The 61,758-nt window shown below is 37.6% G+C and overlaps 2 protein-coding genes and 1 non-coding gene across 5 annotated transcripts; all 3 read right to left on the bottom strand.

Moving 5' to 3' along the window:
- Nucleotides 1-2,398: 2,398 nt before the first annotated feature.
- LOC121314941 (sorting nexin-31-like) lies at nucleotides 2,399-35,973 on the bottom strand. 3 transcript variants are annotated; one of them, XM_041248725.1, is made up of 15 exons: nucleotides 35,800-35,973; nucleotides 35,603-35,677; nucleotides 34,944-35,058; nucleotides 33,450-33,511; nucleotides 24,040-24,150; nucleotides 21,485-21,575; nucleotides 17,582-17,669; nucleotides 13,385-13,454; nucleotides 13,175-13,267; nucleotides 11,566-11,769; nucleotides 10,908-11,018; nucleotides 9,704-9,781; nucleotides 9,279-9,338; nucleotides 5,154-5,289; nucleotides 2,399-3,410 (listed from the first exon to the last, which is right to left on the bottom strand). In XM_041248725.1, exons 1-14 carry the CDS (start codon nucleotides 35,857-35,859, stop codon nucleotides 5,191-5,193), a joined length of 1,317 nt encoding a protein of 438 aa, XP_041104659.1. In that variant the 5' UTR covers nucleotides 35,860-35,973; the 3' UTR covers nucleotides 2,399-3,410; nucleotides 5,154-5,190. The 3 variants fall into 3 exon arrangements, 1 of the variants encoding a protein (XP_041104659.1); XR_005950178.1 differs by lacking the exons at nucleotides 2,399-3,410; nucleotides 5,154-5,289 and having other exon boundaries at nucleotides 9,317-9,338; nucleotides 9,704-9,813; XR_005950177.1 differs by lacking the exons at nucleotides 2,399-3,410; nucleotides 5,154-5,289 and having other exon boundaries at nucleotides 9,317-9,338; nucleotides 9,704-9,793.
- Nucleotides 35,974-40,984: 5,011 nt separating this feature from the next.
- On the bottom strand, nucleotides 40,985-55,236 carry LOC121314940 (polyadenylate-binding protein 1-like). The gene is made up of 15 exons (XM_041248723.1): nucleotides 54,398-55,236; nucleotides 52,977-53,170; nucleotides 51,967-52,082; nucleotides 50,786-50,916; nucleotides 50,512-50,606; nucleotides 50,193-50,330; nucleotides 46,522-46,617; nucleotides 45,969-46,241; nucleotides 44,170-44,260; nucleotides 43,903-44,019; nucleotides 43,480-43,631; nucleotides 42,798-42,882; nucleotides 42,359-42,489; nucleotides 41,799-41,897; nucleotides 40,985-41,410 (listed from the first exon to the last, which is right to left on the bottom strand). Exons 1-14 carry the CDS (start codon nucleotides 54,588-54,590, stop codon nucleotides 41,805-41,807), a joined length of 1,905 nt encoding a protein of 634 aa, XP_041104657.1. The 5' UTR covers nucleotides 54,591-55,236; the 3' UTR covers nucleotides 40,985-41,410; nucleotides 41,799-41,804.
- Nucleotides 51,536-51,672, bottom strand: LOC121315207. The gene has a single exon (XR_005950213.1). It is a non-coding gene; the product is annotated as a small nucleolar RNA SNORA5 (small nucleolar RNA).
- Nucleotides 55,237-61,758: the final 6,522 nt, after the last annotated feature.

The raw sequence follows: 61,758 nt of genomic DNA, 5'->3' as shown, positions 1-61,758 counted from the left end.
AACGCAACACTGATAGGGTGGTTCTCAAATTAAGAACATCATAATCATCAAGGGTGTAAAAACAACCCTCTGAGGATTTAATTAAGCCTCTCATAAGTTCCTACAAAAATAAATGTAAAAAAATTAAAACAGACCATCTGAAGTACCTCAACGGAATAGTTTATACAATTGGAGACCAAATTTGAGTAGTGGTATTTAAGTCCTAAATAACAAGAAAAAACCTCATGATAAATCCTTCTTGCTAAACAGGAAAGACAAAATTTCTCATTTAAACATGTATCTAATTATACAATTTCCAGATACTGTATATCTAGTGATTGTGTTTAAAATGACTGGTTGCTCCAATAGTAAATAAGAGTTCTTCTCAGTACTGGAGGATGATTGCCAGTTATTGGTATTAATGTTAAGGGTTACCACTACAGGTACCACTGGATATAGGGATACTGGGTTGGTTTTCCAGCTGCAGTTGACTCAGTCTACAATGCAGGCAAGACAGAAAGTTGCTTAATAATACCTGGTTGCAAGAATGTAGTCATAGGAACCAGCTTTTGCTGTTAGATCACATAGCAACTGCAGAACCATTAGAATTCCATTGAGATTCTGAGTAGATACTACAGTGGTACAAAAATAGATCTGGCTTACCCTACATGAAAGGACAATTCAGAATAGCATACATGCGCTGCACAGGATGGTTTTAATTCCTAATAAACTGAACTTACATTGTCTAAATACTGAGTTAGAAAGAACCTCCACCCCAGTGAAGCTGAAGCCTCATGATTGTGCTTTTCAGGGCCTCTTGTTGCCAAGATGTATTAATCCATGCCCATGAATCACCATTTAGCAATGAAATTAGAAATGTGCTTTATACTGTTCAATACTGTTCACCTTCGTCCCAATTTAAAGTAACTGAGACTTTCTACATTCAATATTTATTACCTTTATTGCACCCCAGCAAGCTTGGCGTGTTGTTTTATTGATGTAAGGCAGTGAATAAAAAAGTACATCATTTTTAAGTTTCCTTTACCTTAGAAGACAAAAAAAGATAACTTTGCTCGTTAGTTACGGTAATGTCACTGACCATTTCCATGCAAGAGGGATTTCTGATGTTTCAGTATGTTTAGCCCATGGCGTAGTTTTCCCTGTTTGTTACACATGGATTAACCATGGATAGTAAAGTTGGATACTGCGGTGTAATGTCAGTCACTATAGATTAAGCAACGCTTCTATATTTCACCATTCCACACAACACTTGTCTGTTAAGAACCGTGTATTTGACTCGTTCAGAAGAAACCTAATTTCTAGTTTACTTTTCACTGTAATAGTTGGCAGTAACTAATTAAGCAGTAATATCTGGAAGAAAATTAATTACACGAGGATTACAGACCAGTCTTTGGAAGTAATGAGCCTGTTTTTGGCCAAACTAGTTCATGACCTTGGTAATTCCTGTATGGAAATCTGACGTGGTTATTGGGGATCACAGAACGTTATTCTAAAACAGAACAACCCTCACATATAACTGGGCTCCAAAGTGAAAGTACGTGATGGTGCTTCCACAGAAACATACCTGGTTATCTTCTTGTAAACTGTAACTATGAATTACCTGGTTCTCTTGTTATGTCACAAAACAGGTTCTGACATGGCTAGTTTTGTGACACATATTCTTCACATATTCCAAATGTCAACAAAGGTCAATACCAGAACCTAAAAAAAACACCAAAAAACATGAAAATAACCAAAAAGCTGAAGAGTCTTTAATAGGCTCTGCTGAGTAATGGAAAACATCACTGAAAAATTATTAAAATAGAACCACTAAAACAGAAAAATGGCTCATATAATTATATGTGATGCTGAGCTGTTGCACAGGCTTTAGTCCTTTTAATTACTGGAATTGTATTAAATTATTATTACAAAAAACAAACAGAACACGAGAGAAACACCACCTCCACAATCAACCCATATGGCTCAAAGGTTATCCTTAATGCCTGTGTCTTGGGAAGCTGCGTGGGCCACTGTGTGCAATGTAAGCTGTTGTTTGTTGGGAAAATTAACCCTACCACGTGGGTATATTGCTTCAGCTTTATCAACTTGCTTTTGTGTGTAGCGGGCTACACCTAAATAATGTATGCAATAAGGCCCGACAGGCTGCCCTTATACATCGAATATACTGACTCCTCAGGGCATTGTGAGGCACAGGACGAAGTTGAGTGCCTCCACACCCCCCCCCCCCCCCCCCCCCAACAAGTCTGTATATTTAATGTATACAGAGCCCTGAAGGGCCTTATTGCATTTATAAAACAGGTAAAAAAAAAAGCTTAAATCATGTTTAGGGCAAAAAAGTATTTATTACATTTCCTTATACCAATAAAGTAGTCCCATTTATAACTTTGACCTACACACTAAGTTAAGCTGAGTAAATTAATTTTATTGGAACATTCAAAAGAAAGTACATCTGTATTTTTGATATTGTGGACATTGTCATTGACAGTGCAGACATGCAGTTTCAGCATAACAGACGGGAGGAATACAAATAAATACAATGACATCTCGGATTTCAGTCATTTTCCAAGTATGTGTCAGAGGGGTGGATAATACACATTAGTGTATTTTTTTGTAACGTTTACAAACCACTAAAAATACATTATTTTAAGTGACAAAGTCAGGGTGACTGATTTTATTTTTTTGCTATCTTCCAGTTAAAGCAATTGTTCTTCATCCAAATTGGCATGTCTGCTTCCTACTTTGGGAGTTTTTGCAGGTAATGGTCACTCAGTTTCATAGTTACAGCTGTACATCTGTAACTGTAAAAGCAAGATACTTTATTCTGTTTGGCAGCGCAGTGATTAAGAATATGTGACAAGGCTCCAACTGTCTCTATCCATCCAATATACAGGCAGCTGGAACCACATTGCTTGTTTCACATCCGAGTGCCAGCCCTGTATATATATGTTGTACAGGTGTGAATAGGCAGCACTGAATTGCAACACTAAACAATTAGAAACATGGTGTATTTTGTGAACAAAAACAATCATTTCCGGGGACATGTGGTAAGTGAAGTGATACCTGACACAATGTTTTGTAAACATTCTGCGAGGGTGAAACAGTTCATTTTAACTGGACAACACTGTTAATGGAACTTGATTGAGAGGATAATACTATACAATGATTTGACAATCCTAGCCTTTCCTTAGTGGTAGCTAACAGGCAACAAATAAACACATTTCCAAATACCACCCCCCCCCCCACACACACACATTAATAAATGATTCCTTGCTGAGTCGATCATATCAGTGAAAATGGGCAGGTTCACCATCATCATACAGCAGTGTACCAAACGAGAAGATTCTACCTTAAACCTGGCTGTACCAAACAAGAAGATTCTACCTTAAACGTGGCTGCATGGCTTCAGCAACCTGCAAAAGACACACGTTGTCAGCAAGTTCATTTCAAGTGTGTCATTTTAAAAGGTAGTCATGAGAAATGTGATAAAAGACAGAATAAAATTATAAAATATGTTATGCTATGTCAATACAATAAGTAAAAATGTTTTATTTATTTAATTCCTGAATAACCCTTAGTAATCATCCTCTGCAGGAATACATATATATGTATATTGCAGAATATATAGTTGAGTATAATGTTTTAACAATCATTATACATATGATTAAGATTACTGTATAGTAGAGGTAGGCTAACTCTGTCCACAAGGGCCATTATAATCAACCTGTAACTGGTATAACTAACTGATTAAGAAAATATTGAAAGTTTCAATAAACATATAAGCAAAAGTCCAAAAATAAATATGTTGGCATCCATTGCGGTCTACTGCACATTACATTAGGGATAATATTGTACCTCGTCAGTCATAAGGGGTCCCAAGAAGTATCTTCTTCATATCCTAAATATGTGTTCAGATCATTTGTACGTATCCTGAGAGTCGGAGTCAGATTTGTTCTAAAAAACCGATATATAAATGTGTGTATATATATATATATATATATATATATATATATATATATATATATATATATATATATATATATATATATATATACACACACACACACACATATATATATATATATATATATATATATATATATATATATATATATATACACACACACACACACACACATATAATGAATATTTGCATCTCGCATTCTCTTAAGAACCCATTTCCTGCAATAATGATGAGACTAACCAAATAATGCTTGCATCATTTAAAATGATCTTATTTTAGTGCAATGAGGGTAAACTCTAGGACCACTCCAGTATTATTTTTTTTAGGGGATCTACAAAGTCTACACTTTTAGCTGTTCTAGATACCAATAAGCCCTCATCTGTTTGTTAAGGTTAAAGTGGTTCTCAGATGTGCAACTTTGAAAGAAACATCTTATATTGTGTATTTTCATGTTAAAACATGACGTGGTACTACACCAGAAAAGAAAAAGCTCTCAGTTTGCTTGCCTTGCCCTACAGAAAATCTGGTACACTAGTACTAGGTCATTTCACCTAAGCAGTGTTTCACTGTCAAGCATCAAACCGCTTGCAAAGCATTTTTACTGGACTCTCCGCCTTGTATACTCTGGAACATTTGTTAACATTGGGTCACTGGTAGGGATGTGAAAAAAGCTTCCACTGCCGTAAAGGCGTGGGTATCTGTAGTGTTTACACTGGATCTGGATGAGCAGCTGGTGCTGCTTGCACCCAATAAAAATAAGTCCTGACAAAGTGGACCATGATATTCCAATCTCTTAGTGGCCCACCCAGCGGTTGATGCCTTGGTGAACTGTCTGTGTGCCTTGTTTGTTTAGTCACTGCCAAATAAGGCACAGTTGTTTCAGCTGTTTGGTCAGTTAGTCTGCAATGTACAGACTAACTGACCAAGCGTGCGTGCGTGGCTAATTTACAGTAAATGATCTTCTGTCTACAGTTAGCAGGACTGGGGATTAAGGATGGCTCACTGTTGTGGGGGTGGGGATAGATTATTGTACTCACCCACACCCCCACCTTTGCTGAGCCATGATATAGGGCACGCAAAAACAGCCTAAACAGAATCCTGTGCTGACCATCTTTACAGAAATATTGAACATTACTGCATCACCAATGATCTGGGAGGCTGGCACTGGACACCCCAGAAACAAATATCTTACACAATGCAAAATGACAGCATCTGGACGTTTTCTTCATTCAGAGGTCCTTGTCCTCAATGCCTTCAAACACGCTGTCTTCTTTGATTCCTCGGACTGCGGATTTGATTCTTGTCAGTGTTGATCTGGCTTTATCAGTCTAGAAATAAAAAAAAAAAAAAAAAAAAAAAAATGCATTTAAATGAGAATGAAAAAAAAAAAAAAGTATGGTGTTACAGTTTTGATGCCCACATCTTTGAATCTGTTTTTTGAAATGGTGCTGGAAAGGGGAAACCAGTGATGTTAATATTCAATATTTTGTTTCTGATTTATGACATTATATCTATCTCTCTATCTATCTCTATGTAATAAATTAGAAAAAAAATTATGAAGATTAGATTGGAAGATTAACAAAGGGTGTCTGCTAAGAAATAATAAATAATAAATAAATAAATCATAAATAATACCCAAATTAAAAAAGGAAATATCTTTATTTTACTCATTAGGTAAATCATTGATCTATAACAGCTAAACCATATTAATGAAATGATCTGCCAGATTAAGTTAATTTTGGGTTATTATAATAATAATAATAATAATAATAATAATAATAATAATAATAATCAATTCAGAGGGTAGAAAATTGTTTTCCATAAAATCAGACCCTAACCACCAACAGTTAGAACAAGTCGTGACATATTCCATCTTGTGAAAGGGCTGTTTTTTCCAGTGGTTCCTGTGACTTGCAGATGCAACTGGGAGCATGATGTGTGGTACGCTCACATAGTGTGTGGACTACTGGAACAGTAATTTATGTTAATTTGGGAGATGCAACTGGGAGCAAATCTTTACATACTTCAAAATGCAAACATCTTAAAAATATCTTTGACAGACTGGCTTGCTATTACAAATATGGAACGAATCTGGAAGCAAAACAACTGGCTGCATATTTTATTCCGAAGCTGCACACTTTCAATTAAGAAACACGTGACATCACAGAATACATTTAATCTGCAACTGAATATATTAAGAAAGAGTTGTCTATTTAAGAAACGTTTTGCATCCTCCTAGCTGTTGATAATCACTTTTCACAGCTCTGCTTACCCATGTAAATAAACAAGTTGAGCTTTCAAAATAACAAATATGATCAACATGTTTGTTGCATTTGAAGGGAACGGGAAAATTCCACTTAAGGTCCACAGGGACTAACTGCATGCACTACACTACAGAAAGAAAACTGTCACACAGCCCCAAGTTCCCGTGTGTTGATGCCAGGCAATGAACTGGTGTCAGGACAAGGTTGTGACAGAGTTATGAAGTTTCTTTATTTCTTTATTTAAAAAAAAAAAAGTAGAGGGAGTTATAATATAAACCAGCTGTTTTAAAGTATAAAAAACCTAATTGACCAATAATTTTTATTTATGTTTAAAGTATTGCAGGGAGATGGCCTTGTGCTTTTAAAGCAAATGTACATGCTCAATAAATCAAAGATATAAGGTATGATGTTTTCTTTTTAAACTTAATATTTTCTAATTGTGTTGACCTTCAGCTCACAAATTATTAGTCTGAGAAAGCAGGGAGTGAAGTTTTTCTGAATTAGTTCAGATTTTGTGCCTTGCTCTATTTTAACACGTCTGTTGCCTAACCTTCAGACTGCCTTCCGAGACTCACTGCAGAACCACATACTGTCACACTGATGCCTGCTGAACAGTAAAGCTGCATCCTCACTGGACGTGAGCGATGCGAGAGAATCATTTAGAAGTCACTGCAGTCCAATGGGAGTATCCACATCAGCAGCGAGTGCTGCGCGCGATGTCACTTTGAGAACATTTTGCGTCGCTAAAAGAGAAGCTGTTTCTATTTTTTATTTTTTCATCGCCGCGACTGGAATGAAACTGACCAACAGAAGCAAAGTAAACACCCTTGAAACATGTCAAACACACACTTCAAAACACCTCAGGCCTCAAAACAACTAGATCCTTTTATGTGTACCGGTAGTAGTGGCTTGCAAGTTGCATAAAAATAGGTTTATTAATAAGCAAAAATAAACCGGAGCATACATGCAGTCTATATATCCAGCATTTAAATGAAAAATGTGCACTACTATTCTACACATTGTAAAACAAAGCCAGCAACACGATTGTATTCTATGTGACACATCCCAGCATTACCAAGCTCACAGTTTTGAAGATTATGAGCTATATCTGTTCATCGGACTGTTTTAAAAGGAAAAAAACTAAATAAAAGTCTTGCGTCTTGCCGTGGCACATGGCCTTGTTCTGTGTATAACTATTCAGAAGTAAATTAAGTGAGAGACGGCTCAAACACTCACCCATGACTTGATGCATCACAGTCTTCAATAACGTTTACGACAAAGTAGAAAAATAGATTTGCAGAACGGCATCGGTAGTAATACAAGATAAGTGGTGACTTGTGCATAATAACACAGATAAGAAGAAGAAGAAGAAGAAGAAGAAGAAGAAGAAGATTGCACTTTAAAATAAAGTTAATAAAAAATGATCAATGGAGGGATTTGTAAAGAAACACAATTGAGATTGCAGTAAACTGTATACATAAATGTATAACAATAAAATAATTTTGTTGAAAATGTCAGTTCAACTATACTACTATTGTCCAGCTGTCTTCTGACCGGGCTTCAAATCAGACTACTGCTACTACTGGTACCACGAAAAAAAACTAAAAAAGCTACAACTACAAACAATTAATACTAATAATAATGCTAACAGTAAAACTGTCGGCTATATAGGGATGTTCAATAACTCTGATCTATAGATTTTACAAGACCATCCTTTATTTTACAACAGAGTTGATAGAGGTCACGTGGTGACCTTTTATCTAAACAAGACCAGTTTTGTAATGGGACAGCCCATCTCTAGTATGTCCAATAGGAATGCACAGGCGGGGTCATGGATTTATTTCCAGTCTTTTGGATCGTGTCCAAGTCACGTCTGGTGTGGATTGACATTCAGCAACTTCACTCGCTCGCTTGCATCCAGTGTGGATGTAGCTTAACTCAGTAAGGAAAACATTGGTTTAGTTTGGATAATAAACTGCAGGTGATCATGTATCTGACTAAGCAGCCTTAAACATTAACTAAACAAAGTATGGTTGAGGAAACATATAAAAATCCCTGTTAATGTGTAAATGGTATATTTGCACTTTTACTTTTGCCTATTTTAGTGAGCAGTACAAAACTGCAAAATTGCACTGTGCCTTTAAGAAAATAAGCTCATGATATTATTATATCAGGTAAGTGCTGCAGATTCAAATAAAAAAATAATAATTAGAAATGCTTTTGAATTTTATTAAGAAGGGTTTATGGTGGAAGCCTAATTGTTTCAAATGAATTTAGAATGAAAATACTTTCTCACGTTATCACTACTACACTGATCAAGACAGCTGCAAATCAACAGAGCCGTGCTGCAGCACTTGTAAAGGGTTCACAAGCACGTCTTTTATTTATACACTGAAGGGAATTCAAAAAAACACTTCTAATAGCTTATTATGTTTTATCAGGACCTGTGGCTGCTGTCAGACACTCTGGACACTGGACTGCAGCTGGATCTTGTGTTGCACAACTCAAGAACAGCAACACTGCATTTCAGCCAGGGGCCCCTCAACAGGACAAATTTAGTGATATACCATAGAACTATAGAAGGACTAAACAAAATAGAGGGGAAAAAAACAACCTGCCACCAAAACAAATTTCACAAAACAAGGGTATTATTAATTTGTGCCATATATTGCAAATGTGTATTATTTATTTATTTAAAAAGGGAATCTATTTTTTTAAATACATTTTCTTGTTGACGTGACATAACTGAATAACTGGCTGAAATGGGAAAATAACTAATTGAAATATAATTAAACTGTATTTTTGTTAAAGTAAAATTCTTGGTTTTACTTTTTTTAGAGGCGTGATTTGAGAGAATACAACCCATATATTTGTTACATACATACATACATAAGAAAGCTGCTTTTAAGAATTGAGAAGAATGGAAACTGATCAATACAGTGAAATGTGTATTATTTATTCCTAATCTGTTCTAGGTTCCCTCTCTCTTTAGAGTTACAGCCCTGACCTAAGACTTCAAGGGGTTTGCAATGTGTCCTTGACAATACACTCACTTTCAGGTACTGGGGAACACTCTGCTTCGTCTTAATTTGCAGATCAGGCATTTCAATCTTCTACAAGACAAAAAACACAACATATTATGGTTGTATGACAGATTAAAAACTCTTGCAGCTTAAATGCACAAACATACAGGACAGGTGACATTTACTCCCTGTATCACTGTGATTTACAGCTAGAGGATCCCTGCTTGTCAAAACAAACAAATGAATAAATAAATAAATACATCTGGGCAAATATATGATATGAATGTATGCTCATTTAGAAGAAAAAAATGCATAAACAAAAAAATACGTGGATGGAGTTTGCATTAATTGAGTTGCAGCTTCTCATTCAATAACTTCCATAACTAAATATTACAACTGCTGTAGGAGAACAGAAGGAACACAAAGACACTGTTAAGTGATAGTTCAGCACTCACCATTTCTTCAAACAGGTCAAGATTCTTAGCTGCGTGTTCTGCCTGAACTTGGCGCATGAACGTGCTCAGCAAAAACGCCTAGAAAAAACCCTTTCAGCAAATCAGAAACACTGGGAACGTTGAACAAGACTTTGTATCAAATGACATGCTGTGTCTTGAACAGACCATTGTGGTACAGAATCCATTTTTACAATGCCTATTACACATGAGTAGAAAGGGTTAAATGAAAAATCAGTTGGTCTCATAGGCCCTCAATCATACTAAATAAGCAAAAAGCAATGCAGGTTGTCTATTAACTGCGTGCCACGGCACAGGTGCTTTTTGATCTTCAGAGGTGATCTCCAGGACCCATTCCCTCTGCACTGTTGTCTATTTAGATGCACAGTTGTGATGTCAGGTCTCCCCTTGAAATGTATAGGAAGATCATTTGTGCCATGTTATAATTTTGGAATGGGTCTGTGAAGTGTCGAAAGCCTTACTTTCAATTTGGCATGTAATGTATGTGCATCATGTTGACCTAATTTTAACCTTTTTAAAAAATATATAAATATCCCTTGTTTGTTTGCAAAGAAGTGGACTGACCTTTAAATGGGGTGCCAATGGCATTGAAGTGTTTGCATTATATTATATTTTGTTTAAATCTGTCAGGGTAAAATTAACTAGAACCAGTGGCAGCTGGTGGTAAAAAATAACTAGTAATAACTAAACTCATTACCTCTGGAATCAGTCACCAGTCCAAAACAAGGACAACAAAACGCAAATATATAGTCTAGTTAAGTGCATGGTTTTTCTTTTTTTTTTCTAAGTGTGAACGAGTGGTTTTATGTTTTTTTAACGATCAGTTTTATTAAAAACATATAAGTGCTCACTGGAACCGGATCCTTGATATTTGTAACCGGTTGGTTGAGTGGAGAATTTTGGATTTGGTGGATATTTATTTTAAAATGATCAAGTAGGGAGTGCCTCCTTTGCCTCCTCTGACGAGCCTCAACTGACTAGAAGTAAAAAATATATTATCAAGGTTTTTTTTCTTTGCTTGCTCTAACCACCTGATCAAACTGATATGAACTGTATGAAAATGAATCCCATCTATACCTTCTGGATCTTCACAGGACATATTTCAACATCACGTACTGTGTCTGTTAAACAGCTTCAGGTGGTAAAGAAGATTAACAATTGCAAATGTATTATTTCTAATCTGTACCTGGTGTGTGTGAATAGTGATCCATTTCCAGGTATCGTTTCCATAGCAATACTCAAAACTGAATTCCAGTTTAATGTCACCTTCCTCACTTGGGTTTCGCGTTGATGTCCCCTATTAAAAATGTTTATAAACTCATTACAATTGTTACAGAGTGCACTGCATAAAACCATTAAAATAAATTTTGTGCAAATATAAAAAAAAAAAAAAGACGATTCAGTCTTGGATTGATAGATGGATTTTATTTTGCAGCACTGGGTACCACCTCAGATTCATTAACCTAACTGTAGTTATCCTGGGATAAGATGGTTCGAGGGCAATTCTAGGCAGGGTATAAATTGATCACATGAACCCCCAAGTATGCTTAATAAATATTTACAGTTAAAATAAATAAATAAATAAAGAATGAATCCAGTAGTGGATAAAGAACAGGAACAATGACAATGGATGGTTATGCACTCGCTGCCTTACTGGAGTAATTGAAAATAACAGACTGTTAATTTGCTAGCAACCAGAACATACAGAGGCATTTACACTATTAGTTACACACTCTTGCCTATTTCAATTGCCTCATTTATTTGGGTAGGAAATGCCTTGTCCCTTTTTGCTTGGCAACTTAAAATAGTCATTTTCAGCTGTGTGTTACAATCGTGACACTTACCAGCAACCTGACACTCCAACATTTCACTTTGCTGATCTCAAAGCTGGTTTCTTCAGCTTGGTTGCTAAGTAACTTGGCGCAGCAATTAATTTCCTCAAATCCCACCCTAACAACAGTAGGGCTGTTTGGCTCTGGGTGTTCACAGATACAAGCTTCAGCCTGCATATAGCCATAGTGCTTAACTTGCTGTGCAACTTCTAAAAACTGAGACAGAGAGGAACAATGACAGGTAATGATTCATATTAGGAGTGACTTTTTAAAATAATAGACACACATAGGAGAAAAAATATCCCCTTCTCTCTCCCTCTGCTGTCTTTAAAACATAACATTTGCAGTTCTGTTTAAATATACAGCTTTCATTAACAAAATGATTGTCAATAATGGACTGTTTAAATACTCTTATGATTTAATCCAGACTTTGTATACTGTAAAAACAACACACTGTTCATATACACCGCTATTCTTATATACACAGAAAAAACAAGAAAGAATTTCCTTAGCTTTTCCTCGATCCATTCGGCCATGGAAATCATTTAACATGAATTTAGGGGTGTATTTAACTAAATAAAATAATATAAAACACTGGAACTTTTGCTTGTTGATACAGCTAGAGCACTGTTATATCCTTAATTATGTAATGGTGTGTACAACTGCTACATTAACTTAATTCCAGAATAAAAAGTACCAGAGGTTGTGAGAATCTTTGTTTTAACTGTTTTTTGTTTGGGTTTTTTTTTGGTACAGTTTTATAATTAAATTTCCCCTTCAAGTCATCAGAGGGTCAAAGTCTAATTACTGCAAAAAAATTAATAAATGAGATGCAGTGATCTTGGTACTCATACACAGTAATCCCCAAACTCGGTTTACAAAAAATATATTTGTTTTCAACACATTAAGGGACTTTGGGCCACAGAAATAAAACTATTATCAGAATGGTGGGTGTATATATTTAATTAAATGTGTTACATACTGCATTCTATAAAGCACATTTAAGCGCTCCATGATAAAAACAGTAATGTATAATTCCCGCAATGTTAATCGGCTAGTTTAAAGTTAATTTGCTGCATAATACATTTCAAGTGTATAAATAATGCTAATAGCATTTTGTTTGACATCATATCTAGATTTCCCCCTGATATTGTTTTTTTTTTTTTTTATACCACAGATAAAGGATGTTAGCATTCAGAGTAATGTGTTGCCTATATGTTAGAACAAAACATACCTTAGTAATAGTATAGAATGTCCTAACAGGACACAGTTGTTTGAAAAGAGTTGTTTGCTATTGAATTGTAACAAGTTTCAAATCTGTAAATTAAACTGCACACCTAATCGATTCACTTATCAGAATAAAAGTGCAATAGAAATATTAAGCCATTTTAGTTTGCTGAAATCATTGCGCTACATTGGACAGCATTATTAATATTTTGTTTACCTCCTTAAGGACTAAGCTTTGTTGTCTGGTCACCTGATTCTGATTTAGAAATAACTGAAGTATATCAACCATATAGCAGCCTACAGGTAACAGTATACAACCTCTAAAGGACAGCATATTCATCACTGGTCCATAACTGGTTGAACATTTGTTTTAAGTCAATGCTCTTTAACTCACCTCTTTCTTCTGGCCTGTTTCCTGTAGCGACCTCAGTTTTAACAGCTGCTTATTTGTGGGTGTCCAACATCCCATCCCCATGTCACTAACAGCCTTAAAAACATAAAAAAACCATTATGGCACCCTTCAAATGCTGAGTGAAAATGCCCTTCAGATAGCAGCTGAAACAAGAACCACACACTGCAATCACTGGACTGCACTGTTTCTTACCTGTAAATACAGGAGATTTAAGCCACGGCTGTTCTCCATGACTGTCCGGTCAATATCTGGGTCAAAGTAGCTGCAGATACATATGAAAAGCATCTAGAACATTAATTATGCTTTAGAACAGTCAGACTGAGGGCAATATCTTCACCACTTTTCTGTTTTTTATTTATTTTTTAAATTTATGAAACATTACATTCCATTTTGGTTGCTTTGTTGCAATTTTTTTGCTCTGGAACAAATGCATCTGGCCTATTACTTTTCTCACTCAGTGGCATGCATATGTATATATGTGTGTGCAAGTGTGTGCGTGTATGTATGTATGTGTGTATATGTGTGTGTGTATGTATGTATGCCTCATAAAAAATAACTAAAAGAAAATAATTGGCTGTTTTATTATTGGAATAAAAACAGAAGCCCAGTGTGCATCACGCAAGGCAGAAAGTTGAGCCTTGAATTACACAGAAAACTCCACCAAACAAAAGGCAACAGCACATTACTGCATCATTTCAGGTCCGTTATCACCCAGTAATGGATCTGGAGTTTGCCACAGGATTTGATCAATGTAGTGTTTGGACATATATAAATTCTATTTAATTAATGGAATAATCTAACCCATCACAGCCACAGTGCAACAAATTCATTTATTTTTTAATATCATTGAGGATATTTGTTTTATCATGGCAGGATTTTTAATGTAATGATATATTTTTACTTCCTGAGAGCTATCAGAACTCAAATGATGCTGTTATAATCTACTGCTGCAATGGGGCAGTTTCATAGCATATTATAAGGCCCCAGCGATGCAGTGGAAAATTTGCCATACAGACATACTTTATCGAACTGGCGCAGAACTATGGAAAAAACCTCTTCCTCAACTTCAACTTTGTGGTTGAGAAATTCTCAAATAAACAGGACACATGGGGTTTAGCTTGAGCAGTAGACACATTTTTGTTAAAAGAATGGGCCAACATTTATCTGGGCAGACACAAACAGAGGGACCATCAAGAAACAAGCAAGAAATATAAGGGAATAGCCTGTACATATTGTAAGTCATTGTGTATGGTTTTATACAAGTGAATATGTGTAATCCATCCTTCCATCCATTATTATTAACTGCTTAATCCTTTACAAGGTTGTGGTGACCCGGAGACACAGGGCGCAAGGTGGGAGTGCACCCTGGACGGGATGCCAGTCCATCACAGAGAGTGTGTGTAATTATTAGTGTAAATGAGCATTGCATTACTAGAATTTCAATACATGTTTTTCAGTAGCTTGTAACTGCAATGGTTCCTTTTTCAGACAAGTAATTCAGTGTGGTAACACATAATATTTAATGTAGTTACTTTGTCACAGTTTAAAACAATAAGTTACTGTAACTAGTTACAATGTTATTCAAGTTCAAGTTTTTAAAACATCCAACAGTGGTAATTAGAACAAAGCAACTACAAAGCAGGATTGTTGTACATACCTTTCCATTTATATTCTGCATAAAAAGGACAAAAGTAGCTTTAAATAGATTAACGTTGGGGGTTAACTTGACTTACTGCACAGAAACTACACTATATATATATATATATATATATATATAACATACATACACACACACACACACACACACACACACACACACACACAGTGGCTTGCGAAAGTATTGACCCTCCTTTGCATTTTTCCTATTTTGTTGCCTTACAACCTCGAATTAAAATGGATTTTTTGGGGGTTTGTATCATTTGATTTACACAACATGCCTACCACTTTGAAGATGCAAAATATTTTTTATTGTGAAACAAACAAGAAATAAGACAAAAAAACAGAAAACTTGAGCGTGCATAAGTATTCACCCCCCCCCCCCCCCCCCCCCAAAATTCAATACTTTGTAGATCCACCTTTTGCAGCAATTACAGCTGCAAGTCTCTTGGGGTATGTATCTATAAGCTTGGCACATCTAGCCACTGGGATTTTTGCCTATTCTTCAAGGCAAAACTGCTCCAGCTCCTTCAAGTTGGATGGGTTCCACTGGTGTACAGCAATCTTTAAGTCATACCACAGATTCTCAATTGGATTGAGGTCTGGGCTTTGACTAGGCCATTCCAAGACATTTAAATGTTTCCCCTTAAACCACTCGAGTGTTGCTTCAGCAGAATGCTTAGGGTCATTGTCCTGCTGGAAGGTGAACGTCCGTCCCAGTCTCAAATCTCTGGAAGATTGAAACAGGTTTCCCTGTATTTAGTGCCATCCATCATTCCTTCAATTCTGACCAGCTTCCCAGTCCCTGCCGATGAAAAACATCCCCACAGCATGATGCTGCCACCACCATGCTTCACTGTGGGGATGGTGTTCTCGGGGTGATGAGAGGTGTTGGGTTTGTGCCAGACATAGTGTTTTCCTTGATGGCCAAAAAGCTATATTTAACTTTAACTAATTATGTGACTTCTGAAGGTAATTGGTTACACCAGATCTTATTTAGAGGCTTAATAGCAAAGGGGGTGAATACATATGCACGCACCACTTTTCTGTTATTTATTTTTTTGAATTTTTTTGAAGTTATTTTTTTCATTTTACTTCACCAATTTGGACTATTTTGTGTATGTCCATTACATGAAATCCAAATAAAAATCCATTTCAATTCCAGGTTGTAAGGCAACAAAATAGGAAAAATGCCAAGGGGGGTCAATACTTTCACAAGCCACTGTATACATAATCTTATTTGATTTTTTGTTTGTACTACTGTCAAGTGTCTAGTGTCTGGATCTGTAAAGAAAATAGTAAACAAAGTCACAGTAGTTGCTCCACTCATTATTCTAACTTGGCAGGAGTAACTATCGAGACTCCCAACTTATAAAAAGTCATATATATTATGTTGCCATAACTACAATTTGTTTCACAAGGAAATACCGTACAGACTTTGAAGCTTTCTTAATTTCAAACTACTGTATGCAACACAGTTTATTGTTGAAGCAGTGCCTCCTAGTGGATGTTTGACAAAACAATCAACTTTTACTTTATACTTTATTAGTCCAGGAGATGTCAAATAGAGCAGTTTAAGACTGTACTGCCACCAGGGTCTGAATGGTGAAACCGTGTGCTTAACTTATTCATTGCTTCAGTTCTGCTGAATAGCTGATTGAGAACTAACATTTCACAAAATAATTTTTGACAAGACAACGACTCTAAAATACATTCTACCCATACCAGATCAGATCAGATCAGATGGTGTATTATGTAAAGAAAAACAATCCCAGAAACCCTTTTCATTTGGCCTATCTTGGACCTGTAAAAAATGTTTAATTATTAAAGTTGGTTTATATTTGAGAAACACTCTTGAGAAAACACCACGTGATGCAACTTCTGTTGACGGTAACAAGACGGCGACAGTTGTCTCCAGCGTGTTGCCTTGTGTGACCAGCCCGTCCACACACAGTCAACAACAGGGCAACGTTCTGGCAAAGTGTTGCCCAGCATAGGACTCGGTTCTATTTTTCTAGCGACAGGAAAGCAACAAAATGTACTTCAGCCAGTACTGCTACAGAGCAAAGTCACGTGTTCAAATATGGCCAGTTGCTTGTGGGGGCTCCCAAGTGGTGCATCCAGTAAAGGCACTCTGCTCGGAGTGCAGGATGTGCCCTATAGCTTGGAGATCGTCAGTTTGAATCCAGGCTATGCCACTGCCGACCGTGGAAGGGAGCTGCCAGGGGCGTTATCTGGGTGGGGTAGGGGCTAGGTCAGCTGGGAAGTCCTTGGCTCACCGCACACCAGCAACCCCTATGGCTAGCCAGGCCAACCTGCATGCACTTCAGAACTGTGTGGTCCTCTGACGCTGTAAGTTCTGAATATGGCTGCACGGCTGGCTTGCAGAGTGAAAACAAGCAGATGGCTGATGGCACTCGTTTTGAAGGATTGGAAAATGAATAAAAATAATTGTTTTAAAAAGAAAAAAAAAAGTTGTGTGACCAAGCTTTAAAGGTGAAACATCAGAGTACCTTCTTGGGGAATTGACATTCTAGGTGGAGTCAGTTACTTCAGTCACTGGTGAATCCTCAGGGAGTGCTCTTTACTACAACTGTAATATTATGAACTAAGACCTCTCACACATTCACATTGTGAACACAATCCCCCAGCTCTTTGTCAGAGTAAGTATTCTGTGAGTTCTTGAGCTACAGCAAAATGAGATTTCTGTGGCTATGCAAGGAAATCACCTACCTTTTTCTGATCATGATCCTGCACTGCTCATCGTTCACACTCTTCAGAGTCACGTAAGGCAGTTCAAATGGAGCCAGTCTTTTCAAAACTACGCAATAAAAAAAGTTAATAAAAATAAAATTAACACATTTTAAAAGTAACCATCTTCTTTAGGTAAGAGCAGATTCTCTAATATATAAAAAAATACATATATATGTGTGAACAGATTCTGCTCAGATTAACTTGGTGTATGTGTTTCATTTGAGGTATTTCCAAATTAACCAAACATCTGTCTTGCCGTCAACATAGGACCCAATATCATAATCAGTATAGTTAAAAGGGAAAAGGGAAATGTGATTTTTGCTTAAATTAATTTAGGTCTTAAATGAAGAAACCTCTCACTTACTGCTGGTTGTCACTGTAAACTAAAGTAACATGAGCATCAAGCTCCAGCTGTCCTTGGTCTATTATCCCATTCAGTAACATATCTTTCTGCAATCTAAAGCCCCTTTCACACTGGTGCCCCTACCCGGGTCTCGATACCCGGGTCGCAATTCCTCGTAGTGTGAAACCACTTATCACAACTCAACCCACTTCCGCAAGGCACATTTCTGTTTTTATTCTGTTTAGCCATATTTCTGTTAATTGAGACACACCATGAGTCAGATTGCACCAGGGATGAAGAAACATTTGCTCTAATCAACATTTGAGCTGACAATTCAATCCAGAGAAGCTTTGACAGAAGCATCCGTAACAAGCATGCCATCTTGAAAGCCTGATCTGATGAAATGACGGTCATGTGAACATCGCTTATTCAAAAAGCATTGTGAAATCATGTACCCAACTCGCATGACACCGGGTCGTGACCCGGGTAGAACATGCCAGTGTGAAAGGGGCTTAGCTAATTGACCCTTTAGTTCAGGGGTGTCAAACTCAAGAACCGCAGGCCGAATGCGGCCCTTGGAGGTACTTTATCCGGCCCCCCGAAATAGAAATAATTCAATTTAAGGCGCCACTATGAAACGAAACATAAAGAAAAATATGGTGAGTTTGAAGGAAAGCAAAGGCAAGAGCAGCTGACCGAATTAAAAAGAACCCTTGATTTACAGCAGAACATGTTTAAAAATGCAAAAAGTGAAAGTGATGCGGCAGTAAAGGTAAGTTACCTTGTGTCAGAGCTAAGCGCATAGTTGTCAAAGCAATTTTCTGAGGGTGCTTTTGTAAAAGACTGCAGTCACAGAAATAGTTTGTCCTGAGAAAAAGCGTGTGTTTTCCAATGTCAGTCTTTCAAGAAATACCGTGGCTAAAAGAGCGAATGACCTGGCTACCGATCTGCAAGATCATCTCATTGAAAAAGCAAGCGATTTCGTAGCCTTTTCTCTTGCTATTGACAAAAGCACAGATACTGACACCGCTGTGTTATCTATTTTTATCAGGGTTGTTGATGCAGACTTCACTATTACCCAAGAGCTTTTGGATGTTGCAGCTATGCACCTCACTACCACAGAAAACAATATATTTCAACAGCTTGAGATGTGTGCGCACAACGTGAAATTACAGTGGGAGAAATTAGTTGGATTGACAACAACAGATGGAGCGGCTCCCATGTGTGGTGAAAAAAATGGGCTTGTTGCTTTGGTGTGCAAAAAACTACAGGAGGTGAATTGTCCGACGACACATAACGTACCACTGTATTCTACACCAGCAAGCGCTGTGTGGGAAGGTGCTGAAAATAGATGACATAATGGTTACAGAAAACGATAAATTTAATCAGGGCAAAAGTTGCTTGACAAGCTTAGTGCTCAATATGGTGATTTGCCGCACCACATTGAGGTTCGCTGGCTTAGCCGCAGTACAGTACTTACAAGGTTCTCTGAATTGCACCAAGAAATAGAAATTTTCATGCACAATAAAAGGGAAAGAAATTAGACAGCTTTCAGATGCAAAGTGGTTGTGCGAGTTGGGATTTCTTTGCGATATAACCGAACAGCTCAACAATTTAAATGTGAAACTGCAAGTCTGTAACAAGTCATAACTGAAATGTAAGACGGTGTTAAGGCACTTCAGCTAAAGTTACACGTGTGGGAAAAACACAAGTACCAAGGAAACCTTTCCCATTTCTTAACGTGCTAAGCTGTGATTCCATGGCGGATTTTACTTTTCCTGGTAGTACGTTTGTTGCAAAACTAAACGTGTTGCGTGTGGAATTTGAGCACCGTTTTTCAGTTCCAGTTCCAGGTTTTTTCAAACCTGTTTGGTGTAGAGGTGTAAACTACACCAGAAGACATCCAGAAGGAATTTATTAAATTGCAGAGCAACAGCGCACTGAAGGCTAAGATTGATTCTGTCTCGGCTGAGTAGTTTTACCTGCTCCTTCCAGCCACATTCCCACAGCTCCGCATTCAGGCTGTACGCTTTATGTCAATGTTTGGCAGTACGTACTTCTGCAAACAGCTATTTTCACTGATGAAGATTAATAAATCCGCTCAAAGATCTCTCCTGAATGACAAGCATGTACACTCCATGCTAAAGATCGTTTCAGCACAAAACATGAATCCCGATATTGACAAGGTTGTCTCACAAAAAATGTGCCAGATTTCCTCAATAAATGAGAACGCACAGGGCAGCAACTAGGTAAGATAGATAACGTGTTTTAAATTAATAAGTCATATATAACAGACATGTGTATGTATTAAAAACTGTGAATATAAACATGTGTTTTCTATATCACCTATTAAAATGCATGTGTATATGGAAAAGGTGTGGATTTTGTGGCCCATGAAACAAACATTAAATTTAGATATGGCCCTTGGTAAAATTGGGTTTGACACCCCTGCGTCAAGGGTTAAATAAAAGTTTAACTTTTTTATTCTAGTTGGGAGTTACAGACAGTACCAACAGGTCTGGGAACAGGTTCTAAACTCATAATTGAAAACTTTCTGACAGCATTAACAATAAAAATTCCATCAAACCAGTTTCCTCAGGGCTCAACAGTAGATATTGCCTCAACAAGTCTTTGGCGTTTGTCAGAAAAATGAAATGCTGTACATTTTTGCCATGGCTTTTGGTACAAGGCCCAGGCTTGTTAAAAGCTTGATAATAAGCTGTCAATACCTGTGTGCACAAGGGGGGGGGGGGCAAGCAGGGGCACTGGCCCCTCCAATAATCATCTCCAAAATACTGATTTGTGCTTATCAATGTATTGCGTTTGCCCTTTCTGTCACTGACACTCACAAACTGAACGTATTGCCTCACAACGTGCAGTTAAGGACGCGTCTACTCGGTTTGCACACGCTCCCCCATAAAGTGCAGTTAAAGACTGCCGCGTGTGTCCCCTTAGTGTTTGAGTCCAGCTGCAGTAGTACAATGAGTGGATTTTAATAATTCTATTTTATGCAAAACTGAAAACTGTTAATATAATAAAGGAAAGCACTTGTGAAGCTGAATCAAGAATTTCAATGCAGAGTTCCTGAAATGCAGTACGATTTATTTGTACACCACATTGAGCCTGTTTTAACACTCAGAAATCGGACAATGCAATGGCTTTGCCAGCACTCATGAAGGTCTGTAAAGAACACGACCTGGGACTCCTGTATTCTCATGTTTTCTGTAAAGAACACGACCTGAGACTCCTGTATCCTAACAAATTAAAACTTTCAATTAGAACAGTGGCTTTGTGTTGCTACCTAGCAACGTGACCTGAATGCTGTAGATCCTGAACAAATAAATCAGGTTGTTGACAGTTAAGTCTGTGTGAGACATAATCGTGGCTGTAGTCCCTATGTGGCAATGGCACTAATTGGGGAGTGGCCACACCTATGTCCAGCCTACCGGTGCTTATTTTGTTTGAAATTTTTATTTTGAGCCTTGTTCCGTTTGTTTACTCCTATTTTTGTTAATAAACATACAGTATTATACACCTACCAGAATACTGCCCTCCACTGACCCCTTCCACCAGGAACAGATTGAAATATCCTAGCATGTGCCTGGGCAACTCCATCTTACAAAACACAATCTAGAAAGAAGAATTCAGAAATTAGGATAGTATTTATTTGTATTTCAGAAACAGCGGTTGTAGCTGATACAAAGATTCCATAAATCATCCACTTGCTATATTAGCCTCAAATGTGCAATTTAAAAGAAATTCATAACTGTAGCCAACCTGCATTTTCATTTTAATGATATATGGTATTGCACAAAGTTAAAGAAATGAAATGATGTCACTTCATAGGCCACTTTAGCTCAGCAGTGTGTATGAGGTCGAAGTGTGTTCCTGACTGCACAGCATTTCAATTAACAGGGGAAGCAGGTGGTTTGTTATGAAATGACCCATGCAGGCAAGACCACCTTAAAGAAAGGCTTGCAAGTGCAGCAGCAGATATCATGTGTCTAAAATGGAAACACATATGCTACAACATTTTCAAAACTAAACATTTGAAACCTACAGTGAATAGAGCTCTGTATCACAAGCATCGCGTGTTCTAAACTACACACACTGGGATGACTGATGGAGGAATAATCGTATGCATCACATTACAAAAAGAACTTCACATTCGTAATCCAAGGCTGTATTTGTTTGTTGATATGTTCAGTTAAATGATAAGTTGTAAGTGTGAGCTGGTATCATTGGTCTTTCAACAGGGGTAAAGCTAGAACAGGTTCCAGGTTCCCTATGCATGCTGGTAACAAGATTAAAAATAAATACATAAATAAAAAATAAATCACATACTTCCAAGGTTACACAAAGGCATACAGTACAACTGCATGTTTTTTTTTTTTTTTTTTTTTTTTTACAGGTAAATTATGTGTTACATAAATAACGAACATTTACCTTGAACATATCCAAACATGTTTTGCCAACCTGATAATTGTTACAACAGTGTGAATGTGAGAATGAAACAATATTCTTCCCTTTGTACAGCTGGGAGTTGTCCCAATCTACATGGCAGTTTGATATAGATGTAAGGGCAGACTTTGCACAATCAATGTGTTGTCATTATGTGCGGAATTTTACACTGTCTTCATGTTCTATCATTTAAGTGTTAGCTCAAGAGAGACAAAATTAACTGTAATGAGTTCACAGAACAAGTGACAAAAAAAACCCCAAATCAAGAGACACCTTTTCAGTGCCAGATTACCATATCATGAAAATCCATTCCTAAAGATAAAACGAGGGAAATTGTTACTTTGCCTCCATTAACTCACATTATTATCTTATAGTTATTATTCAATGATCCAATTAGCACCAACTCTGGAATATGAATGCAACGCTCAGCCCATTTGGGTTTTACCATGGTCCTCAAGCAATTAAAAGTATTCATTGATTAAACTGGAACACTGATCAACCTAAAAGGAAAAAAAAACCCAAAGCAGTCCAATGGATTTACTGTATGGTATATACATGTTAGAGGAAAGCATATCTGCCTCAGGAAAATACTTTAAACTCTGCATTCATGGCAGACATTCTTTGTTGAGGGAAACACTCCTTACAGATTCACAAAGATGGGGATTTCTCATGACAGCAGCAAACCTGGACAGGGGCCAGCCAAGTAACAAGGTATGTTGGTGTTGCAGCTGAACTGATATGGCAACAAATCCAGCTTCCTGTACAAACGTCATATTGCGACATGCCTCTGTGTAAATAAAAAGGCCCTCTTTTAAAACAGACAGTAGCGAGCAGCAATATAAGCAAGCTGTAGCTTTTCTCAAATGACTTTTCACAGTTCAGTGCTCGTGAAGTGAATTTCTGGGGAAGCCGCAATACCTCAGTTTATTAAATAACCCAACAAGTGTGCATTACTTTTTTTTTTAATCCATAACATATATAGCAAGTAGTGAGAATGTTTTAATGTAACTGGATCTTTAATGGGAAACTTGGTATAGGCTTTACCTTAACTGACATATTTCTTCTTGTTGTATAGATTCCCTTTATATAATTTTTCATTTCAGACATAACCTTCCAGTGACTTTTTCTTACTCAAGAGTTTAAAGAATCCCTGTGGCTTAACAGAGGTCTCAGAATGACGTCTAAACTCAAAGCACATCAGGTGCACCAGAGTGTAACCACTAACCTGCCCTAAATTTAGCCTGTCTCCACCGAAATTAAAACAGTCTTTGACAATATGAATCACTGTTAAGCCACAAACACAGAGTTCTTGAAATTCCAGCTTATGACACAAAGACTGCCACTCCTGTTCCCAACATCACTTATGACAGATGCTTAAAGAACACTTTGAAATAAACAAATATGTCAACATACATCATCCCCCAAAATTTGAGCACGATGGAAATGTTGGTAAGTATGACATACAGACGGATGGATGACGGACAGACCCTCCCCAGTCCCAGAATCTCAATGTCTTAATGACTTAGTAATGTTACTACCCAGATTTATGACAATAGAATAAGCAGTTATACAGGTATTTGATCAATAATCAATACAACTAAGCAATAGAATGAAGTTATGTTTTTATCCTTACCTCCAGAACTCGTTCAGCTGGGTCAGATGACTGAATATCTGCCGTAACCTTATCCCCATCTGGCAGTAAAACTTCTAGGACACAATTTTGTATAGGAATCTTGAATGTTTCCTGTAAAAAAAAAATAATAAAAAAATTATATATATACAGCTCTGGAAAAAATTAAGAGACCACTGCAAAATTGTCAGTTTCTCTGGTTTTACTATTTATAGGTATGTATTTGGGTAAAATGAACATTTTTGTTTTATTCTATAAACTACTGACAACATTTCTCCCAAATTCCAAATAAAAATATTGCTATTTAGAGCATTTATTTGCAGAAAATGACAACTGGTCAAAATAACAAAAAAGATGCAGTGTTGTCAGACCTCGAATAATGCAAAGAAAATAAGTTCATATCCATTTTTAAACAACACAATACTAATGTTTGAACTTAGGAAGAGTTCAGAAATCAATATTTGGTGGAATAACCCTGATTTTCAATCACAGCTTTCATGCGTCTTGGCATGCTCTCCACCAGTCTTTCACATTGATGTTGGGTCACTTTATGCCACTCCTGGCGCAAAAATTCAAGCAGCTCGGCTTTGTTTGATGGCTTGTGACCATCCATCTTCCTCTTGATCACATTCCAGAGGTTTTCAATGGGGTTCAGGTCTGAAGATTGGGCTGGCCATGACAGGGTCTTGATCTGGTGGTCCTCCATCCACACCTTGATTGATCTGGCTGTGTTGCATGGAGCATTGTCCTGCTGGAAAAACCAATCCTCAGAGTTGGGAAACATTGTCAGAGCAGAAGGAAGCAAGTTTTCTTCCAGGACAACCTTGTACTTGGCTTGATTCATGCGTCCTTCACAAAGACAAATCTGCCCGATTCCAGCCTTGCTGAAGCACCCCCAGATGAGTCCAATTTTTAGCTTTGCCCAACACCTGGTCGTCTAATGGTTAGACGGAGACCTGGAGAGGCCTACAAGCCACAGTGTCTCGCACCCACTGTGAAATGTGGTGGAGGATCGGTGATGATCTGGGGATGCTTCAGCAAGGCTGGAATCAGGCAGATTTGTCTTTGTGAATGGCTTGATTCATGCGCCCAGTACAAGGTTGTCCTGGTAGAAAACTTGCTTCCTTCTGCTCTGACAATGTTCCCCAACTCTGAGGATTGGTTTTTCCAGCAGGACAATGCTCCATGCAACACAGCCAAAAAAAACTGCAAAAAAATAATAAAGAAATGGGAAGAAGAAGCAGGAAAGGAAAGCGGCAGCAACGACTGCAGGAGGAGGACACAGAGGAGTTCCGACTGAAGGCTAGGAACCCAGGGCGATACAACCAGCCGTCGCCGGTGTGCCCCCTCTGCGAACAGGGGCATCGCTTTTCAAGCTGTCCCTTCCGCAGTTATGAAGAGGAGGAACTACAGCCCAGGAGGGAGGAGACAGAGCCTTTCCCGTCCTCTGAGGAGATGCTGGACTGGGTGTCGGACCCGGAGTGGAGCGGGGAGGACCTCCCACTGGTTGCTGACCTGCTGTGGGCCAGAGATGGGGAATGTTGGGAACGCTGGGAACAACATTTCTACCCAGTGCCCTTCGTGAACCCGGCAGCCGTGGTGATCAACTACTTGGCTGCCGATATGGGACTGCCCCAGCAGGTTGCATTCCAAGTGGGAGGAGCCACGCCTACCTGCATCCTCATTGGGCTGAAGGGAGATTACTTGCAGCTCCCATCTCCACCAGCAGAGGAAGAATACCTGCTGGTTTCACCTACAGAGCCAGAGGGAGAGGTCCCACCGCTTTCTCCAGAGCAGGAGGGAGAGCCGTGCCAGTCCCCTGCAAGTGAGGGAGAGCCGCGCCAGTCCCTTGCAAGTGAAGGAGAGCCGCGCCAGTCCCCTGTAACAAGGGTAGACTACATGCCGCTCCCACCTCTGTCGCCAGGAGACTACACGCCACTCCCACCTCCATCGCCAGGAGACTACACCCCGCTCCCAACTCTGTCGCCAGGAGACCATATGCCTCCACCACCTCCATCGTCTGCCTCTGCCTCTGCCTCTGCCTCCGCCACTTCCACCGCCAGCAGCAGAGCAGCAGGAGCCTGCTGGGTCCCTTTCCACCAGCAGAGGGTGCATGCCTGCTGGTATCACTTCCCCCACCATCACGAGGAGAGGAGGTGGAGCTGCCTCTGCCTCCATCACCATCAGGGGGAGAGGAGCAGGAGCTGCCTCTCCCTTCACCAGAAGGACCAGGACTAGATGCTGGCACTCCTCGGCAGCCCTTGCATAGGCTGCTGAGGGAAGCACAGGGAAGAACCGCCCGGCCGCAGTGGCAGAGAAGAGGGCCAAAACCACAACCCAGCTTGTCCTGACTCCCTGCCTCGCTTTGCCCAAGGATGCCTGCCTGGCATCGCCTGGGGTTGCCTGCCGCTCCGCATCGCCTGGGGCTGCCGGCACTGCTTCACCAGGGTTCTCCTTCAGCTCTGCTTGGCCGCAGGGGTCAGTGTGGCAGGAGCCCCACCAGAGGGAGCTGCCGGCTAAGAAAAAGGAGGGAGAGGTCAGGAGACCACCTTCACCCGCAGCAATTTTGCTGCAGGAGTTCTGGGGGCTGGAGTCCCCCCAGAGGGAGCTGCCGGATATGAAGGGGGGAGAGGTCAGGAGACCACCTTCCCCCGCAGCAGTTTCGCTGTCGGAGATCTTGGGGGAGGTCTGGAGTCCACCAACCCCAGCAGCTTTTCCGAGAGAGACTTTTGTGATATTGAGGCCATGTGTGCTTTGCACAAGGGGGGTTATATGTGGCAAAGTGCCCCGCCCCTATGTGTATTTTGTGTTGTGTATTAATGTTGGTGTATAGTCGTTGGTACACGGGATAAGAACATGTCTGTGTAACACAAGTGTTTATAATGTATATTTGTATTTAGGCACGAGGATTGCACAGCACTTCACGTGCAAGTAAAAAGTAATAATATGTGAGCACAGGGAATTGCACTTTATTAATTCACGTGCAGTTGTACTGAGACTCCAATTGAATGATTGATTAGCAATCGAGTCTCGGTACAGCTGCATAAAAGCAGCATGTTTTCACTCACTCAGGAGTTTTGGGGAGTGGAGAATGTTTGGGAGTGGAGAATGGGAGAGAGAGAGAGAGAGAGAGAGAGGAGAAGCGTAATTATAAATATCAATTGCTACGAGTGCTGGAAGCACCAGCACCGTACTTGTTTTGTGTAGCGTTCGTCCACCCTGTTTTGTTAGTATCTACTCGTTTTGTTTGTCTATTTATTTTGGCCTCACGTGCCGTGTGCTGTTTTTGTTACAAACCTTTTATTTTCTGTCCGTTTAATTACACCGTGTAACAATTTTTTTTTTTTTTTTTCCTGGGTAGTAAGTGTTATTTCCTAATTGCTTATGCCTCAAAAGTATAGAAAATGGCTATTATTCCCCACAAACTTTGCTTTTGTGACCAGGACAGTGATATTTCAAAATATCACTATTTCCAATGGGAAAACTGGCAAATGTGTGTCTTTTCGTTCACATAAAGTCAGAAAAAAACAACATATGAATCCAAATTAACATGTATTTATACTAAAGTGATACAAAAATGACTACAAAAGATTTAGAAGTGAGTAGTTTTTCGAGATTTACGATTATACTGTATTTAATAGCCATTTTCTATACTTTTTAGGCATAAGCAATTAGGAAATAACACTTACTACCCAGGAACAAAAATTGTGTTACATAGTGTTATTAAACTGTGCATCAGCACCTTCTCCATTCCAAAACCTGTGTTCTGAGTTGGTTCCTGTTTCTGGTCTGACGTCACCCACTGCAGCCGTCTTTGTGACAACATCTTATCCTGTACTTCAGAGACCTATTGTAAGTGACTCTCCATCTAGTCTCCAAGTTGCTTTGGATAAAAGTGTTTGCTAAAGGACTAATTAATAATTAATAATCCCTGATTAATTTATTTGATAGATAGTTCCCTTTTTGTGCCTTTGCCATCATATTGCATAACAATTCATGCAAAGATCTGAATGGAAACTAGATTAAGGCTGACATTTAAGCAGTGTAGCTTTTGCACCATATAACCTATTGTTCATTCTGTATTTTAGCGTGAAATTGACTAATACCTATAATTCATAGTTGGTGAAATGATACTGTGTGTATGATTGAAGAGATTATATAATTATTCTTGACTTGTCAAATAATTATGTTTTGCTTTTTGATGACATTATAATATTTACTTAAAAAATTAGGGCTGTCAATTAATCGCAGTTCTGTTATTAACGTATTAATTTCTTTGGAGATTCATTTACTAAAGCGCATTAATAGTCATTACCTGCGGCACCTTTTTAGTAATATACTCGAGCACATGCAGCAGTGTTGCCAGATCGGAGGTTTTCCTGCATTTCAGCTCTGGGCAATCTGGAGATAAAAGATGGGCAGAGGTTTTTTTAAAGGTACATTTGTAATTTTAGAGGAATTTGTAAAGGCGTTTTTTTCTGTCTGAAATGCAATTGTTTCCTTTATGAAGCTGGCTGATACGCTGTGACAGCATGCCAGTTGGCAGCTGCGGTCTATGATTTCTATAGGGTTTCTCCACACGTTCGATTTACTTGGACTGCCCAGTATAAGATCACTTCATGTGCAGCAGGTATTGGGGACCCTAGGCCCACATAGAGTCTGTGCTGCATAGAATTTGAGTGAGAAACACAGGTGGGGGCCTAATACTTGTTGCACAGGAAATTAATTTAGTTGAAAGAGCAATGTAGACGTTCCAGTCAGTGAATATATACTCTGGAAAATAATCTGTAAAAATTTACAGATTAGTTTTTTTTTGTATATAATATTACTGGAGGTTCAAGGTTTAATAATTATACAAGTACAGTGCATTCCAGTGAATTGCATACATGATAATTGCATATTCCTGTTAACTTTCTGTCACAAAGACGGCTGCAGTGGGTGACGTCAGACCAGAACCAGGAACCAACAAATAAACAACAGAGAGGTGGAGTTTGGTGAAACTGAGCGATTGTTTGCGCTCAGCATTTAATAATGAAACCGACAGAAAATAAAAGGTTGTAAAAGACAAACAAAAAACACAGGACACGGCACTGGCAGCCAAAACAAAGAGAAACAAAAATGAACTACATGGACAAACACGGTGAGCTGCTATTATTATATACGTTATTTTTTTACTTTCTCCTCTCCACATCCGTTCTCCACTCACTGAACACACAACCCCGAGTGAGTGAAAACATGCTGCTTTTATGCAGCTGTACCAAGACTCGATTGCTAATCAATCATTCAATTGGAGTCTCGGTACAACTGCACATGAATTAATAAAGTGCAATTCCCAGTGCTTACATATTATTACATTTTACCTGCACGTGAAGTGCTTTGCAATCCTTGTGCCTAAATACAAATATACATTTTAAACACTCATGTACATACCCCATATTACATCCTGTGTACCAATGACTATACACCAACATTAACACGCAACATACAACACAGAAATACACTGGGGCGGGGCAACATTGCCACACTTTCCTATGAAAATGCACATGCAGTAGATTCCTGTGAAAGCATATCGTGTGCCTCACAGTTTTATGTATTTAACCAGAATAAGGAACATACATTTTCCAAAGAAATGTACTTCACAATTGTATGCAATTATCAGGTAAATAATTAAATTTATTTCACTATATATGTTACTGATAATTGCATATGCTGGTAAGTGCCTAAAAATGTTACAGTAGGCACCTGGGCCATACAATTAACAAGAATCTACTGTAATAGGTCTTAATGTGATGTGCTTCTGATATATTTAAAGTTGAATTTCAGTGCTACTTGCATTGTCTCTTAATGAATTCTGTGTATACTGTACAATTCATCATCTAACTGTCTGTGTTTACAAGAAAAATAGGAACTTGAGCTCTCATACTAAATATGTTTTCCTATTAGTATTAGAGGCAATTCTAAAGGTTTTCTTGCATTCACCTAGAGGTTTTTTTGAGGAGGATCTTGCAACACTGGCATGCAACGCAAGGAGTGCAGTCGGCGTTCGCATAGAAAGTCATAGTCCAGGAGCCAAAACTCAGAAAGCCCTTAGTTTTTGAGTTGGCTGAACCCCCTGCCAGACTATGCTTCTCATTAGAGTAATTTGACTCGTATTACAGGTACTTTTTTAAAAAAATATATATGTGTATATTTACATATCACTGAATAAAAATGTTTTAGTATATTCATCAATTCATCTCAACCTGACAAATACTGTGTCACCAAAAGAAACAATATTCAGGTATAATCATGTACACATGTGTGTGTGTTTACAGATAGTTTTTAACATTGTTTAAATTACATTAGAAGACTGAATGCTCATACTTACAGATTGATATAAAACATTTATGGATTTGTCAGAAAGTGTTCAACAAAATGAAACAGAGCAATGCCTATGATCTGTGTAATGACTACTATCATTTTGTATACTATTATTATTATTATTATTATTATTATTATTATTATTAACAATGAAAAATCGACTCCATTGCAGTTTGTTCAAACAATTTAACAGCAAATACTGGAATTGTTCGGTATAATTCTATGCAAATCAATATAAAACTATAAAGAAGGGGCAATAATAATAATAATAATAACAACAACAACATACAAACAACAATACAATACAAACTCCACTTCTATAGCGCTCTTCGTGTAAGCATTCCAGGGCACTTCACAAAATAAATATAAAAAGCCTGTGTCTCCAATAGCTAATCCTGTTACAAATAAACAGACCCAAACAAATACATTTTCAAAAAGTATTTAAAAGATATGAATCGGGAGCAAGCCCCAAAGACGAGACGCATTATAACTAGTCTTGCTACTTTTCGATATTAATCGGTAAAGCTCGTTAAACGTCGAATTCCCCAAAAATATGAGTTAGACTGAAATAAATGTATATAGGTGAAACGTCGGTAAAACCACTCGCTATTGTTTTTTCCTTACCAAAAACAATAATTTAAGAAATCATCTCTAGTTTGTGTAGTTTTTATACTTGCTGTCTTTGTCCCGTCTCTCTTCCGCTCTGAATGTCTGTGGGTCGCTGTCAATCATCTCAGTGGTCCCTTAGTAGGCTACTCTAGTTTCACTGTCAGTCATTTTATCCTGTTTTGACAGATCTTGTTGGCTGAAGCCGTGCTAGAATACTTTCATTCGTCTAAATAACTGTAAATGGTCAAGACCTGCACCAACTGTGCATATTCATTTGCCAGCTACAGCGCCTGTCATTCTAAGCGCCAACGGTGAAATTAGCAGCTAAGGTGTAGGTAAGCTTTTACTATAAATATATGACAGTTACTAGTTTGATTTGAAAATGGGGCGTAAGAGGAGAACACTTAGAGTATTGCGCACAATACCCTGCCCGACGACTGATGTCTCCGCGGCAGGACGAATCAAGCCCCTTCTGCCTTGCCTTCCACTGACTCTGAGTCCAGCTGTGCTGAAGCAGGAGAGGGGCGGAGCTCCTACTCCGAATAATAAGTGCAAATTACTTCTGTTCAACTATGTAATGTTAATTCTGTGCATATTATTTTTACTAGTAAATTTATGCTATACATTTATACATAAATTAATATTTGAGACATTTTTGTTTTTAATTTGTGTAGGATCTTTATCTTTACAAGGTATAGCTCCGCTGTGACCAAACGTTATTTCAATTATAATGTTGGTAACCATGGTTTTGTTGCATGTTGAATATGATAAAGGGGTTTCGCTAAATGAGACATTTCTCAATGGAATAAAAAGTCTGTGTTTTTTTTTTTTTTTTTTTTTTTTAAGCATGTCAATTTCACCCATTCTCTGCTTGAATTGAAAAATAAAGATAAAAAAATATAAATTATTTCTAAAATAAATGGCGATATTAATCATCGATTTCACAAAAAAATAAAAATCAAATAGTAGCAAGCCTAATTATAACTAAATGCCCTGGCTCCGACACAGTTAGGCACTGTCAGAAGATCAGCATTTTCCAAACTATCAGGGACATATAGGGTCTTGAAGATAAGAAGGTCCAAGACCATGCAAGGCCTTATAGGTAATAGGTATAGGAAGAACTTTATAATAATAATAATATTTTTTTTAATTATGTCAGTAAAACAAATATAGTGTCACTAACAAAAAGGCCACTGCAAGTCTGTATGTCAGTAAAAACATAACTGCTAGGTTGGCAACCATGTTGTTTAGTACAACATTATTTATTTGTATGTCTTTTGTACACAGCAGTAAACTATGTACACAAGAAGAGTGACTAGCAACTAGAAAGCATGTTTTCGTAAAGTTGAATTTGGGACAATGAAGGCAAAATAATTCCAAAAGCAAGTGAGAGAACACACCATTAAACAACAGTAAAGGCTTGGGTTTAAGAAAAGAACTCTGACACCGGTGACTGGGGAAAGGAAATTTCTCTTTTGTTCTGTCAAACACCTCCTTGTTGTTGAAGAATATATATAAAAAAAACAAAAAACCTGCTACGCAGAAACATTAGTGTTGCACAATGCAGGAACTGACTTTCCTTTACAGTAATGAACAGGTTTAGCTGTTTTTTTTTTTTTTTTTTTTTTTTTTGTCAGGATCAGTGGAGGACAGGAATGTGAAGATTGGGTATACTGACAGAGCATTCCAATCTCTCAAATAATCAAGAAAACTCCTGGGCAGATGTTATAAGCGAGCAAACACAGACTGTTGCTTCACTTCTCGTAAGAAGATGTTTTTGAAACTCTATTAAAGGCTGTCAAATTTGGCACAGTTGCGTGGTATATAAGGTATGTATTTTGTTTTGTGTTTAAAACACCTATACATCTGTAATAATATAATAGTGATATAGCACTGCTTACTGAAAAGCCAGCTCCATTAGCTGCAGTTGTTATCACTGAGCACATCATTAAATACAGTGATTCACAATATTCACATGGTCAAAACCCCTTGCCAAGGTAAACTGCTAATGTATTTGCTTAGATGTTGCCATGGTAAAGCAGAGAATTTGTTTGACAAATTCGTTCCAGCCAAATTGGCTGACGAGGACAATTTAAAACATAAGTCACAAAACCAATATGACATCTTAGTGAATGCTTAAGTCCAGTTCAAATTAAATCACCAGGGATGTTTGTCCATTGCTGCATTAAATGAAAACAAAACTGTTATCAATTCTATCAATTGATAAAGCCACACTGACATCATACTACAGATATATACTACAAAGCACCAGTGGCACACCGAAAACTAAAAAAACAATCACTTCTAGCTTTAGCCAAAAAAAAGTAAATTGCTATTTATTTAGTTATATACATTTTGTATTTACCATAATGAATACATAGGACTAATTTGCAAACATTTATCATTTTTAAATTAACATTCTAGTCAAAATATAATTTGCTTACCTGTTGCATTTTTCTTAAAAACGTATATACGTCATGAGTTGAAATGCTTGAGTTGGCACTGACTGAAAGGAAAACAAATAAAGACTTTACCATAATTCACCACCATTACACATATGGGTCATTCTATATATATATATATATATATATATATATATATATATATATATATATATATATATATATATATATATAGTACCAGTCAAAAGTTTGAGTACACCTGCTTGAAACCAGGTTTTTCATGATTATCTGTGCTTTTAACTGTATAAACTTGTCTATAAACACTTAATATTTCATTATATGATATGTGTACTTATATAAGCTGATAATCATAAGTGAATTGCATTGAAAAATTGAATTTTTAAGTGAAAATATAAATCTTGTCAATTTCAATGAAATGGTCACCCAAAGCAAGGGGATTTCAGTCTGAAGCCCAAGTCTGTTAAAAGTCTGAAATGTGTTTAACACGGTGTTAGAACACTGGCCTAAGTATAAAAGTGTCTTCGTTAGATGTTCTCTGAGTTAACTAGCATGTTACCTAATTAACCTTTTGTCACCAATTACTGTTAACAGGTGAGGGTCCATGATCACTATAAATATAGGTAGCATAGGCACAAGTTTGTCATTCCTGAATGTAAGGGAGCAGAAAATGGCAAACTACACTCAGTTAAGCAAAGAAAAAAAAAAGTCTGTAATTACTTTAAGAAATGAAGGTCAATCTTTAAGACAAATTGCAAGAACTTTGCAAGTGTCTGTAACTGCTGTGGCCAAGACCATCAAATGATTTGAAGAAACTGGCACTCATGAGGACCGAACAAGGTCAGGCAGGCCAAGGGTGACCTCAGAATCAGAGAACAAGTTAATTCGAGTCACAAGTCTGCGAAACCGGCAATTAAGTGCCCCTGAAATACAAGTTCAGCTAAATGTTACTAGAAGTACAGATGTTTCAACATCAACTGTTCAGAGGAGATTGCGTGAAGCAGATGCAGAGAGGGTGAGCGCATGAGTTCTGCATGTGTGGTTCCCACTGTCAAGCATGGAGGAGGCAGTGTCATGGTCTGGGGTTGCTTTGCTGGTGACAGAGTTGGTGATCTTTACCAAGTCCATGGCAAGCTCAACCAGCATGGCTATCATAGCATACTTCAGAGGCATGCCATTCCATCAGGATTACAGCTAGTTGGGCAGTCCTTCATTCTTCAGCAAGAGAATGACCTGAAACACACCTCAAAGTTGTGCAAGAACTATCTGGCGAAGAAAGGAAATGAAGGACAACTCAATTTAATGATCTGGCCTGCCCAGTCTCCAGACCTCAATCCCACAGAACTTGTATGGGACGAACTGGACAGAAGAGTCAAAGCAATGCTTAACCCCAATGAGGTGCCCCCAAAGAGTACTTAAACAGCAATTGTAATAATAAGAATAACAGACAATATATATTGTGAACAAAATGTAATCGATTTGATCAAGTCAATTTGTGAAGCAATGTAATGGACCCACCTTTCTGAAGGTACTGCTCCAGTAGGAGTCTTCGTTCATCTTCCATAGTCTCAGTCATGGAGAGGTAATAATTAGGGGGAAAGGGTGGAAGGCAGTCCCCAAAGATTCTTCTCAGCTAAAACATCATTGCAATGAAAATCAACAATACAAGATGAAGTGTCTCACTCTGTCATCAACATAGTTCTGGTCAGTTACTTTGCTAGAGTTTCTAGTAGAAATATATTATCTCTCATATATATATATATATATATATATATATATATATATATATATATATATATATATATATATACACATACATACTAATTATATATATATATATATATATATATATATATATATATATATATATATATATATATATATACATACATACACACACACACACGCATACATACATAACAACATTGCTGTTATTCATATTGATAAAAATTGCAAAATATTAAAATGATGTACATGTTTGCTTTATTCAAATACCATTTTATACTGTATTTCAATTAAGGAAAGTGTAAAGAACAGAACACTTCTAAATTCATGGGAATAGCACTAATACAATGCTATCTAGAAATAGATGTCAAACACGTTTCAATTTATGGGATTAGAAAGTTAGAAAATAAAGGGAAAAAAATAAAATGTAATTTGTAATTTTTGTTTTTTACCTCTTCATCCCACTTGTACATGTCGCTGTATTTCACTTTACAGTAGAGTAACCCGTCCAAGTAAACATGATACACCTGCAATACATTTAACATGCATATATCGTGAATCTGACACTGGAAAACAACTCTGATTTTTTTTTTTTTAATACGCTATATATAAACGTAATAAATAAATAAATAAATAATAAAATACTTACCGCAAACCGCCCACCGAGCATATCTATTTGTTCTTCTACAACAGGTATGTTGAAGTGCATTGTTACTTTTTTTTACTTTAATATTCTAAGTTTGTGTTATATTGAAACAATACAATCTGGCACGCCACCATACCATACCAGACAAATGTACGGCAAAGGGAAGCCTTGTGCTCCTCCCACTCAAGACAGGTGCGCACAATCCTGTGACGAAACAGGAACAAAACTAATAAAAACTGGTCGTACTGGAAAATCATTCCGAATACATTACGTTTTATTTTGATGAAATGTGTCATTTGATTTCATCAAAGTTGATTTAACGTGTTGCTTGGCTGTTTCCCAGTAGGAAGTATGGTTGTATGTCTGTACATCGTCGACGTTGCAACATTTGGGTCTCTTCCCTAAAGGCCCTTAATAATGCGAAACTTATTTAACCCGTGAAGTGCCATTTTCCTCGTTTGAGGACTACTTTGTAATTTTTTGGCGTACTTTTAACTAGTATCTACTTCTCAAAATAGTAGTGGTCTGTGAACCATGTAGGCAGAAGCATGAAGTACCTTATCAAAAACTTGTCCCACACATTGTTTTCCCTCAGTAACCCAGACGAGAGGGGTGCAGGGGACAGCTTGACCATAATCCTCGTATTTCTTGGGCAATCTGGAGTGTGTGCTATGGAGAGAAGGCTCAGATTCACTTCGATCCAAGGTAGATTCCAAATTAAGGCGAAGTTCCAGCGGACACACTTAAGACACGGTGGTATCCCCTGAAGCCCAGGATTTCTGGTAGTCTTTCACTCTGTGCTGTTGCATCTTCGTTGTGTGCTTGTTTACAATGCTGCAGCTCTGCTTTTCTGCGTTGGGTTAAATCTGGATCTTTCAGCTGCCACTCCGAAAACATGTAAGTAGCGGGCTGTTGAGATTTACAGGATGCGGAGACTGAATAGCTGATGATGAGACTAACAGGATGTGGAGAGCTGAAGAACAGCGACAACAGCCAAGGAGACCCAGAACTAATGAGAACTAAGGAACAAACTTGAGACTTGGCTATAGCACTTGCCCAAAACAGTGTGCTTTGGATTTTCTTTTCTTTGATTATCTTGTCAAAGTCAGAGCAGCACTACGCTGCGCAGCTGTACCACTGGCTGTAGGGCAAAATACTTTGCTGCATTCGAGAGCCTGACACACCTAGTGTGAGTCTGCCTTCATTTCCCACGCAACAATATTATATTTTTATGTTTTTGCAGATTTTTTATTTTTTTTTTAGGATTTTACTTTGTAGTAACAGTTGTGGTTACAATACATTTACTTATTTATGTGAAAATACGACAAATGCAAGATGTCCCAACTGGTGTAAGTAAGCAGTATTGCAAACAAATTATCAACTATTAAATCTTACTGTTCTCACAGCGACCCCTAGTGGTTGAATCTTTTTCGATAGTTACACTTTCCAGCTCATTTTACTGATGAGCAGTGGAAGTCCTAATCATTAACACATGCCATGGTCTTTTCAACAAATCAAAAGTTTTTGTTTTTGTTTTTGTTATTTTAAATGGATACCAATAGATTATGTTTTTACACAGATGTACACACGAGATAATTATGGAAAAATCCAAAACACGTTCTCTTTTTTTTTTTTTTTTTTATATTGTGGGTTGAGGGACTAATTGCCCCAAGGGGACAAAACAATCTTTAAATTGGTCATCCAATGACCACCTAAAAAGGGGGGCAAACAGAATGGCCACTTTCAGCCTACTCCTGGATTATTCCAATTTTCACATCAATGTCAACTTGTAACCTAACCCAAAGAAACACCAATTAAAAGCTTTTAATTTTTTGTAGCCTGAATTTTTCACCTTTACATGCCCCTTGCCTCACTTTGACGATGATTGGACAGCTTACCTCATTTTCTTGTTTAAATATCACGATTTAGGATAAGTTAAATGCAGATGTTTGTGTACATACTTGTCTAAAAAAAAAAAAATCTAATTACCAAAGCCCAGTCCAAAAGGAAACACATGTTTATTCATCATTAGTGGCAGATTGACACCATCAGTGAGTGTATCAGGGTGAAAAGGGCAGTTAGTTCCCCACCCCCCCACCACCACCACCGTTAATACGGATTTCTGTGAAATCTGCCATTGCCATGTAATATATAGTTTCCCTGTGAAGGTTCCAAGCAAATTTAAATTTCTGAAAGAGTAGTGTAAATCTGCTTCCACAAGCATGGGCATATTTAGCGTGAGAAAAAAAACGTCCATACGGTTCATTTCCCTAGGATGGCCTTACACAAACCACTCACCTCTTTCGGGGCTAATGATTTAGTAGGACACCCTCCTGCGGCAAATAAAAACTGCATACCATGAACTATCATTTTGTATCCTCTATTTTAACCCTTAAATAAATACAGCAAACGATTGCCTGTTGACACACTCCATGCATTTAGGAACCTGGCAGCCGGTTTAGTTTGACTCCAGTAAATGGCTGAACACAGTGCATCGTGCAGTTCCAGGCACTTTCTTTACAATGACTTCAGTGAAAAACGTCAGATCCAAAGACCGTGAATACTTGAGCTAAAGATCACTCTCCTGTAAGAGGGGTGCATTTTACATCTTATTTACATCAGCTCATTCACTGGTGGTAAAAAACAGAATGTCTTTAAAAAAAAGAATGAAAGAAGTAATTTACAAACCGCTAACCAAGATCATGCAGCAGTCTCTTGACACAGGGGTGGTACCGACAGACTGGAAAATTGCAAACGTAATACCGATCCACAAAAAGGGAAACAAAACTGAACCAAGTAACTACAGACCAGTAAGCCTGACTTCTATTATATGCAAACTTATGGAAACTATAATGAGATCCAAAATGGAAAATTACCTATATGGTAACAGGGTCATGGGAGACAGTCAACATGGTTTTAGGAAAGGGAGATCGTATGTAACTAACTTGCTTGATTTTTTTGAGGATGCAACATCGTTAATGGATAATTGCAAAGCATATAACATGGTTTATTGAGATTTCCAGAAAGCTTTTGACAAAGTCCCACACAAAAGATTAACTCTCAAACTGAACGCAGTTGGGATTCAAGGAAACACATGTACATTGATTAGGGAATGGTTAACATGTAGAAAACAGAAAGTACTGATTACAGGAAAAACCTCAGAATGGAGTGTAGTAACCAGTGGTGTACCACAGGGATCAGTATTAGGTTAGTAGTATCAGTATATGTTGCTATTCCTAATCTACATTAATGATTTAGAGTCTGGTATAGTAAGCAAACTTGTTAAATTTGCAGAGGACACAAAAATAGGAGGAGTGGCAAACACTGTTGCAGCAGCAAAAGTCATTCAAAATGATCTAGACAAGATTCAGAACTGGGCAGACACATGGCAAATGACATTTAATGGAGAAAAGTTACTGCACGCAGGAAATAAAAATGTACATTATAAATATCATATGGGAGATACTGAAATTGGAGAAGGAATCTATGAGACCTAGGAGTTTTTGTTGACTCAGAAATGTCTTCAGCTAGACAATGTGGGGAAGCTATAAAAAAGGCTAACAAGATGCTCAGATACATTGTGAAAAGTGTTGAATTTAAATCAAGGGAAGTAATGTTAAAACTGTACAATGCACTAGTAAGACCTCATCTAGAATACTGTGTTCAGTTCTGGTTACCTCACTATAAAAAAGATATTGCTGCTCTAGGAAGAGTGCAAAGAAGAGCGACCAGAATTATTCCAGGCTTAAAAGGCATGTCATATGCAGACAGGCTAAAAGAATTGAATCTGTTCAGTCTTGAACAAAGAAGACTACGTGGCGACCTAATTCAAGCATTCAAAATTCTAAAAGGTATTGACAATGTCAACCGAAGGAACTTTTTCAACCTGAAAAAAGAAACAAGGACCAGGGGTCACAAATGGAGATTAGACAAAGGGGCATTCAGAACAGAAAATAGAAGGCACTTTTTTACACAGAGAATAGTGAGGGTCTGGAATCAACTCCCCAGTAATGTTGTTGAAGCTGACACCCTGGGATCCTTCAAGACGTTCCTTGATGAGATTCTGTGATCAATAAGCTATTAACAGCCAAACGAGCAAGATGGGCCAAATGGCCTTCTCTCGTTTGTAAACGTTCTTATGTTCTTAAAGTAAGATAAACAAAAGCCTGTAATTTAGTATTGACTTTCTAGGTAAGCATTTAAATACTTACATGTATTTATCATAACTGGTGAAAACCATCAATTTTGATTGGAACACTTTCTGCTTTAATTTTGAAATACTATTTTTAGAGCATGAAATAAGCCATTTAATAGTGGGGGAAAAAATACACCCCAGCTATAGCTGTATTGTTTTCCACACTCAATGGCAAGCACAAATGTTCCTCAGCCCAAGTGGTTATGGCAAGATGAAATGTTCCTCAGCCCAAGTGGTTATATTAAGATGAGATTTCCACCCTGGATATACTTATTGGCAGCCCCCCCCCCCCCCCCCAATATCTATCTTGTACCTCAAAATAGGAGTTGAATGGATTTAGAAGGTAGTTGAACACCAAATCTTTACTTCCTTTAAACAGCTGGTTGAAAAACAATACATTTTTCTAGTCATTTACCAGACTTTGAACACTGCCCAATTTAAAAAGGAAAACTTGCAAGATACGCTGTATTTGGAATAGCAGAGGATGCGAGATTCAATTAGGCAGAAACAATAGCTGGACATCTAAATTTGTTTTGTTACATAATAGATTCAATTTCAGTACTAGTCCTAAACTGCAAAAGCATGCCTATCACTTTGTATCTCACAAAACAGGTGGTGAAAATTGGGTCAATCTGAGCTGAAGGCCATACAAGTATTAATGATTTGGCATTTAGAGCTGAGCTTTGGAGTGCTGTACAGTCTTTATTCACCTGCAGGGCTTATAACTTATAAGCCAACTGCTCAACTATGGAATATCACAACGTGCCAATGCAGAAACACAAATATACAAAAGCATCAGCGGTGCACTGTGAACTGCATACACTACACAACTGGAGCACTAACTGTAGCGGTGTCATTTGAAAGTGTTTTGAAGTTTTGGATGTGTCATTTCAAAAAACAAAAGCATGAAAATGGTATCATAAAGTGTACATGATAGCACCACAATCACTACCATCTGCTCTTAGAAAGTTTACTGCATAATGAGGACTAAGATTCAGATGTTTTAAACGGTTTTATTAAAGCAAGCATTTTTTTCAATCCAACTATTTTCCCAATGCTCAGCTATCAAATTCCACTGCCAACTAAAACAGTGTTGATATTCTGAGCATTTCACACAGTAAAGGAATAAAAAATAAAAAGAAAGGAATGCTTTCAGTTTCATGTACTGTGGTGAAAATTATCAAACCCCGGGTTTTTATAATTTTTTATTTAATTTTCTTTTTCATTTTTTTTCTTTTTTTTTGTTTAAATATATCTAGGTCTAGCTTTAGCTTCTCTAGACCTGGCATCAATTCTCTAAAGTTTCCTTTCCTTTTTTATAGGTTTTATTTTTTTGCAATGTTTTGAGTATTTTAGCATTTTTCAATGTTTAATTTTTTTTTCTTCGGTGAAGCAAGTTGGTCTCAAGGTCCCCCATACCTTTGAAAAAACAAAACAAAAAAACAAAGGATTGTTAAACCCCTTCCTATCATACAACCAGGTGATGCACTCGCATATTCAAATTAATCTAAGGCACATGTCACATGGTACGTAGGACAAACATTGCAGGTGTCATGAAAAGTTGATCCTTATGATCTGCATTTACAAATAGATTAGTATAATGCCCATTTAGTTCCAACAAGATGTAAACTTCATATCAGTGCAGTGTGAAAACCATGCAACTTACAAAAGGTATCAAATTCACATTATGATGTCACTCTGATGGCAGTACTGAACAGCATGGCATATCAAGAGAATACAAATCACACACTGCATTAAAATATTTTAGTTAGTTAATTAGCTTTATAAGGAGATTTACACCATTTACCTTTGCTTAGACACTCGGAACACCAGCTGAATTGGTTACAGATTTCTGCGCAGACTCTTTGGCCTGATGGGCCTGCAGTACAGCTACAGCTTCATCAACCTAAAAGGCAAAGGGAAAGACTTGAAACTAAGCACACAATACAACATACTGCTTCAGGTATGAAATGGCATATAAGCGGAATCTAAAAAAAACACTGATTTACTGCCCACCCAAAGCATAAGATGCCAGGGAACTTAACTGGCATTAGTAGGATGTCACATTTCACATAAAAGTATTACTAATGACAAGTTCCATTTATTCAAAGTTTGTTAGTCACTTGTCACAAAATTCTGCAGCTGTAAATGTAAGTTCAACCTGCCATAGCTATGTACCTGTGTTTAGAGTCCTTATTTACTATTTCCAGGGTTATAGATGTAAATACATTGTCAAGAATTTAAATATTTGAATGACTTATCCAAGTAGGTCATTGCAATTACACATGAAAAGGTTTATTGTAATTAATTTACAGCCTGAATTTAATACAGCTGTAATACTAAGACTGCTTTGTATTTAGGACTGACCTTAGATCGCAGAGACTCTGGAGACTCCAGCATGTGGAGCAGCTCAGAGTTGTCAATCTCCAGAAGCATTCCAGTGATTTTTCCAGCTAGACTGGGATGCATTGCCTGGATCAGTGGGAAAAGACGCTCACCTGCAAAACACCCACACTAGTTAGCCCAAGTCTAGTTACAAGTTTTACCAGTTAACAGAACTAAAATACTGTTTTAGCTGCTATAAAATGTATTAATATGCAGACAGCTTTTAAAAGCTTGATAGAGCAGGCACATTTTAGGAAAAACTACCTTTAAAATTGCTTTGAATAAAAAGTCGATGGTTTTAATATAAGTACAAGTTAGGGGCAACTACTATAGAAATAATCTTATTTTAATACAACAGGTTTGGTGCCAATAACTAACTTACACATGGCAGATTACATTGGTCTTATTCATGTCAACTTACCCAGCATCTGCTTTTGCTCCTGTGGAGGAGCAGAGGCTAGCATAGAAGCAGTCAAAGGTTCCTGGCCTTGCACATGGACAGCAGGCTGAAGAAGAAAACCACGTTAGTCAGTGTTGAATAGACACATTTTTTCGCAGATTACAGCAATCTGTCACATACCTGCCCTGATCAACCTCTTCAGCTACGTTAGTTTATTATTGAACAGATTGTACAGCCTACCAAAGCTTTCACACGCTGTTGTATGTGCTCCGTGTGCTGCCATTGCTGGTAGTGTCACGTGAGCTATTCAGTGTATGGATATGTAAATAAATCCTGTTCGCCTGAGGGGCTTAACTTTGACCTCCTGCCTGTCTACAGTGAATGCATTCACCCATGCGGCAGACAGCTACCCTGTCACATGCATTAATACAATGTATCTTTCTAGCTGGATCTCAACTGTGTGAATATAGTAATTGTTAGTTGTGTATAATGGTATTTAAAACAGGATTCATTAATCCGCTTTTTTACATACGCGACGGATTAATGTGCTACAATACATAAAGTTCCACTTTTGATTTGGCAAATCTGCATTGTAGTTTAATTTACTTTATTCTCACTCAAGCAAGACTGCAATGGAAAAAATGGTCACAATAAATGTCCCTCAAGTATGAAACTTATTGCACCTAGCACAGCCACTGCTCACCTGCTGCATGGAAACCTGGGGCTGAGTGTTGAGATGCTGTTGAGGATTGCGGACTCCGGCAGCGTATTTGTACTGTGGAACACCACGGACTCCGGGAGCAGCTGCAGCAGCCGCAGCAGCAGTGGCAGGGCGTGGTCCCATTGCCTGTGTTGCTGTATGAGCAGAGAATTAAAGACACAGCTTTAGATGTCTGGATTCAGATACATGTACAATAATTTTACAGTATTTCACACTAATTTTTTATTTTAATCTTATTAAAAACCTTCAAGATTTTCAGTTATCAAACAAAGCAATAGTTGAGGCCATCTAAAGCCAAGTGCCTTACTAAGTAACACAAAAAAAAAATGCACAAGCTGTTCTCCAGATATCTAAATTCAAGTCAAGATATTCATGGGCTGTAGCAGAAAGTTACAAAACACTAACCAACTCGCTGAGTGGACATCACACGTGGAACCCCCTGAGAGGAAGTTGGTCTCATTGCACTGAAGGTTGGTGCTCTTGGGGCTGACGGTCGGAGGGCATTGGGCATGCCCTGGAAATCTTTATTAAAACAATATTAATTTATATAAAGATAAAAATAAATATATTCATTCACTTTATATCTCAACAGTTCAACTCGGATGGACACTGGATCAGTGAAGAAAATCACTAGATCTTATTTGAGGCCATCGAATAAATGAATGTACTTACGCTGTGGCCTCACACCCTGTGTAGTCCAGCGAGGGCTAGGTCTCAGCTGCGCAAGCTGGCTTGTTGGGTAGTATGCAGCTCTGTTCTGAGCCTGTAAAAGCAAAGAATGGGTTATCCACAGTACATATTACATTTGAACTGGGGATGCCACGGTTAAGATTCACAAATTCAACTGAAACTCATTTTTGCACTTAAAAAAAGTGTCTGCAGTCTCGATATAAGCCAGCAGCATTTTCTAGAGCTCATCACACACTTTTCTGCAAGTAGACAGTTAATGTTAACATCCCTTAACTCCAATACATTAACAAATCAAGTTATGACAAGACTTGCCCGATTCACTCCGACAGACCACAGTACAGAAGTCAAGTCTGCTAAATTACTGTGCAGGCCTATATGTTCAATTTAAATGTTAAACTGAGTTAGCTGAGGTACAGAACCCTTGTGAAGCTAGTCCAGGAATCAACTAAAAACAGAAGGTTCTCCCCCCTTCCCCCAATTAAAGAACAAAGTTAATGTTGCGGTTCACAAATATTTATTAATTTATTAAAGAAAATATTTACAAACAAAACACTAAAAGCCACAAATAATGCATTTTCTGTATTAAACAAAAAAGCATGGTAATAGAATCCACAAAAACTAAATTCCGGAAAGATCAACCCCCCCCATTGCTCTTAATATTAAAGCAGACCAAATGCTGCAGAAGTTCAGAACCTATCAGATTTTTAAATTCATAAAACCATAAATTAGGGCTTTTGTTTTCCAGTGCTTACTTTGTGCTATTTTCAAGTTATGTAAATTGTTTTTTTGTTTTTTTTCTGGGGCTTTCGCTTTTTATATACCTCTATGAAATTATTGCTTTTCGGTTACTTTCCAAAATACTTAGGCATTTGTCAAAATATGTACAGTAGTAAAGTGACAGTACTTGCACACTTCCTTCGCTGTCTTCCACAACAGAACCCTTACGGTTACAGGCACACTTCTGGAGTTTTTGTGTAGGCATTTTTTTATATTTTGCCACAATTTGCTATTCTACTTTAAATCTTTCATATTAACTAATACAGCTTTAACTGCCGTGAACAAGCCTCCATATTCACTGTAATCTCGTTTTATCTTGCAAGCAGTCAGAAATAGAAATGTAGGAATGTGCTATGGTGCTGCCACTCAGTAGTTGGGGTGGGTTTAAAGTATTCAAAACAAATCAATGACAGACAGTCACGATTGAGGGATACTGATCAACTGCACTGGGAAATGTATTTTTTTGTAGTAGATTTTATGGGGTGGTCAACGTGAATTGAGTAGACCATTCCCACTATTTTTTCTGTGTTTATTGGCTAAAAACTGATTATTTTTTTGTATTACAGGGGGGTTAGAGATTTAAAACGAAAATCAGAACTGGCTTAATTGAACATCAAAACCAGAATTTTGATTTAATAAAATAAAGTAAATAAATCTTATAACTGACTTGCACCCCTAATTTGACCATCCAAAACACCACAGTGAAATGGTAGAGTGCTTGTTTCTTCATAAATGTATCAGCCCCTAATGTCCTATTACATGTATTACAAACCAACCTGTCCTAACTTATCTACTGCGAATTACAGAAGCTAATCTAGACCATTTTTATGCACCACTGAGATGCTGCCGGTTCCCTCAGTAAGTATCCAAATACAGAAGCTCATTTAGCAAAACTTGGAAACGCAATTAACCCCAGAAACCACAAAACATGCACCTAATAATGTATCCACGAAGCACTAAACCAGTTATAAAGGTGTCACTGATCAGCCACCCTATCATTTTACCTGTGGAATAGCCGCCATGAAGTATCCAGAAGGAGGTGCTGGCTGGTAAGGGTTGATGACTGGGTTTGGAACAGCTCTGACACTGGCCATCCTCTGCATGTACTGGTTGGTCAGATGAGCCTGTCGCTCCTCCTTGCGCTGCGCCAGAGCAACGTACAGAGGCTTGGTAGCGACAATCCTGCCGTTCATTTCAGTCACAGCCTTGGTGGCTTCCTCCGGGGAGGAGAAACACACAAAGCCAAAGCCCTTGCTACGACCGCCCTCCATCATGACCTGAATAACAAAAAAAAAAAAAAAGAGGATTATTAAAGACAGACATTTCAGATATTATGAAGACTATATGCCCCTATTTACATTGGTGCATTTTGTCAGTTCAACCAAAGCTTTAATTAGTAAAAAAAAAAAAAAAAAAAAAAAAAAAAAGACAGGACAGGAAATGTGTTCATAAAACACACTAATGTAAACATTTTAAATTCTTCCACAAAGGACTGTGTCCGTCAACAGCCAGGATCTATATTCTAAGTTCCAACTAGAGAAATAAATTCTCTCTTACCTTAGCACTAGTAATGGTGCCAAATGGTGTAAACTCCTTTCGCAGACGCTCATCATCGATGCCATCATCAAGATTTTTCACATACAGATTGACACCCTATCAAAAGAACACATGAATTAGTATGTCTGACAATACCGTTATGCCATACATTCAGATATGCCAGACACAATGTACAGTAGCAAACAAATGTATTATATACCATAATTCAAGGTAAAGAGATTAGGGACAAGCATTTGGTAAACTGCCCGCTTTTTAATGCAAGCGGTGCACAATTTCAAGTTATTTAAAAATCAAAAAACAGATTTTCAATAGTGTTAGTTCAGGACAAAAAGTATTGGCACGCCTGCTTTAGTATTTTGTCGTCTTTTTGCTTTAAATTACAGCATTCAGACATTTATTGATAGTATGTTACATGTTGGTGAAATCTGGGCCCATTTTGTCTTGCATATTTCCTTTAGCTCAGACAGACTGGATACACAATGCTTGACTACAGCTTTTTCAGATCAGTCCAAAACATTCCACTAGATTGAGCACTGATGATTGCAAAGGCTATTCCAGAATTTCTATCTATTTTCTACAAGAATTCCAGTTGACTGCAGAATGCTTTGGGTTGTCGTCATGTTGGATGATAAACCATCTTGCCAATCAGCCTACGAGCAGATGGTATCATTGGCTGCACTCACTGATATTCAGATCGGAATGACTCCAGTCCCTTTACTGCTAAAGCACTTCGATACCAGGATTAAACTACCTCCATGTTTAACTAAGCTGTCCCTTTTTTCTCCAGACGTACTGTGGTCCATCACTGGATCTGAGAATTTTTGAAGAAAGCTTCAGGTTCAGGTGCCTTTGTACAGTTTTTATGCACTACTATGCCTGATGCATCTAAATCTTTCTTTAAATCCAATTTAATCCAATGAATCTTGGATTTTTTTTAGCTGCTCGGATGATTCTCCTACCTCCTGTATCCGTAATTCTTTGGCCAACCACTTCAGCACCAGCACATCTGATCTACAACCCATTCACAAACTTGCTCAGTGTCAGCTGGCCCGTTGTGTCGCAACTCAATTTTGTCTGATCTCACCGTAAGAGAAAATGACTCATTGTTGCCACTTATTACTGTGCACCTCCCAGCACTAAGCCACGAGAAAGACTTACTCTATCGCTGGTTAAATGACAGGCAAACAGAGAGAGGGATGCTGTTGACTAAGCTCAATATGACCGCATTGCCAGCATTTTTCAATCACGTGTTTACCGGTAGTGTCGCTGTAATTTTTCCTCTAAGAGCCACATGCAAACTCAAATGTTTAAAAAGAAAGGAAGAGCTGTCTAATATAGCTTACCTAATGTTCAGGTAAGAAATGGGTGCACAATCATTCGTCCGACAATAACAAACTTACAGTTGTCAAGTACACTACTGCAGAAAGGTTGAGATTAGACTACGAAACTGAATTGACAAAAGCTTAAAATTGCAATACTTTACACAACTCCTCATTTCCTGTGTATATAAATTGCTAATTTATATACCCATTTCAATAACCATTTCTGTTTTGTAATTCAGTATTATTCCCTCCCCCAAACACCAACGTTAAATGAACGCACAATAGGTACATTAGTTTTGCCCAAATTCTTGCACCAAAAAAAAAAGCAGCAAGTAGCAGCTCCTTGCGTTATCAAGAGTGTAAGAGATCGCGAACAAAACGCAATCTTGAAAAGTGCATTGATTTGTTTTAATTTATTTTTGTATAACACACTCACTACCTTACGTAGTTTAACTTGTAAAATGTGTGCTTTCACAAAAGGGGTTAGAATGTGTAGAAGAATGCTTAAAAGCATACTGTTTTTTTTCCTGAATCATGTCCAGCAATGCACCATAACAAAACTGCAAATCCTTTGCAACCAGTCTTTTCATTTTCGTTTAAAGTAGGTTAGAAATCCTAAGTAGAAGGCAGGGGGTCCTCCCCCAGCACAGGTGCTGGTGGCAACGCCCCCCACCGAAAACAAAGTTCAGGGTTTTGCAGGAGTCTAAATACTGCATATCCTGGGCCTAAATGTGCCTTAATAGGGACCCAAGATTTTCCATTACATGACAGTAGCTGTTGAACTTCATGCTGATTTGAACTCTGCTCTCTCTCCAAGATAAGCACCAACTAAGACGTAGCTTTGCAGTAAACTAATGTGACCCATCTGCATCTCCATCCATTTGCGTTGTTTTCCATCTGATGATGTAGATATCCTTCTGTCTGGTGTTGATTGCTGAAGTGTAATGCTGGCTCCAGGGATCAGCTTATTTTGCCTCCCCAGCACATCAGGACACACAACAGCTGCGATGCTGGCTCTGGGTCTCAAACCAGTGTATCACTTTGTTCATTTATTAAATGATTTTAGGCATTGATTTAAAGAGCAAGTAAAAGTTACTTGTGTCTATGAAAATTACAAAATGTTTAATTTATTAGAATTATAAAACCACAAACTTGTCTTGGCACACAGTATATTTCAAAGTAAGTCCACGTATTTAAGCAAACTGTTTGCTTTTACAATAATTACACAGAAAAAAAGTGGTGAAAGGACAGAACAAGACACCAATGAAGCGCAGAAATATTTCAGGCACAAAAACAAAGATACTATAATAGCAAGTGAGACTGAATAGAAATGTGAAGCAATTTCTAAGTTAAAGATAAGCAGTATTAACTGGTAGGAAATTTGAATACAGAAATGGTAAGCCATGAGCCGTGTTTTATTTCCTATTTTTTCATGTAATTATTTTTTTTCTTTGAATTTTATACAAATAAAAATGCCAAAAACAAGACATTACTGACGTACATTACTGGTACATTTGTACAGTTCGGCCTTCATGTAAACTCTAAACTGTTTGGTGCATTTACGGCGTCCATAGAAACATAAGCCCGGAAACGAAATGCCCTCAGAGAAGGAATGTTTCTCCACTTACATACGTAATAAACTGTGGAAAACTGTCCAAATTTACTGGAACAAAATAAACATTGACGAACAGAGGAGCATTTTTTTTAAATAACTATTTTACGTGGCTCATCTGGCAAAATAGAAAGCAATTTAGCCGAATGGAAATGAGAAGGCTGTGCAGACACCCAATACGGGACAAAAAAACAGAACAAATACAACTAGCCTACTATACCACTAAAATTAAACTGAACCGTAAATCTCAAAACTACTCACTTCTAAATCTTTTGTAGTCATTTCTGTATTACTTTAGTATAAATACATGTTAATTTGGATTCATATGTTGAATTCATATTTCTGACTATGTGAACGAAAAGACACACATTTGCCCGTTTTCCCATTGGAAATAGTGATATTTTGAAATATCACTGTCCTGGTCACAAAAGCAAAGTTTGTGGGGAATAATAGCCATTTTCTATACTTTTGAGGCATAAGCAATTAGGAAATAACACTTACTACCCAGGTAGTAAAATAGTTACACGGTGTTATTGTTTTTCAAACCTGACACCTCATTATTTCAGACCTGTCTGTCTACACACGTCTGGTTTAACGAAGGTCTACTGTACCACTTTGTCAAGTGCTATGAAATAGTAATGAATACACTGTGCTGGTAACTAAGAGGATAATGCGCAATAACCACAAACGAAGCCTTAGTCTTTAAAAATACACTGTTGGCAAGAACATTTACACACCTGGTACCGGGTCATTCTGTCCTGCTTCATTTGCTCAAACTTGCGCTTAAGCTCTGTCTGGCGCTCTACTTTCTTCTGAGCGCGACCAACGTAGATTTGTTTTCCATTGACCTCTTTCCCATTCATCTCATCCACGGCCTTAAACAAAATCATAATTTATTAAATCATTTCAAAACACTATTAACCAATTATTTCCACAAAAGGCTCAACTTGACACTTAACTGTTTCCATAATTGGCTATATTTAAACTTTGAAAATATAAAAGGCACTTTAATTAGGTGCAAAACACACAATAATGCTCAATGTTTAATTCACTTACTTTCTGTGCGTCTTCATGTCTCTCAAAGCTGACAAAGCCAAAGCCCTTTGACTTTCCACTGTCATCAGTCATTACTCTGATACTCAAGGCTGGTCCTGAAATTACAGAAAGTTTAAATCCTGCTTCTCTTCAGGAAGCTTTTGATAATCACCACAGGTTTTTGATTTTACAAAATCACACATTTAGCAAATCTAATAAAACCTGCAGACTAGACAATACACACTAACACTCCCCAGTGTCTTAACCACCACCAAGATAAAAATTCAAGATTTACCAAAAATTTCTTTCAGCTTCTCATCATCCATGTCCTCTCCAAAATTCTTGATGTACACGTTTGTGAACTCCTTCGCCCTAGCTCCAAGCTCTGCCTCACGCTCCTTGCGAGATTTGAAACGCCCAACAAATCTGTAAGAGGATTTAATTGAATACTTCGGTTACATTCATACTCAATAAGGGTGTAACAATTCAAAATACCAATGCACCGCAATCTTTTATAAAACGATCCGAACCAAGATCAATAAACATGCCAAATTATGTTTTCATTTGTAATCCCGCCACATGTACTGACCAGCAAATAAGGGGTTAGTTTTATTATTCAACAGTTGAATGTAAACTGTAAGAGGAGTGATTGAACTCGACTGCCTGCTTGTTTATGAGGGCAGAAACATTTTTAGGAAGTACGCATAAACAAAACACGACATTAACTTGTTCACAGCGTAGAAAAAAAGGGGACACACCGTAAATCTGATGTATCTCACAGTTTTATTAGAACATTTAATTTTACTAATTCTACTACTTCTCAGGATTAAATATTTTAATTAACAATCCTTTAGAGAAAGTACTTGCAAAGAAAGTATTTCGAATGTCATAAATTGCTTAAAAACATATATCAAGATACGGATTGTACCATGGCTAGTGAATTGATACGTATTGTAAACAGTGTATTGTATCATCCCTAATACTCAAGGAAACTCTAAATCCACAGTATTGCAAAATAGCTCAAAACCTACAATGTCAGATTGACATTTGTCTGTAGTATTGATATATCCCCAATATCCATTAGTTTAAGATGTGGGGCACATTAACTACAAGTTTCTTGTAGCAGCCATTTTGGCCAGTATAGTCCACAGAGAATGACATACTGAATTTGACAAGGCTGCATTTGTTTTTGGAATGAAGACAAACTGATGGTTTCACTTACATACTTCTCTGGAGCTTGGTTCCTTTTCCAAGCAGTATGCTAAATCATCTTGGTTAAGTCAGAATTATTGGCTAAACATTACTAACCAAATGTTTAAAATGTATACTCAAATGGCAATTCGTCAGTACTGCAAAGACTTCAGTACTTCAGAATTACTGAGAAATTACAAGCGTCTTTAACTGCTGCTCCTTTAACTCCTTAATCCATATGCAAAGTTACTAATGTAGTAAACTATTACTAACAGACACACTTACACTTTTCGGTCATTGAGAAGCATGCCGTTCATCTTTTCAATGGCTCTTTCTGCAGCTTCCTGGGTTTCAAAGTGCACAAATCCATATCCCTTTGAACCATTTTCATCACATACCACCTAGACAAATTAAAATAGTGTCCATCAAGGAATGTTTTTATCATTGTATTATACAGTAAGAAAATTGGGTTGCTATACATTTCATACAAGTCTGTTTGCAACCATGTTTATGGAAACAGTCCTCATTTCTTGCCACATTAAACATGTCCTGTGTATTATGTAGCAATACAAAGGATCTATCTCCCCCAAGATGGCTTTGATTATATGTAGGGCTACTGGTTTTCACTTTTAACCAATAAAACACCCTCCCCCATACAAAAACAATGAAATTGGTGGTTAGCCAATAAAAACCAGAAAAACTGTAGAAATGGTTAATCAATTCACGTTGACTTTACCCTTTCACATTAAAAAATAAAATCTACTACAAAAATAACACATTTCCCAGTGCTGCTGGGCAATGTCCCGCCTTCCTGACTTGTATATTATGGATCCATTCTGAATACTTTAAACCCACCCCAGCTACCGAGTGACAGCACAGTCCTACATTTCTATTGGAGACTCCACTTGCAAGATTTAAAACGAGATTACAATCAGGAATGGAGGCTTGTTAGCTCATTTAAGGCTGTATTACAATTAAAATGAGGATTTAAAACAAAATTGTGGTGAAATGTAAAAAAATTACTAAAACACAAAAACCCCAGAAGAACGTGCCCGTGACCATAGGGATTTCGTTGTGGAAGACAGCAAAGTAAAGTATGGACAACTTAAGTGTGCAAGTACTGTCAAGTTATGCTATACATATTTTGACAAAAAAAACTCAAGCATTTTGTAAAGTAACCAAAAACACTAATTTCATATAGCATTTCAAAAACAAAGGCCCTGAAAAAAATGCACTGAAAAATATAAATAAAAAACAAAACATAAGCCCTATTATATGCAACTATGCTCACTCACTTTACAGGAGAGGATATTTCCAAAAGCAGAGAAGGTGTCATATAGAGCTTTGTTATCTATAGATTTGTCCAGGTTCTTGATGAAGATGTTGCCCACTCCGCTCTTCCTCAAGGAAGGGTCACGCTGAGACCACATGATACGCACAGGCTTTCCCTTGATGACATCAAAGTTCATGGTGTCCAAAGCACGCTCAGCTGAAAGAAATATAATATTTAAGCTTTTATCCACCAAGTCTAGTATCTAGTATTGTACACAAAGGAATTTACTTCAATATAAATTAATGGAAATGTCTTAAGCCAAACATTGACCTTGCTCCAACTCAAAGTCTTAACTACTTCATTGAACACCTAGGTTAAATGAAAAACCTGGTTGGAAGGTGCTTCTAGAATACTCAATCCAAAAATAGACATGGTTGGAAAAAGGTGCTGGACTTGAGTGGAATTAAAGTCAGAAGAGAGTATAACTGCTTCAAAATATACATGGTATATAACAGACAAGGTATGCAAGAAAGTGTATTATAGTACAGACTACTGAAACCTGATGGTCAGGTGCTTTTCTTCCTCATCAGAAAACTATCCAGCCCTCTATATAAAATAAGTTTCATATTTAAAAAGAAAAGGGACTATTATAACTTTAGAGGTTTGTTTGGGGAAATCCATAACTGATTACTTAATTATTTTACAAACACCACTGGTCCCAATTTTAGCTCAACTCGCACGTTAAACAAAACACACGCAGCCCAACCTACCGCCGTTCGTTAAATGGTATATTCTTTGAGCCCCACCCACGTGGGGAGAACAGTTTTGCTTACCCTCATACAGCATGAAGTCAATTTAATACATTGTGAGCATACTTGTTAGTAGGGGCATAAGGTACTACATGAAACGACAAACTAGTAAATTTACAGTTTAGAAGTTTCAGTTTAACATTTTTCAGTTTGTCCAATGCGATCACTATATACTTCAGCTTTGACATCAAAACAGATTAAAATGTCGTTACTTCGAATGCCATTTTATACTTGTAGTTGCCCCTCAATTCTCAAACCTAGCGTTGCAGCGTGTGCGACCTGTATCGAAATCAACTGAGAACATCCAGCAATCTCCCAACCCTGGTTACACATTGAGTATCCAGGCCTCTCTGTGAGAGCAGGCCTACTTTTTACTTAAAACAAAACGGAGGCCAGTAAATATAATTACTTTTGACTGCAGTAAATGTTACGTTTTATTTAATAAACTACTGTATATATTTTATAATTGTACAGCAAGATCTCAGAATACGCGTGTCGCATGGCACACACATCACTAGGCCGCTTGGCAGACCTTCGCCAAAATTACTACACGTTTCATGTCTCAATATTGATCGTTAGTATATAAATAAATCAATTCCAATATTCAGAAATGTTATATTCTCTCAATACTCACCGTCGGCGGGTTGCTGGAAATTGACGTATGCATATCCAAGGGACCTTCGGGTGATCATGTCCCTGCATACCCGAATCGACAGGATGGGCCCAGCGGGACTAAATTTCTCGTACAGCATGGCCTCGGTTACATCTGGGTGGAGATCGCCGACATACAGGGAGGCCATTGGGTAACTCGGAGCGCTAGGATTCATCTTCGTAAACGCAATGGATTATAAAACAAGGAAGTAAATTTTGAAGCGCTACCTTAAAGAAAATGTCTAGTTTCAAGACTATTTTAAAATTACTTTATAATACACCAAATCAATTCTATTTAGATTTATTTTTTTAAACCTTAGACGGAATTTAAACCTAACTTAAAAGGAACGCACGGCCTGGTTTCTTAATGTGAAAAACGTGAAAAATAAAAGCGAAAAAAATCTTAAAAGCGTACCGGTACCCAAATATACTTTAATATTTGGAAAAAAAAAACTGCCAGGTTTTGATATGTGTTTAAGATTTCTCTCAAACCCACATGGGCAGCCAGGTAGACGCGACAGAGTAACGAAGAGTTAAAAAGTCTAACGCAATTCGAAAATCAAGCCGAGGCCTTTTTCGTCTTCAACACGTCGATTTTTTTTCTCGTTATTTTTTCTTCCTTGCTTTACACTTCAGTAGACGTTTCCTTGCTTCACCGTTTAATTTTTATATTTTTTACAAGAAAAGGGCAGTATTTTTTAGTTATTTTTGTGTTTTTTATTTTTTTTAGTTTTTTTTTAGTTTTTTATATAATAGGATGTGTGCCGAGGCTGCCTCTGGAACACACACACAACTAACAACCAGGGTTTAGGGGGAGGTGAGGATTCAAACGTGTCTGTTTTTATAAACTTGTTTACGTCATCAGAATAAACCATTAACCAACGGCCAGATGGAGGGACTAAAATTATGGTATATCCCACACTACCTTGTCTAAAATGTAGGAAAGGAAGAAGTCAGCACCTTTATCATATGGAAATGAATAAAATAAAAATACGTATTTGCCTGCAATTGGTTCTAACTGATATTTCTTGGAAAATTATTAGTGAAAATGTTTGTTCTTCTTTCACCGATACACATAATGTGGTCAGAGTGACGCATATAGTGAAGTGGCAGGGGGCTGGTAGAGATTGCCTCCAGTTCAAACAAGATCCAAACAGGCGCGCCTGCAACCCAGCATGCTGCATAGGAGCATGTAAAAGTTACTACCGCAATTTACTGCTTTTCACCCCATGAGCATTTGTATTGTTAACGTTACGATTTGGATGTGAAAAGTTGCACACAATGAGACTGATTAGGAAATGCTAAATAATGTATTTATGTTATATAAAATAGCCCTCAGTGCTGCATCTCCCTTCCAATTGAGGGAATGCATGGCATATGCATTTTACATAATATGCAACATTTCCACATTAGGAATCTGAAATCTTGTTCAAGCAGTAGGTTTGTCAACCAGATCCTGATTTTGCATCTAAGAAACTGAGCTTTTAATGTGTCATTAATCTGTTTTTCTACTGAGTGAAATTTGAGTGGGTGCAGACAAGCATTTTTCCAAGTTTTTGGTAAATATAAGGTTATTTTCTGCTTCCAAGATGGGAAATTACACAGTACAATAATTGTATTGTAACAACTGGCTGACACCGGGATCGTGTGTCTGCTTGAACTGTGTGTTCAGAATTTGCTGAACTCTGCTATTGCAGTACACTGCAAATCGTGTGCAGGACTGATTGCACGGTCCCGCAGCTGTGCTGTTTGTGCACGCTTGGGAATCATTACGTTATGTTTTACTGTTTGGGATAATACATGCAACTCTGCACCAGCAGTGACATCTACCAAGCGTGGTAAGCGAAGCAGAAACCTCCAGTGTTAGAGCTGAAGCAAAGTTGAATGCACAGAGGGGGAAAGAAAGTAATTCTTAAAAAAAGTAATTCTGTTAATCATGTTTTAGTATAAAATCAAACATGGTTGTGGGACACAGCAGAATCCACTTTTCAGAAAAAAATAGAGCTATCAACGATTCAACAATCATATTTTAAAAACAACAGCTCTTCTCCTCTGTCCTACCCCATGTCAGGTACTGCTGATCTGTTTTCTCTCCTTCCCTTTGACTTCAAATACTACCCCACCCCCCCATCCCCAAATCAAAAGGCGGTATCTATTTTTCTAAATGAGCTGTACCAGCAACATGGATTCAGAATAAATACACTACTATAGTCTTGATACAGTTGCACATTGGTATGGAACATGGCAATGCTGCAACATAATGCTACAGTGCATTGGTTTCATGTTATTGTGGTACCATAAGTATGTCAGAATATGTGGTACCATTCTACCAAAGACTTGTGGAATTGTTGCTGCCCTTGTGCTATGTATGTCAGATCATTTGTTACGGTACTGTAGAAAACACTGTCAATTCATTGGAAAAAGGAAGAATCCCTCATAAAAGCATAGTAAAGTGTAATAAAGTATGGTAAAGAATAGTGAAGAATGGTAAAGCATATTAATAGACATGGTGAACTATGGTAGATGCACAGTATAACAATGGGAAAAGCATGGCAAAACTGAAAAAATACTGTGGTAAGCTTTTATAAGGGATATACCGGTTTACACTTTAATATTCCTTCGAAGGGACAGCCTGGTTAAACATTAATGGACTGCATTGAACATATGATCAATAGCTTTTTTGTTGACAGGGATACAAATCTACAAAATGAAATCAGCAGAGAGTAAAAATAAAGATGTTCTTTTTACAGACATAAGATGATAAGAAAGAATCTTGGGAATAAGGACCTATCACAATGTCAGCCCCAGGGCAGTATTGCATTGTCTCTTGCATAACCCCAGGTTTTTAGATTTTACAGCATCACCTGGCAAACTATCCCAAGCTTATTTTTCTTTTTAGAAAAAAAAAACATTGCTTCAAAAGAAAGGCATTGGAGATGGGGAGGGGTGCGAGGGCTGAGTGGACTAAAGTCATTTGGTTAACAAAGGTGATGCCTGTAGCCTCAAGCATAATCTAGACAAGTAGTAGCCAACTGTTTTCCACAGAGAGTTATTTACATACTTTCAGTAGGCGTTTAACAAAAGGGGAAAGGCCTGGTAAAGTGACATTTCTATTCAGAAATCATGTTTAACAATTACAATAGGGGTGTATTTTTTCACGGTATGAAATTAGTTATTTCACGGCATATCATGGTCTAGGTATTTCATGACAATTAATCATAACATTTTTTAAAGCAGAAAAAGTGTGCTGTCACATTCAAAAAGGCTAATTTTCTCTAGAGTTACTATACAACAAATGTTCCTATATATTGAAATGCTCACGTGAAAAACAGTAAATGCTAAAATGTAGAATACAGTGGGTTATTTTTATGTCCACCTTTTAAAGATTATATTTAAAAACCATAAGTGAATTATCAAAGAAAATAAAAACATAAATAAATGTAAAAAGAACAACAGTCACGTAAAATGTCCCCTTTGTGTACTGGACAGAACGATCTTTGATGCAGCTGGTGTCTTTTTCGTTGAAGACATTTTTAAAAATTGTGCAACTCTATGCAGTGTGTTCAATTATTTACTGGAAGCAAAGTAAACCAACTGCCAGGTTCGTAAATGCAGTGTAACAGGTGGTGCGTCAATAAGGTGAAGGTTTGCACTGTTTATTTTTGATTAAAACATATGTATATTTATACTAATCTTTCAGAAATTAAAAGGGTACAGAACATTGCAAAAGCATGAATTGCATTGTATAACAATGGTAAAAACTGCACATGGTACGCTGCAAAATTGCTTTGGTAAACTTTTATAAGGGTTTTGATTAAGGGACTGTGGTGTAATGCAATATTTTATTTCACACAGTAATCCAGATGGGACCACATTGTGAAATAAAAATCAAACTGTTAATATTACAAAAGCTGTACTAACAAACTCCATAGGCACACTTTAGAATCCTTTTCCAATTTAACGATGAGTTCCTTGTTGTTACAAGGGTTATAATCGTTTGCTTGTTTTTTTTTTTTGTAAGGCAGGAATGGGTTTAAAATGTAAATGAAATAGGAGTGAAATAAAAGTGCCGTTAAGTTATCTTTTGTATTCCTTTTAAAAATGTTTGGCTAGCTTTGCCTAGAGTCTGATCCAGGGTTGGATCGCTTGTGTCACACTAATTTTTCTTACAGGATCTGGGCAGTGTGATGGCTGTTAATGATGACTTCATGTGTCTCCAACTACAAAGGCAATAGCAGGATGCACTGAAAGCATGACAACAACAAAAATACCATATTAAGAAGCATACTACCAGTCTAGCCTTTTGAAGCAGAAAAGTTTATCCAAATGCAGGTCACGAAAAAGTATATTGCAAACTTTTTTCTTTAAATTTATTATTATTATTATTATTATTATTATTATTATTATTATTATTTAGAAATAGTAATAATAATATTATTAATTGTAAGACTAAATGAATAGGTCAGCTGTTGTATTTTCACCCAGCTGAGATACCGTACTCAGTTAGTAGTCCAGTTAGGTAATGGTGCAGATACATTTTAACACACACTTCTGCATGCTTTAGGTGAAATTTGAGTTCCTTTCCTTTCATAGATCTCTTATTTGCCTCTTCCTGAAACTCATGTCAAGCCTCTGCAAACTGGGTAGGTTTAAAAGACCATATTCCTTTCACGATAACTACTCTTCCCAAGCCCCCCTTTTTAAACATTAATGGTACCTAAAATAAACTTTTTAGTCTAGGAAACAAACATACATCTTTCTCTTCAGTGTTGTATGCACTGTACTGCATGTCATATTCTAAAGGCCTTTGACAGAAATATGAGTTCTGGTGAGAAATCTTCCTCCCGACCTGTGAGGGCGCTAAAGAACGAAAGGAGAAGTATCTGGAAGGGCTGGCCTGACAGTTCGTTTCCGGGACAGGGAAGTGGGTCGGCCTGGATGGAAGTGAGACTCTGTTGTAAGACCGTATTGATTTGAAAGGTAAACGAGAGGCAGCTGCAAGCAATAAAGCAGCTGCAACCGTTTACCTAGATGTCATGCGGGATTACATATAGGGGCCAGGGTAACGCTGATCTTTTCCTTCGTTTGGGTTAACGCTAGGAGATAAGGACTGAGAGAGGAGCGCTCAGAAAATACGAGAAACAAGTGTTTGTTACGTGTTGTGTGTTATTTCTCTCTGTCTGTCTGTAATTGTCTGTCTCTATCGCACTACTAGACAGTTAAAGCACACCTCCAGAGCTGTCGCCACGAAAAGCAGTATCCGGAGCACCACTGCAGAGCACCTGCACGTTTGGATTCACCCAGGACTGGTGACCGTGCCTTTGTTTTCTGTTCAGGACTGTGTTGTGTTATTGACGCTCCCCGCGCTTTACACATTGTTGTGTACTGCCTGGGATTTTGACGGTCGCCAGACCTGGAAACGGCACAATAAACACTTATTCACTAAATTACCATTGTCTGCCTGTCACTCCTGCATCGCATATCCGCTACACCTGTTCCCCTTACCAACCACTTTGCCACAGGCCTCTTTAGTGTTTTTCAGATGTTATGAAGAAATGGTATAAGGTTTAGGCTACTAAAATAAATACAGGAAACGTGAAGGAAGGATGGAATTGCATGCATCGACCTTCTGAGAAAAAGGATGATTTCCCTCAAGTCCCCTGTTAAGATTATGGAGAAACACAAGAGTTTTAGATTTGACAAAAAGAGCTAGAATAACCAAGGATTTATTTAAACAGTCATGATTTGGAAATCTTGAAAGCTAGCATGAAACAACCTAGGTGCATGAGGAAGCAGTTTATTTTCTGCTGCCTGGGATGCATATCAAGCAATATAGTGGATATGTCATGCTTTACAGTTTTGCATATACTGTATTTACTTAATCCCGGCCATTGCAATGTATATTTGCATGTTCTTAATAGCTCTAGTTTTGAATTTACATTTTTAATACTTTTATGATATACACCTTTCTTCATGTACCAGATAACAGCAGCAACTTTTATATCTATAGCATTGTCTTTAAAATGTCTGAACATTCCCACTTGAAGCCTAGATAACAAAAAGATAACCAAATGACTTTAAACAGAAGAAACACAGGGGAAGTGATAATAGTGCCAATGCTAATAAGAAATAAAAAAAAAAGGTTTTAAAAGCTTCATTGGCAGCCCTTTAAGCTGAAGAATAATAAACATTTCAGAAATAATATGCCACACTAGGAGAAAAGATCTACAAAAAATGTATGTGTCATGATGGTCCAGCATGACATATGCGCTCTAATGAGAATGGATTTCTTGGCACAGATTCACTTTCTAATATATAGGGCTATGTTTTCATAGAGTGCTTATGAAAACTTGAAATCTATAACTTAGTTGTTTGGTTCTAGCTTTGTAAAATTAACAGGTGTTTCACCTCATTAAAAAATGAGTAGTTAATTACATACTGGAGTAAATGCTTTGAATATATGGCCCAGGTACTTTGACCTGAGTTGACATTGTCTTTCGCCACAGACATTTGTAACACTGGCTGGATCAGCAAAGTGCCAGGATGGTCTTTAGTTGTAAGAGGAAGCCGCCTAATAAACAATTACTGTAAGCAGGTATTCTGTATTGACACCAATGCAAAAGGAAACTTGATTCGCAATATGTCACTGGCTCTATCCTAAACAGACACTCTGCAGTCACATGTGCCTGTAATGAAAGTATGAGGACATGTGGCAAAGTGGCTACTGAGAACAGGTGTAGAGGTGATGCAGTGCAAGAACAAACACAAACAGGAAACTGTAATCCTTTTGGAAAAGGGGTCTTTTATGCAGTGTACGGCTGCCACATCTACAAAAACAATATCGTCAAAGCACACTCTTGCACTTAACGTCAACATCAAGACATGTCACTGCCAGCCGTTAAAAGGTGGTAAGATCTGAACTCTTAACACCAACTTCATTTTAAGCAGTTTATTTTCCAAGGCATGTTTGGGAAGCCTTATCAAAGTTTACCACAGTCATTTTGCATGGTAATTTCACAGTAAATAGTTTAACCTTGGTTTGCCATGTTTTTTTTTTTTTTTTTTTTTTAATATGCTTTTACCAACCCTCTGGGCTTTACAATGTTTACTTTGTGCTTTGCAATGTTTTTTCTATGCTTTATTGTATTTTGCTATGAATTTAGTCTGGTAATTATGTAAGTATATTTAAAGTGTTTTAAAATTCCTTATTACAACTTTTGATCCACTGAGGTAAACAGAAAATCAGGACAGCTAAAGCTTTTTCTTCACCTGGGAGCCAAACTGCTGAAACGACGGCACACTGGTGTTTACAGTGCTGAGGGCCATTTGGTCTTGTATTTATAG

This window comes from Polyodon spathula, chromosome 4, assembly GCF_017654505.1.
Source record: "Polyodon spathula isolate WHYD16114869_AA chromosome 4, ASM1765450v1, whole genome shotgun sequence".
Classification (NCBI taxonomy): Eukaryota; Metazoa; Chordata; class Actinopteri; order Acipenseriformes; family Polyodontidae; genus Polyodon; species Polyodon spathula.
Note: the sequence above shows the minus strand (reverse complement) of the source record. Positions and strands in the feature narration are given on the sequence as shown.

Coding starts and splice junctions, on each gene's coding strand:
- LOC121314940 (XM_041248723.1), bottom strand. CDS start 54,590: ATGAATCCTAGCGCTCCGAGTTACCCAATGGCCTCCCTGTATGTCGGC. Junction 50,607..50,785: donor GAAGCTGAAAGAAATTTTTG/GTAAATCTTGAA, acceptor CTGTAATTTCAG/GACCAGCCTTGAGTATCAGA. Junction 42,490..42,797: donor GGAGCAAAAGCAGATGCTGG/GTAAGTTGACAT, acceptor GGTGTTTTGCAG/GTGAGCGTCTTTTCCCACTG.
- LOC121314941 (XM_041248725.1), bottom strand. CDS start 35,859: ATGCACTTCAACATACCTGTTGTAGAAGAACAAATAGATATGCTCGGT. Junction 24,151..33,449: donor TTTTAAGAAAAATGCAACAG/GTAAGCAAATTA, acceptor TTTTTTTTACAG/GAAACATTCAAGATTCCTAT. Junction 9,782..10,907: donor TCACTATTCACACACACCAG/GTACAGATTAGA, acceptor GGTTTTTTCTAG/GCGTTTTTGCTGAGCACGTT.